Source organism: Bufo bufo, chromosome 9 (assembly GCF_905171765.1).
Source record: "Bufo bufo chromosome 9, aBufBuf1.1, whole genome shotgun sequence".
Classification (NCBI taxonomy): domain Eukaryota; kingdom Metazoa; phylum Chordata; class Amphibia; order Anura; family Bufonidae; genus Bufo; species Bufo bufo.
Window position 1 is genome coordinate 22,447,378 of NC_053397.1, and position 72,089 is coordinate 22,519,466.

Consider the following 72,089-nt stretch of genomic DNA (forward strand, 5'->3'; position numbering starts at 1 on the left):
CAACCATGTCAGATGGCACAACCATCAGCTTCATATCAATCAGCACAGGAGAAGGCGACTTTGAAAGACTTTGACCCCTACACCCAGACGGAGGAGAGAGGTTTCACAGCAGAGAATCAGGCATTTAGATCACCCACCACAGGAGTAGGCCCCCATTGAATCAGACCCTGGCAACCATGTCAGATGGCACAACCATCAGCTTTATATCAATCAGCACAGGAGAAGCCACCATTGAGTTACTTTGACCCCTGCACCCAGGAAGAGGAGAGAGGCCCCACAGCACATATTCTGGCATCATATCAGCCACCACAGGAGAAGCCACCATTGAGTTACTTTGACCCCCGCACCCAGGAAGAGGAGAGAGGCACCACAGCACATATTCTGGCATCATATCAGCCACCACAGGAGAAGCCACCATTGAGTTACTTTGACCCCCGCACCCAGGAAGAGGAGAGAGGCCCCACAGCACATATTCTGGCATCATACTAACCACCACAGGAGAAGCCACCATTGAGTTACTTTGACCCCTGCACCCAGGAAGAGGAGAGAGGCCCCACAGCACATATTCTGGCATCATATCAGCCACCACAGGAGAAGCCACCATTGAGTTACTTTGACCCCCGCACCCAGGAAGAGGAGAGAGGCACCACAGCACATATTCTGGCATCATATCAGCCACCACAGGAGAAGCCACCATTGAGTTACTTTGACCCCCGCACCCAGGAAGAGGAGAGAGGCACCACAGCACATATTCAGGCATCATATCACACACCACAGGAGAAGGCCTCTTTCAGTGATTTAGGCCTTTGGACCCAGACAGAGGAGAGAGGCACCACAGCACATATTCTGGCATCATATCAGCCACCACAGGAGAAGCCACCATTGAGTTACTTTGACCCCTGCACCCAGGAAGAGGAGAGAGGCCCCACAGCACATATTCTGGCATCATATCAGCCACCACAGGAGAAGCCACCATTTAGTTACTTTGACCCCTTCACCCAAACAGAGGAGAGAGGTTCCACATCAGAGAATCAGGCATCATATCAACCACCACAGGAGTAGGCCACAATTTAATGGGACCCCGGCAACCATGTCAGATGGCACAACCATCAGCTTCATATCAATCAGCACAGGAGAAGGCGACTTTGAAAGACTTTGACCCCTACACCCAGACGGAGGAGAGAGGTTTCACAGCAGAGAATCAGGCATTTAGATCACCCACCACAGGAGTAGGCCCCCATTGAATCAGACCCTGGCAACCATGTCAGATGGCACAACCATCAGCTTTATATCAATCAGCACAGGAGAAGCCACCATTGAGTTACTTTGACCCCTGCACCCAGGAAGAGGAGAGAGGCCCCACAGCACATATTCTGGCATCATATCAGCCACCACAGGAGAAGCCACCATTGAGTTACTTTGACCCCCGCACCCAGGAAGAGGAGAGAGGCACCACAGCACATATTCTGGCATCATATCAGCCACCACAGGAGAAGCCACCATTGAGTTACTTTGACCCCTGCACCCAGGAAGAGGAGAGAGGCCCCACAGCACATATTCTGGCATCATACTAACCACCACAGGAGAAGCCACCATTGAGTTACTTTGACCCCTGCACCCAGGAAGAGGAGAGAGGCCCCACAGCACATATTCTGGCATCATATCAGCCACCACAGGAGAAGCCACCATTGAGTTACTTTGACCCCCGCACCCAGGAAGAGGAGAGAGGCACCACAGCACATATTCTGGCATCATATCAGCCACCACAGGAGAAGCCACCATTGAGTTACTTTGACCCCCGCACCCAGGAAGAGGAGAGAGGCACCACAGCACATATTCAGGCATCATATCACACACCACAGGAGAAGGCCTCTTTCAGTGATTTAGGCCTTTGGACCCAGACAGAGGAGAGAGGCACCACAGCACATATTCTGGCATCATATCAGCCACCACAGGAGAAGCCACCATTGAGTTACTTTGACCCCTGCACCCAGGAAGAGGAGAGAGGCCCCACAGCACATATTCTGGCATCATATCAGCCACCACAGGAGAAGCCACCATTGAGTTACTTTGACCCCTGCACCCAGGAAGAGGAGAGAGGCCCCACAGCACATATTCTGGCATCATACTAACCACCACAGGAGAAGCCACCATTGAGTTACTTTGACCCCTGCACACAGGAAGAGGAGAGAGGCCCCACAGCACATATTCTGGCATCATATCAGCCACCACAGGAGAAGCCACCATTGAGTTACTTTGACCCCCGCACCCAGGAAGAGGAGAGAGGCACCACAGCACATATTCAGGCATCATATCACACACCACAGGAGAAGGCCTCTTTCAGTGATTTAGGCCTTTGGACCCAGACAGAGGAGAGAGGCACCACAGCACATATTCTGGCATCATATCAGCCACCACAGGAGAAGCCACCATTGAGTTACTTTGACCCCTGCACCCAGGAAGAGGAGAGAGGCCCCACAGCACATATTCTGGCATCATATCAGCCACCACAGGAGAAGCCACCATTTAGTTACTTTGACCCCTGCACCCAGGAAGAGGAGAGAGGCACCACAGCACATATTCTGGCATCATATCAGCCACCACAGGAGAAGCCACAATTTAGTTACTTTGACCCCTTCACCCAAACAGAGGAGAGAGGTTCCACATCAGAGAATCAGGCATCATATCAACCACCACAGGAGTAGGCCACAATTTAGTTTATTTGACCCCTGCACCCAGGAAGAGGAGAGAGGCCCCACAGCACATATTCTGGCATCATATCACACACCACAGGAGAAGGCCTCTTTCAGTGATTTAGGCCTTTGGACCCAGACAGAGGAGAGAGGTCAGAGATTAGCTTCATATCCCCCAGCACAGCAGAAGACCGCTTTATTTGACTTAGGCCTCAGCACCCAGACAGAAGACAGAGGTAGCATGGCAGAGGTTATGGCTTCATGTCACCCGTTAGTTTAACCGGCCACTTTCATCTGGTTAGGCCCCGGCGCCCAGACAGAGAAGAGTTTCATTCAACTGTGGGTTTCGTAAAATTTGTATCAAATAAAGAAGTGGCCCGTAGCACAACAAGACATGTTTTAGGCAGTTAATAAGGACTACTCTGCACAAGGGAGGGACAGGTCCTGTGGGATCCATGCCTGGTTCATCTTTATGAAGGTCAGCTTGTCCACGTTGGCTGTGGACAGGCGGCTGCGCTTGTCAGTAATGACGCCCCCTGCCGTGCTGAATACGCGTTCAGATAAAACGCTGGCCGCCGGGCAGGAAAGCACCTCCAAGGCATAACATGCTAACTCTGGCCACGTGGACAATTTCGAAACCCAGTAGTTGAATGGGGCCGAACCATCCGTCAGGATGTGGAGGGGTGTGCAGACATACTGTTCAACCATGTTAGTGAAATGCTGCCTCCTGCTAACACGTTCCGTATCAGGTGTCGGTGCAGATAGCTGTGGCGTGGAGACAAAACTTTTCCACATTTCTGCCATGCTAACCCTGCCCTCAGATGAGCTGGCCGTGACACAGCTGCGTTGGCGACCTCTTGCCACTCCTCTGCCTTCACCTTCCACCTGTTCCCCTGTGACATGTGGGAATGCTCTCAAGAGCGCCTCTATCAGCGTGCGCTTGTACTCGCGCATCTTACGGTCGCGCTCCAGTTCAGGAATTAAAGTGGGCACATTGTCTTTATACCGGGGATCCAGCAGGGTGGCCACCCAGTAGTCTGCACACGTTAAAACGTGGGCAACTCTGCTGTCGTTGCGCAGGCATTGGAGCATATATTTGCTCATGTGGGCCAGGCTACCCATGGGTAAGGACAAGCTGTCCTCTGTGGGAGGCGTATCGTCATCGTCCACCGTATCCCCCCAGCCACGCCCCAGTGATGGGCCTGGGCTGCCACCCCGCTGTGAACTTGCGTCATCCTCGTCCCCCTCCACCTCCTCCTCCTCATCCTCCTCGTCCTCCAGTACAGTGCCTTGGCTGGCGACTTGTGAACCTGTCCTCTGCTGCTTAAACAAACCTCCCTCTGAGCCACTTCGAACAGACTGGCCCGAAAGTGTTAGAAACGAGCCCTCATCCTCCTCCACCTGGGCCACCTCCTCTAACATCATTGCCCTAAGTGTTTTCTCAAGGAGACATAGAAGTGGTATTGTAACGCTGATAACAGTGTCATCGCCACTGGCCATGTTGGTGGAGTACTCGAAACAGCGCAGCAGGGCACACAGGTCTCGCATGGAGGCCCAATCATTGGTGGTGAAGTGGTGCTGTTCGGCAGTACGACTGACGCGAGCGTGCTGCAGCTGAAACTCCACTATGGCCTGCTGCTGCTCGCACAGTCTCTCCAGCATGTGCAAGGTGGAGTTCCACCGGGTGGGCACGTCGCATATGAGGCGGTGAGCGGGAAGGCCGAAGTTCCGCTGTAGCGCAGACAGGCGAGCAGCGGCAGGATGTGAACGGCGGAAGCGCGCACAGACGGCCCGCACTTTATGCAGCAGCTCTGACATGTTGGGGTAGTGGTGAATGAACCTCTGCACCACCAAGTTCAGCACATGCGCCAGGCAAGGGATGTGCGTCAAACCGGCTAGTCCCAGAGCTGCCACGAGATTTCGCCCATTATCGCATACCACCAGGCCTGGCTTGAGGCCCACCGGCAGAAACCACTCGTCGGTCTGTTGTTCAATACCCCGCCACAACTCCTGTGCGGTGTGGGGCCTGTCCCCCAAACATATGAGTTTCAGAATGGCCTGCTGACGTTTACCCCGGGCTGTGCTGAAGTTGGTGGTGAAGGTGTGTGGCTGACCGGATGAGCTGGTGGAAGCAGTGGAGGAGGAAGCCGAGTAGGAGGAGGAGGCTACAGGAGGCAGAGAATGATGCCCTGCGATCCTAGGGGGCGGAAGGACGTGCGCCAAGGAACTGTCCGCCGGGGGCCCAGCCGCCACTACATTTATCCAGTGTGCAGTTAGTGAGATATAGCGTCCCTGGCCGTGCTTACTGGTCCACGTATCTGTGGTTAGGTGGACCTTGCCACAAATGGCGTTGCGCAGTGCACACTTGATTTTATCGGACACTTGCATGTGCAGGGAAGGCACGGCTGTCTTGGAGAAGTAGTGGCGGCTGGGAACCACATACTGCGGGACAGCCATGGCCATCAGCTGTTTGAAGCTGTCTGTGTCCACCAGCCGGAATGACAGCATTTCAAAGGCCAGCAGTTTAGAAATGCTGGCGTTCAGGCCAAGGGCTCGAGGGTGACTCGGGGGGAATTTGCGCTTCCTCTCTAAGGTTTGAGATATTGAGAGCTGAACGCTGCTGTGTGATATAGTGGAGACGCTAGTTGACGGTGGCGGTGGTGGTGGTGTCGGTGGCACATCCTCTGTTTGCTGCTCGGCAGGTGGCAACATTCCTCTCGAGGTGGAAGCCGAGGCAGCAGCGGTAGAGGGAGCAGGGGGAGCCTCAGCGAGTGCCTGGTTTTTAAGGTGTGTACCCCACTGCAGTTCATGCTTTGCATGTAGATGCCTGGTCATGCAGGTTGTGCTGAGGTTCAGAACGTTAATGCCTCGCCTCAGGCTCTGATGGCAGAGCGTGCAAGTCACTCGGGTCTTGTCGGTAGGACATTGTTTAAAGAAGTGCCATGCCAGGGAACTCTTTGAAGCTGCCTTTGTGGGGCTGGGTCCCTGTTGGCGATGTCCAGTAGCAGGCGAACTCTGGGGGCGGCGGCTCGTCTGCTTTGGCCCCCTGCTCCCTCTTTGGCTTCGCTGTTGTCTCGGTCTCACCACTACCTCTTCCTCTGAACTGTGAAAGTCATCGCCACGACCTTCAGTCCATGTGGGGTCTAAGACCTCATCGTCCTCTGCATCGTCTTCCACCCAGTCTCCCTCCCTGACCTCCTCCTGTTCAGTCTGCACACTGCAAAAAGACGCGGCAGTGGGCACCTGTGTTTCGTCATCATCAGAGAGTCGGTGACTCTGCTGTGGTGGTATTCCCATGTCCTCTTCATCTGGAGACATAAGTGGTTGTGCGTCAGTGCATGGTATGTCTTCCTCCACTGGGGAAGGGCTAGGTGGACGCCCCTGGGAAACCCTGGAAGCAGAGTCTTCAAACAGAAGAAGAGACTGCTGCATAACTTGTGGCTCAGACCGTTTCCCTGATATGCTTGGGGGTGATGTGACAGACTGATGGGCTTGGTTTTCAGGTGCCACCTGTGCGCTTTCCGCAGAAGACTGGGTGGAAGACCATGTGGTGAACGTGCTGGAAGCACTGTCGGCCACCCAATCGATTAATGCCTGTACCTGCTCAGGCCTTACCATCCTAAGAGCGGCATTGTGCCCCACGAGATATTGCGGTACATTCTGCCGGCTAGTTGAGGGAGTTCGTTCCCTACTGTGTGCGCCTGGGGCCGAACGGCCACGTCCTCTACCAGCAACAGAGGCTCCACGGACACCACCACGACCGCGTCCTCGTCCCTTAATAGTATTTTTCTTCATTGTTGCGATTCAACTCGCACCACAATGAAATATATTATTTTTTATAAGCAAAATCCCCTCACTGGAATACTTTCAGTCTTTTGACTGTATGGATTACAGATGGAATGACTGTTATATGTGAGTACCGCTTTCTTTGCCAGATTCTAGTATGGGTACATATATGTTTTCCCAACCCCAGCAAATTAGTTTGCTAATTCCAGATGTATGAAACGCAGGCCTAACTGTATCTAGTATATTGAACGCCAGATAAACTAACTTGGCCTTTTTTAAATAAAAAAAAAATTCCCTCACTGGAATACTTTCAGTCTTTTGACTGTATGGATTACAGATGGAATGACTGTTATATGTGAGTACCGCTTTCTTTGACAGATTCTAGTATGGGTACATATATGTTTTCCCAACCCCAGCACATTAGTTTGCTAATTCCAGATGTATGAAACGCAGGCCTAACTGTATCTAGTATATTGAACGCCAGATAAACTAACTTGGCCTTTTTTAAATAAAAAAAATTCCCTCACTGGAATACTTTCAGTCTTTTGACTGTATGGATTACAGATGGAATGACTGTTATATGTGAGTACCGCTTTCTTTGACAGATTCTAGTATGGGTACATATATGTTTTCCCAACCCCAGCACATTAGTTTGCTAATTCCAGATGTATGAAACGCAGGCCTAACTGTATCTAGTATATTGAACGCCAGATAAACTAACTTGGCCTTTTTTAAATAAAAAAAATTCCCTCACTGGAATACTTTCAGTCTTTTGACTGTATGGATTACAGATGGAATGACTGTTATATGTGAGTACCGCTTTCTTTGACAGATTCTAGTATGGGTACATATATGTTTTCCCAACCCCAGCACATTAGTTTGCTAATTCCAGATGTATGAAACGCAGGCCTAACTGTATCTAGTATATTGAACGCCAGATAAACTAACTTGGCCTTTTTTAAATAAAAAAAAAATTCCCTCACTGGAATACTTTCAGTCTTTTGACTGTATGGATTACAGATGGAATGACTGTTATATGTGAGTACCGCTTTCTTTGACAGATTCTAGTATGGGTACATATATGTTTTCCCAACCCCAGCACATTAGTTTGCTAATTCCAGATGTATGAAACGCAGGCCTAACTGTATCTAGTATATTGAACGCCAGATAAACTAACTTGGCCTTTTTTAAATAAAAAAAAAATTCCCTCACTGGAATACTTTATGGCTTTTCACTGTATGGATTACAGGTGGACTGGTATTAGTAGGGGTGACACAAGCACACCCAAGTCCCTGATGTAGGATTTCTATGGCACAGACCACTATTACAAGTGATTAATGGACGTTGGGAGAGATTGTGCTGCAGCACTAGTCCCAAGATGGCCGCCGCCTATCAGCCCAGTAACATGTGCCACAAAATGGTCTGCACAACCTTTAAAAAAAATAGCCTTGGACTGTGCTGCTAAATCGCTATTGGTCTGAATCCCAGGTGTAGATGTCTGACTTGTTTGGAGCTTTGGAATGCACACTGTGGCAGCTTCTGCTGCAGCACTACAAGTCGCAAAATGGCGGCCGGCGGTCAGCCCAGGTACATGTGGATGGAAAAATCACTCTGGCCACTCTAAAAATAGCCAATCCCTATCAAAAAAGCAGCTCAGCTGCAGTTGTTCAGATGAATCACAGGTGGAGGAGAGAAATTTGCTTCCAGTTATTCAATTATCCCTGCCTATTCTCGCCCTAGCATCAGCTGCGTCTAACCCTGTTCTATTCACATCGGGAGTGAGCACGTCCCGACGTGCGCACAAGCTTATAAAGAGGCTGAGTCACATGCTGCACTTGGCCAATCACAGCCTTGCCAATAGTAGGCATGGCTGCGATGGCATCTTAGGGCAAGTAGTATGATGCATGTTGATTGGCTGCTTTGCAGCCTTTCAAAATGCGCCAAAATACATGCCGAACGACGAACCCGAACCCGAACTTTTACGAAAAAGTTCGGGTTCGGGTCCGTGTCACGAACACCCCAAAATTCGGTACGGACCCGAACTATGCTCGAACTGTTCGCTCAACACTAGCCAGTAGCTATTTTGTAGGACCGACCCATGCCCAGTGGACCTATATAAGTTATATGACTAACTTTGTATTTAAAGCTGCATTCATGATGGCGGTGAACTGAGGTGGTGCAAAAGTCAAAGAGTAGCTGTCAGCAGGAAACAACCCTATTAAACCAAACATACTGCCTGGTAGGACTGATCCTGCTGATTAAAATGATATCTGTCTTGTGAAAATCGGTTGTGGCGTTCCAGAGAAAAAATACTTTTATTATTTATGTAACTCAGGGCTTCAGTGCACTAAGGGGCGGGACCTAGCTTTTTGGTGCATCTCAGCTCCTCAGCGCTGGCCCCACCCCCTCAGTACAATGGAGCCTTCATTTGCACCAAGAATAGAAGTCTTCTTTCTGGGGAACGCTGCAACGGATTTTAACAAGACAGATATAATTTTAATCAGCAAGATCAACCTAATCAGATAATATACCGGGTTAAATAGGATTGATCCTTAAAGACACCAGGTTGAAAAAAAGACCATATCCTGGTAGCCAAGACTGTCTAGACACTCAGTGGCCATGGTTCCACATCTTAGTGGCCCAGAAGGCAAGTGTCCAGTACCTGCTGGCTCACTAAGCATGCATATGCCATACCGGCCCAGTCGACAAGCATTTAGTCTTTGGTAATACAATAAACGAATATCCATTCCCTGGTGGGTCATGAGGTTAAAGGGGTATTCCAGTTGTTTGACGTTATCCTCTATCCACAGGATCTGTGATAACTATTAGATTGGTGAGGGTCCCACCACTGGGACCCCACTCATCATGGGAATGGGGGCCCCTTACTCCCTGCAGCCCCCCTGAAATGAATGGAGCAACCGGTCACACCGGTCACTCATGGCCACTTCATTCATTTCTATGGGAGTTCCGGAGACAGTTGAGCGTTGTACTCTGCAATCTCCTGAACACACATAAAAATTAGTTGAAAGGCTGCGCACATGCCCAACCAGCTACTCCTTCTGGATCAACAGTAGAAAACGTATAAAAAAAGAAGAAGAGGTTATCCAAATTCTTTCAAGGGATCAACTACCGTAAGTGCCCCTGGAGAAGTGGAAAGAGGCGCCAACAGGACTGTGACTCAGACTATGTATAGATATATGAAAGACATGGAAAAAAGTGGAAGTAGGCTGCTTCACTTAGTGTTAGCGATGCTTAACACTGGGTCAATAAAGTGAATAAGAGGTGCAACAATTACCAGTAAGGTGATTATGTCCAGATCAAGTGGACGAAACCACACCGATAAGAGTAATATAGTGTGGATGATCAATAAGTTATGTAGTGGTTAATAAATAAATTACCTTTCACAGAAGGAAAACGGGACAAATGAATACAATGTTATTAGAATCGGTAAACCCAGTCAGTCACCGTGACCAGAAATGAACTAGACACCAGTGTATAGATGTGCCCGATAGGGGTCAAAGTAAAATTATGAAGGCTATTTAAAAAACTGCAATAAAAACTGCATTAAAATTATGTACCAAATATAAACGGGGAAAAAAAGGACTTTTCACTCACTTCACTAGGGGGGTCACCTCCAGGAAAAGCTCAAGACACCTGGGGTGAGTCCCCCCCGGCCGGGATCGTTTGTAGAATGCATATCTGCTTCTGATGAAGGGGGTATTGTATGGACCCCCGAAACGCGTTGAGCCGTATATTTATTGCATATTGAAGAGAGATTTCATGAAGTTGAGGATCCGGCTGCTATTTTCTATCTTCATTGCAGACCTGGCCTACTTACCTGGATCTCTACCATTCTACGATCGATCCCGGCCGGGGGGGACTCACCCCAGGTGTCTTGAGCTTATCCTGGAGGTGACCCCCCCCCCTAGTGAAGTGAGTGGAAAGTCCTTTTTTTCCCCGTTTATATTTGGTACATAATTTTAATGCAGTTTTTATTGCAGTTTTGAAATAGCCTTCATTAATTTTACTTTGACCCCTATCAGGCACATCTATACACTGGTGTCTAGTTCATTTCTGGTCACGGTGACCGACTGGGTTTACCGATTCTAATAACATTGTATTCATTTGTCCCGTTTTCCTTCTGTGAAAGGTTATTTATTTATTAACCACTACATAACTTATTGATTCTCAACACTATTTGGTATATGATTAGAAGTTTGGCGCTCCTCTCCTTCACTCTTATCGGTGTGGTTTCGTCCACTTGATCTGGACATAATCACCTTACTGGTAATTGTTGTACCTCTTATTCACTTTATCTGGATCAACAGAGCAGGTTAATAGGCTGAACTGGATGGACATGTCTTTTTCAGCCTTACAAACTATCTGTTCTATATTACTGTATATAATATATTCTATACTCCCTAGTCCCTAGTAGGGTATTTGAAAACCAGACAACCTCTTTAAACCCATGTTATTTCCTATAGAATATATTCCACACCCTCTGCAGTTATAAAACCTTGCATTTGGTCCTTTAGCGATGTCTCCTGTTGCCTGGCTTTGTTTCCAGACCTTCTGCTCTTAGCCCCCCCCCCCCGCACACTGGTCCTTCTTGCACCTCCCTGGAGGAGATACTGCTGAATATTGACTGAGTATCTGACAATAATTCAGAATGATGCTTGACTCCCTGGGTGCCTGTGGGACCTTCTAAGTGGGGACCTCATCAACAACAGAGGATTTTAATTGTCCCCATACAGTAGGGTGATCTTGAAAGCGAGCAGGTCATCTTCCTTATCAAACACCAGAAATAAAATTTCATTTTGTAAGAAATATCTTCTCCCTTTGTTGTGCAGAGAAAGTTCAAATAAACATACCTTCCCCAATTAACTGGAAACAGACGCTGAAAAGAATTTGGCAGATTTACAGGATGTCTTATTGAGGGGAAAAAGAAAAAAACTTTGATTCAATTAAAAACATATAGCTTATGGTTCACTGTCAGAACATAGGCGGAATTGCTTTTTCTTACAAATCACTGATTAACAATATAGTTATTTCTCTTTATTTAAAGGGGTTGCGCCAACATAATTTATTTTTTTTATTTTTTAGAATTGAGCATGAAAAACTAGTGACTTTTGTAATTTACTTTCTAGTACAAAAATACTCCAGGTGTGAGCTATTCTCCTTACTTCATTATAAGCGAGCCCGTGGGTATTTAATCTGTATAGTATTGTGCATGTCCACCTACTGAGGTGGTTGCACATGGTCAGTTCTATCCTTTATCCTCCTGCCTCGGAGTGACCTTGGATTCTGCCCTCTCCTTCCGATCGCACATCCAAGCCCTTTCCACTACCTGCCGCCTCCAACTCAAAAACATCTCCCGCATCCGCGCTTTCCTTAACTTTGAATCTGCGAAAATGCTTGTACATGCCCTCATCATCTCCCGCCTAGACTACTGCAACACTCTCCTCTGTGGCCTTCCATCTTGCACTCCCGCACCCCTCCAATCTATCCTCAACTCTGCTGCCCGACTGATCCACCTCTTACCCTATTACTCCTCTGCCTCTCCCCTCTGCCAATCCTTTCCCTGGCTCCCCATTGCCCAGCGAATTCACTTCAAAGTACTAACAAATACATACAAGGCCATCCATAACCTGTCCCCTCCCTACATCTCTGAGCTACTTTCCCGATACACCCCCACACGCAATCTCCGATCCTCACAAGACCTCCTTCTCTCCTCTCCTCTCCTATTATCGCCTCTTCCCACAATCGCCTCCAAGATTTCTCCCGTGCATCCCCCATACTCTGGAACTCGCTACCCCAACATATCAGACTCTCCCCTACAGTGGAATCCTTCAAAAGAAACCTGAAAACCCACCTCTTCAGACAAGCCTTCAACCAGTGACCCTGCTGCCTCTATACCGCCATGACCAGCTTCACCCGCACCTACTGTGTCCTTCTCCCATACCATGTAGATTGTAAGCCTCACGGGCAGGGCCCTCTCTCCTTCTGTACCAGTTTGTAACTCGTCTTGTTATGATTTGTGCAATTGTCTGTATTATGTATGTGCACCGCTTATCATATGTACAGCGCTATGGAATGAATGGCGCTTTAATAATAAATAATAAATAATAATAATAATAATCTACTGTTAGAAGCTGTGACAGTTACATAGTGATTACTAGTGAATGAAAAAGAGGTGGATTTCTGCAGATTGACGCAGGAGGTCGACAGGATTATGTCCACAATATTATTCCTTTATTAATACAAACTTCAAGACAACGTGTTTTGGAGACTGATCTCCTCCTTCATCAGGTCAGTAAGTTTATTTGACCTGATGAAGGAGGCGATTGCATGTCAGGTGAGGACAGAGGCCGCAGTGCAGACAGAAGACCCGTAGACGGCAGAGGTCCGAATGTAACACTCATATACATTTGTTGCAACTATTCACAACAGTACAAGGTGAGTGCCAAGACAACCTTTCTAGCACCCCCACCAGTATTACACTAGAGGCGCTCCCTCTGTATCCATTTTCTTCAGAAAGAGACCTGAAGCAGAAAGGACATGAGAGAGGGAGAGGGAGAGAGATGCAACGGAAAGGGCATGCCCCCTGATAAAGTAAACACCCCCTGAGCTCCCAGCTTGAAAAAAATTTCGTTGCTCCTAGAGGCTCATTTGCATATATTAAAACATCATCTTTCTCAGCAATGCGGGCACATATGAACATGGGACCAACACAGATGTCTTCAGCTGCCAAGCGCACATGGAACAGGTCAGCCAGTGTCATAGGCAGGGCCGGCCTTTGGGGTGTGCGAGCTGTGCAGCCGCACAGGGCGTCATGGCAACAGGGATGCCCGGTGGCCGACACAGCCACTGGCGGATCCAGGGGCGCGGTAGGGGGTGGCGGCGGCGGGGGGGCACAGGGAGATGAACGCTTCCACAATGGAAGCGCTCATCTCCATAGTCATCTGTATCGCCGTCCTCAGGACAGCGATACAGATGGAAGGGCTGAGGCAGGGGAGGGAGAGGCGTGTCCCTTTCCCTTCCTCTGATAGGCTGCCGGCCTAGTGCCTGCAGCCTATCAGAGGCCGGCGCAGGCAGCGCGATGACGTCATTGCGCCTCCTGAGCAGGACACAGGCCGGAAGAGGCCTGCATCGCATTGCTGACACTGAGGTAAGTATAAGTTTTTTTTGTTTTTTTTTATATATGCAATACTTTTACTGGCACATTGGGGGGCTGTTATTGATGGGACATTGGGGGGGCTGTTATTACTGGCACATGAAGGGGGGCTGTTATTACTGGCACATGAAGGGGGGCTGTTATTACTGGCACATTGGGGGGGCTGTTATTACTGGCACATGATGGGGGGCTGTTATTACTGGCACATTGGGGGGGCTGTTATTACTGGCACATTGGGGGGCTGTTATTACTGGCACATGATGGGGTGGGCTGTTATTACTGGCACATGATGGGGGGGCTGTTATTACTGGCACATGATGGGGTGGGCTGTTATTACTGGCACATGTTGGGGGCTGTTATTACTGGCACATGATGCGGGGCTGTTATTACTGGCACATTGGGGGGGCTGTTATTACTGGCACATTGGGGGGGCTGTTATTACTGGCACATTGGGGGGGCTGTTATTACTGGCACATTGGGTGGGGGCTGTTATTACTGGCACATTGGGGGGGCTGTTATTACTGGCACATGATGGGGGAGGCTGTTATTACTGGCACATGATGGGGAGGCTGTTATTACTGGCACATGATGGGGGGGCTGTTATTACTGGCACATGATGGGAGGGCTGTTATTACTGGCACATGATGGGGTGGGCTGTTATTACTGGCACATGATGGGGTGGGCTGTTATTACTGGCACATGATGGGGTGGGCTGTTATTACTGGCACATGATGCGGGGCTGTTATTACTGGCACATTGGGGGGGCTGTTATTACTGGCACATTGGGGGGAGCTGTTATTACTGGCACATTGGGGGGCTGTTATTACTTGAATATTGGGGGGGGCTGTAATTACTGGCACATGATGGGGGGCTCTTATTACTGGCACATGATGGGGGGGGGGGCTCTTATTACTGGCACATGATGGGGGGACTCTTATTACTGGCACATAATGTCTGTTCACCATGTCGGATCCGTCCTGCCTCTATTTTGCCGTGCCGCCGGACCGCCGCTCCGTCCCCATTGACTATAATGGGGACGGGGGCGGAGCTCCGGCGGTGCACGGCGAAAGCCGACCGGACTAAAAAGTCGGACATGCAGGACTTTTTAGTCCGGCGGCTTTCGCTGTGCACCGCCGTGCTGCGCTGGAGCTCCGCCCCGTCCCCATTATAGTCAATGGAGACGGAGCGGCGGTCCGGCGGCACGGGGAAATAGCGGCAGGACGGATCCGACATGGTGAACAGCATGTCGGATCCGTCCTGCAGCAAGTGTGAAAGTACCCTAAGGCCAGCCATGGTCATAGGTACAAATCTGCTGACAGATGCCCTTTAACCATTGACCCAATACAACATTTACTCCAAAATGTAGAAAAATAAATTAAGGTTCTTTAAAGAATTGTCCAATTCATCTTGCTTAAAATGCACCCTCCCCGGGTCCCGTATCTGACAACCATTGAAAACAGCTGATTTTGTTGGGGAAGTCATAGCCAGCCATGCATTTCCCTTTCAGCTAATTGCTATGTGGAATTACATGAAGGCCAATCAGAGGAATGTCTGTCCTCATATAACAAGGACAGCCCCAGCCTCTTGGTTCTGGCCCATGAAGGGGGGTCCTGACTAGAGATGAGCGAATCGAAGCTGACAAAGTGGAATTTGATCCAAATTTCTGGAAAAATTCAATTCGCACCAAAGCCGAATTTCCTTGCAATTTCCTAAAATGGCTGCTGCACGTGTGAGGACATGGAGAAAGGAACTCTGGGAAGGCGGGATCACCCATAATGCCATGCATTCAGCCAATTAGCAGCCAGCCAGCCCTGTGATGTCACAGCCCTATAAATAACCTCAGCTATCTTAGATTCTGCCATTTTCCAGTGTACTTAGTGCAGGGAGAGACGTCAGCAGGCGCTAGGGACAGTGCTAGGAAAAATGTCATTGTGCTAAAAAAAACGATTTACAAGTGCAGGGAAAGATTATTCAAGGTGTAGGGAAAGGATAGGGAGTAATCATTCCACAGCATTTATGTAGAACAGGGTTCAGTAGGGGAGATTACAGCCTGGGTAATAGGGACAATCCTAATACACTTTGCTGCACTGACTGGGGACTCAAATTGCCATTATACAGCTCTGTAATTCCAGAAAACTTGTCTTATTGGGGTGCAAGTGCTGATTGATACAGGCATTAACAGGGTCTATTACAAGGAAATATTTCTACGTCTTATTTGCCCTTGTGCGGTGCAGTTATATGTTCTAAAGCATTTTTTGGCTTGTGTTAGCGGGAAAAAAGGGCTTATTAGCCGTTGTATGGTGAAGTACTAAAATTACAGCCCTGTTTGCCGTGTATTAGTGGCAAAAGAAAAATATATTTGCCGGTCAACGCTGCACTTATATGTTGAAAAGCCTTGTGTAGGGTAAAAGTGGAAAAAAATAAGGGCCTATTTTCCGTTCAGTAGTGCAGTTACCTGTATATGTGTTAAAGCCCTTTTTGCGGTATGGACCGAATTACGTAGTGGTGAAATTTTTTAAGTGAAACAGGTTTTTTGGGGAAAATTGATGGGTGATTGTACACCTCCTTTTGCTGTATGGACCGAATTACGTAGTGGTGAAATTTTTTATGTGAAACAGGCTTTTTTGGGAAAATTGACGGGTAATTGTACACCTCCTTTTGCTATATGGACCGAATTACGTAGTGATAAAAATTTTTATGTGAAACTGGCTTTTTTTGGGAAAATTGATGGGTGATTGTACACCTCCTTTTGCTGTATGGACGGAATTACGTAGTGGTGAAATTTTTTATGTGAAACAGGCATTTTTGGGGAAAATTTATGGGTGATTGTACACCTCCTTTTGCTGTATGGACCGAATTACGTAGTGGTGAATTTTTTTATGTGAAACAGGCTTTTTTGGGAAAATTGATGGGTGATTGTACACCTCCTTTTGCTGTATGGACCGAATTACGTAGTGGTAAAAAAATTTATGTAAAAACTGGCTTTTTTGGGGAAAATTGATGGGTGATTGTACACCTCCTTTTGCTGTATGGACTGAATTACGTAGTGGTGAAATTTTTTATGTGAAACAGGCATTTTTGGGGAAAATTTATGGGTGATTGTACACCTCCTTTTGCTGTATGGACCGAATTACGTAGTGGTGAATTTTTTTATGTGAAACAGGCTTTTTTGGGAAAATTGATGGGTGATTGTACACCTCCTTTTGCTGTATGGACCGAATTACGTAGTGATGAAGTTTTTTACGTGAAACAGGCTTCTTTTTAGGAAAATTGATGGGTGATTGTACACCTCCTTTTGCTGTATGGACGACTTAATTACGTAGTGGTGACATTTTTTATGTCAAACAGGCTTTTTGGGGGAAAATTGATGGGTGATTGTACATCTCCTTTTGCTGTATGGACCGAATTACGTCATTGTGGTTCCTGCAGTAAACATAATGAAGATGCTGATGACAAAGCACCAGCAGACTTTGCCTTTACCATCTATTCACAATTAAATCAAGCAGCTTCAGTAAGTTGAAAATATTCATGTGTTTTTATCTGCTCCGTCTGCATTTGATCTCTACAGCACACAAGACATGACAGGAGAGCCTCTGCTTTGGAGTCCTAGTCCAGTTTCTTAAGATCAGGAGTTCCATCAGAATTGTGTGTAACATTCTTGCTCCCTGTGCAAAGCCATAACAAAAGAACTCCATAGGCATACACATCAGAGGAAGCTGAAGCTGGTTGCCCCAATTTTAATTCAGGAACAGTAAACAGCAGGAAGCAAATAGAGGTGGCTGAACTCCGCTGCTCTGTATCTCTTGTGAAGTCAATGTCTCCAACTATGCCCCTCTCGCAATTTACAACAAATACATTATTTTCATGTAGAGATCCAAGAATTATGTTGGAGGCATGTAGTGTATGCAAGCGAAATCAAATCCTGGCTTTCTCCGTGACAACTCAAAATCGGAACCATGGTGACCAACAACAGGAACAACATGGTGCCGACACTGCGTCAAGGAGGGCTGAGCCATGCGCTCTGCATGGCACACATGTTCAATCTGGTTGTCAAGCGCTTCCTGAAGTCTTCCCCCCATCTGCAAGACATCCTAAAAATGGCCAGGAAACTTTGCATGCACTTCAGCCACTCGTACACCGCAAAGCACACCCTCCTTGAGCTGCAGTGGTAGAACGCCATCCCACAACATAGGCTGATATGCGACGTTTCCACCCGTTGGAATTCCACCCTCCATATGTTGGACCGACTATACGAACAGAGAAAGGCCATCAACGATTTCTTGATGATCCAAGCGGACAGGAGATGCTGCTGCTACCTCCACACTATGTCACCTTGCCACTCTGTGGCATCCTGATGCTGCCGCCACCTCCACACTATGTCACCTTGCCATTCTGTGGCCTCTTCAAGCTGCTGCCACCTCCAGACTCTGTCATTGGGCCAATCTGTGGTCTCCTCATGCTGCTTAACCTGACCACTGTGTCATAGGGCCACTCTGTGGACTTCTCATGCTGTTCCCACCCTCCCCACTTCATGACTGGGCCACTATTTAGCCTTTTTTGGCTTGGCTGACATCATTTATTTGACCCTTCTTCTGATCTCTCAGAAGGAAGGAAAAATGAGACTCACAATGGATTCTGTCTGTGTAGCAGCTGTAAGGCCTGTATGGTCCCATCAGATGTGGCTTGTGATTTGGTAGCCAAAAGCAGGAGTGGGTACAAAACACAGAAGACATGCAAATATTCCGTTCACGTGTCATCTCTGTTTTGGATCCATTACTGTTTTTTTTGGCATTAGCAATAAGGATGGATTACTGACCAAATGCTGACCGAGTGAAGGCGGATGCTCCACAAACAAGATCCGTTTTTGTGGTTTATTGTTCTGACAGATCAGAGGAAGGGCAAAATAATCTGTGACGTCAACACAAACTTACTGCTGACACCCTCTCCACTCAGTCAGGGGAGTTAATAAGCGTTTAATAGAACAGGTTCTGTAGACATCTATGTGGAATCAGCTGATGACGGTGTAAAAGGAGTGCGCTTCTTCTTGGTGCTAACATCGACCTGTAAGGCTGAGTTCATACTTGAGTTATTTGGTCAGTTTTGGCTCCGTGACTGCCCAAATAAGTGAAGTGTGCAGTGATTCTAAGAGCGACGCCTGTCATCTGCATGTCATACAGACTCACAGTATTATTTTACTATCACAGAAGACTCCCTATGCCTGTTACTGCAAGGCACAGTGTTCTACACCACTAAAAAAGGCTCTCTGCAGCCAGGATATAGCCGTTTTTAACGTAATTCGCCGCAAATAAATTTGTATCGAACCGGTGAATTGCATTTTTGAAAAATTCGCTCATTTCTAGTCCTGAGCCAGAAACACCATCAATGAGGTCCATATGCACACGGGTTGTTATCCTGAGACAACTCTTTTAAAGGGAATCTGTCTCCAGGTTTTATTTTATCTAAAGGCCGCAGAATGTATGGGCAGACAGAATGTATGGGCTTATTTTCAATATGCAGTCATTTTTATAAAATCACAGTTTATTAGGTGAGCGCTGTGTGGTCCAGGGGTCCTTCATATCCATAAGTGGTAGGCTACTCCCGATATTGGTTGGTTTCTCCTTATGCACAGGCTAGCGAACGACTGGCTCAACTGGTATCTTGGAAAGCTGGTAAAAGTAAGTAGCTTGAGGGATAGACCTTATTTTTTGGGGAGAACTTTGGGATTGATCGGGACCTGTAAATTCTAGTCATAAAGGCAGTAGTAGCAAGAATTGATGATATGGAGAGCACAAGGTGCAGTTACCCCATTGTCTCCACCACCTTGGCGACCTAGGTGGCCTACACTAGGTGTCTTCCCTGCCTATACCAGTACTTCTGATTCTGCTCGTAAAATCATAATGTGAATAGGAAGAATGGCTGTCCACTGGGTTCCCAGGTGGGGCTTTTTCTTGTCGGCTACAGGCTTACAGTATATGAGCCTGCAACCTATCTGATGTTACCTTCAGATGTTATACTTGCCTGTTATACTTTTTCTAGGCATGTGGTCCTCCACCAAATGTTTTCTCCAAGAGACTCCTGTTCCTAATCACCATAGTAACATGGAAATTATTAGTGGCTTGAATAAAAAGAAAGTCTCAAGCAGCAGACACAGCAGGAGCATAGCCATAGAGGGTGCAGAGGTGGCAGTCGCACCTGGACCCTGGTGCCACGTAGAAGACACCAGTATGGCCAATAAATTGAAGGCAGACTATGGATTCTCTCATCATAAAAATTTGTAGACTGAAGCCCAATCCTTCGAAGAAGAGATACTCCAATCTATACCCCCTAACGATCTCATGTACTTAGCAGCACTTGGATAAATGTTGAGATTGTTAAGCAGTAAAAGGTACAAAAAAAAAACATTACTCTCATCTTTACTGACTTGTATAAAGTTCTGCGGTCTTAAAGCGTCATGTCCTACATGCTTGTAAACGATCTACACATGGCAGCCAACTCCCGCAAGGATTTCTAATTTGATTGTAGTTTACAATTAGCTTAGCAGTAGCGTACTTTGTCTAAAAAGACTGCCAAACAAATCATATTTCTGGTCACATACCAAGTCTGGAGGTCTGAACAACAGATTTTAAAAAAAAGTACAATAGAGTTTGACGATAGGAACAGAGACTTTTGAGAAATTGGGTTGAATTTTTTTGGATTTAAAAAAAAAAAAAAATTTCCCCCAAAAAGCAGAAGGTTTAAGAAACTGGTAGGATTTGTTTAAACTGGAGGGGAAAACGGTATAAGCGTACAGTAAGTGCTTTGTCTATATTCAAATACAGAATTAAAATAAACTTCATTCCGCCCGCTGTCTACTGGGGGGAGGGGGGGATCTATTTTATTTATTTGGAAATGGGTAACAAGTAGATTCCTTCGCTGCAGCTGAACCAGACAGTAATTATAAACACACGCTGTGTAAATTCCCTGCATTTTATCAAAGGAAATGAACTCCCTTCTTTTTCCAAACACTGTCATTTGTTTATGGAGTTCATGCGGGCCGGGTTTCACTAAAAACTCAGCAAGTTCACATCTGTAGCAGACACAATGTCCACCTTGTTGGCCTGATCCAGGAATGCAGAAAGATTCCATATGCACTTAGCAGATGAAGAACACAAGGGAAAAGACAAGGCTGGAGTTTTCTACGTCCTATGGTGGGGGGTGGGGGGGTATTTAATTTTAGTTGAATTGTCATCAGTTTAATGGACTGGGGTCTAGAGAACTAATCTTACCAGGGGCAACATCTGCTTAAAGAACAAGTCTTACCAGGGGCAACATCTGCCTTGAGAACAAGTCTTACCAGGGGCAACATCTGCCTTGAGTTTGTTTGATGGGTTCACTACTGGTTATCTGGTTTCCTTCCAAGCTTCAAAAATAAAAACGGACTGGCCCACCAGGGTGCTTGAGGATCCTCAGGAGGGTCTGGGCGCTGACGCAATAAAACACAGCTCAAAAGGTCCTGGCAATCCCATTTGGAGCTGACTGTGGACTTGTAGAAATAATCATGGCCCTCAGAATGTTTTCCTCTATGGCCCCGTCCGCAATCTGATTCTGTACAAAAACCATGTTGATTGATCAGTTGGCTTCCTAAAATAATTGGGATTATGGTGTAGGGAGACAGGGAGATGCACTGCTTGCTAAATAACTTAAAAGTATATTCTGGTACTTACAGTAGATTTTGATGGACTATCCTAGGGATAGGCCACCAATATCAGATCGGACTCCCAATGATCAGCTGGCGTGACTGAGACTATAAAGTGGATAGAGCGGGAAGCAGAAGGTTCCGTCAAGTTGCGGTGGCTATGACGGGGTATAGCAACTTAGCTTCAATTCAAGTGAACGGGAGCTGAGCTGCAGTGCTTCGGCACTAGAAACTACACAGTGGACGGAGCCTTCCATCCACTGTGTATGCTCCCACTCCAGCCCAAAACGACTGATTGGTGGGGGTGCGAGGTATAGACCCCCAACGATCTGATATAGCTAGCCTATCCTGAGGATAAGTTATCAGTATCTAAGGATTGGAAAACCCATTTAAAGCATTAAAGGCGTTGTCCACTTCCCTAAATGTTAGAAAAGGTCTCTTGGCAATGAGCTGATCATAGAGTGTTGGGACCCCCAGTGATCAGCTGTGATCCGTAGCTAAACCTGGCAGTTTAAATTCCCTACAGTGCCACCACAGGGGAAATGAAGTATTACAATGGGCTGTCTGTACAACACAGGACAAGTCCTCCAGAGCGAGAGATGCTTGCTCTTTGTAACTGTTCTCCACTCTGGTCAAGAGATGAGGATCCTAAACAGGAGACCTCCATCTATTAACTCCAGGTTGCTTAATAGGATGTATGGAAGTTGTTGTTTTTTTTAAAACTGGACAAGAAGAAGTAAAACAAAAGCAAACAGCCACCAAAATTGAGGTTTTGTAAACCCCTGCTCGACTTGTAGACTATTTCATGAAGTCGTTAAACACAACGGAGTCATTTTCAGCCTTCAGACTGTAAATCTCAATGAATGAGAGTCCATAAGACCGTTCATGCTAGGAGAGGAGCGACACTTTCTCTCAACTGAGACGTTATTAATAGTCCTGATATCTGTATGGAATTATTGGCATAAATCCTCAGCTGACCTCCAGTCTTTCTCATGCAAAGCATGTCTCTGGGTCTTTTCATATCATTCTGCGGAAGGTCATACAGTTGTCATGATTTTTGACTGAATGTTTTTGTTCATTAAAGGACCTGTGGTACCTACCAAGCTATACAAATTCTGATAGTTTGATATTTTATGGATAATAATTACCCTTAAAGGGATTGTTTGGTTTAGAATTCTTATTTTCAAATCCCTGTTAGGAAATGTTTTAAATTGAAGATCCTCATCTATTAGCCACAAATAGAGAAGAGATTGAAGGAGCATTTTTCACTATGGAAGACTCACCATGTCCATGTGTTTCATAGACTGTCAAGGGATTTAAATCACAATTGTGTAATGCTTTATTTCTCCTTTGGAGGCGCTGCAGAAAAATGAAACCATTGTTTTCAGGTTCCTGCTAGGTTTACCGCTGATTGCATTGGGTCACAGCAGGAAGACAGCATCTGAGAAGCTTATAATTGGAGTACCCTTTAAGATGACAAATCCTTGAAACAAAGGTGATAACAAATTTTTAAAGCCTTACTTTTATTTTTCTAATTTATATATGGAGAATATTTTGAAGTTAGTGTCCCTTTAAGACCATGTCCAACTACTTTGTGTTGTCTAGGATTACACAAACAGGCCTGCCTTCTTCCAGAAACAGCACTGCACCCCTCCACAGGTTGTGTCTGGTATTGCAGCTCAGCTCTAAGTAAATGAGGCTTGGCTGTCATACTACACATAACCTTTGGACAGGTGTGGTGTTGTTTTTGAAAGATAATAGCCATGTTTTTGTAGACATGCCCTTTAAACACATCTTAGATATCCGCTTTAATTACTTTGCACCTTGAAGGGGTTTTCAGCTTTGTACAATCCCTTTTTAGGAGAAGGTTGCCCCGATGATAATTTGAACACTGAGAGAGACATTTATTACCATGTGGCGCAAAAAAGTCGCAAATGATGGAGTTAATAAATTTGACGCATTCTATGCTGTCGGACTTTATACCAAGACTGGCGGTTGTAACGTCAGACTTAGTACATCTGCCCCAATGTGTCCAGCTGCTAGGGCCCCATTAGATTAACTGTAATCTGTTTCGGAATATGGCACCAACTGTTCAATTCTGATTTTGCGCCACCGTAGAGGAAATAAAGCGTAATTCCCTTTATAAGAAATATGCTGCCCATTTAATGTACAGATGTGCCCAGTCCATCAGAGTGGGAGACACCATTTACTAACACGCCAGTCCACTACAAGATAGAAGACGCATCATGGGAGGCTCATGGCCCAGAAGGTGGATTAGATTTCAGCTGTAATCTACGGCAGGTCTCTCTAATGTTAAATTTGTCTGGCCACCTTCTGTTACCCACACCCTGCCCATTTTTTTAGAGAAGTGTCAAGCACGGCCTAAGGCCTTGTTCACATTTCCATTTTTCACGGATGCGTGCTGTCCGCATTTTCCACGGGCATCACACGTACCTATTTAAGCCCATTGAAGTCTATGGGTCAGTGAAAATAATGGACATAACACGAATGGCATCTATGTTGTGTACGCTTTTCACTAACCGCTGATAGGAGAGGCTTTGGAAATTAATGTTCAGCTGAACAGTGTCTGTGGAATATGGATGACACATGGAGGGCAAAGAATGGATGCACAGACCATACACTGATCTTTCATGGATGAAACACAAGCTCATTTTTTAAATTGGCACAGAAATGTGAATGAGGCCTCAGTCAGCAGAAAGTCAATATCTGTATAGGATGGGAATACCCCTTTAACCAGGGTCAGAGAAGTGAAGAAAAAATCAGACCATTCTCGGTGGCGCTGGTGCAGTAAGGACTCGATGCTCAGAAGGTACCAATAAAGGTAATCTTTTTATTAAAGTAGGTCTACGCTTTTCGGGGGCAAAACATCCCCCTTCCTCAGGATAATAAAACTTATTATATAACCAGGGTCAGGAGATCCCACCAGAGAACCAGATCCTCCAGTGGGCCCAGGCTTTGGTACCATAATGGGTCCCAAAGAACCAGGAGAAAAAAACTCATTGGGCTGCCTTTGGAGCCATTCGTTTACCACTCGGTTCTATTTCATCGATTCAAAATCCATTAAACCTTCTTGATGATATAGGCGTTGGGCCTTGAGAATAATTTCCTCTGGTGGGCCCAAGGAACTCTAGTCCGACACTGCCTTTAACACATGACTTCATGCGTATAAAATTGATCTTTTACAGCCTCCAAGTCTGACAGAGAAACATAAAAAGGACACAAAGGGTTTTCTTCTCCATAAAGGTAAAAAAAATTATTAAAACACTAAGTAAAAAAGACACATTTAAATTTTGTCAGAGGGTGATACAATGTTTTTTAATGGTTCCAAGTCTCAATCTCTAAAGAGGTATTTAAAATCCGGCCTTCTCTTCCCCCCACAGAGCTACACTTTTGCATTTTGTCATACATTTGTATAATCATAGTAGTTGGCAAAGGCAGAAAAACCTTCAAAAGTAGAGAATATAACGCTAATATATCTCTGCATTCCAGCCTTTTCAACACAGAAAGCACTTAAAAGTTTATTAGACTAGTCATGCTAGAAAAGGCTGAAATGATGCGGAGTCAATGTATTCGCTGCAGAGAACAATATTTAAACCCCTAACTCGCTCCTATCTTCTGCAGGTTTTCAAGAGTTGCTTGTAATCTCCGTTGTTCGCATCACATCGCTGCCTCCCAAATAAGAGAACTATCCACTGTTTAATACTGAACTATTTTCCTGACAGCCTTCATCAATTTTATTCAGTCCCAATCATTATCAGCCTATCTTGTCTGACCAGAAGAACGCACAGAGGGTTTTTGTGGTGTTGGTGTCCCAGATAACAGATGCTCAGGTTAAAGCAAGAAAGATATTAAACCTATAGATAAAAAAAAGTCTTAATAATATAGTTTTTACTAGAGATGAGCAAATTACTTCTAACGATTCGGAATTCATCCCAAATTTCCCCAAAAATCTGGATTCTAATAGACCCCAAATTTTTTGTGATTCATTTCGAGTGAATCACAGAGAGAGAGACAGAGAGAGAGAGATAAAGAGAGACAGTCTAAGAGAAATGTCCTCATTACATATTTTTTTTTCTTCTATGGTATTCATATGGAAGTGGTCAAAGGTTCCGGCTATTTATGTAGTGGTCGCAATAGTTCACACCAGTCAAGACTGATCAAGGCTTATGCTCTTTAAAAGAGTCATGTGGGTTATAAGCTTTGGACACCACCTATGCATTTTCTCCCATAGGGCTTCTGTCAGCTTCTTCCTTCCAGGCACTTAAATATTAGGTAGCATTGGAAGATGGTCGAAGTTTGCCAATGGTTGCGTGAAGACTAGAAGGAACCATTTTAAATTTGTGGTAGGAATGTGACCCCACCCCAGCTCAAATGGCTCTACATTTTCCCTATAGTTCTTCTGTAGCTTTTTAGTCTAAGAGTTGAGGGGATACACAAACAAGGTATGTGCTCTTCTGTCCTTCACTAAGAGAGGGGGGTGGTTGCGTGAACATTAGAAGATGACTATTTTTTTTATTTTAGATACTGTATGCGGACCATACCTGATCAGGTTGGTCCTATCCCTTTCCTATGGCTCATATGTAGGCCTCTACTCTTTATTACACATTGCCAAGTTAGGGATGGGAGAGGAGAGGGATGGTTCTATGAAGACCAGAAGGGTCTTCTGTAGGCTTTCCTTCTACAAGCACATCCACATTAGGTTACAAGAGAACAGGAGATACTCTGAATGAAAGAGGGGCATGCAAATAAGGACTGAGCTTTTAGTCCTTCAATGAACAAGGGGGTGGTTGCATGAATACTATAACAGGGATTCAGTTTTATGCCAACCCCATACCTGCTCATTTTGGCCTTTCCTCATCTCCATGGCTGTTCTTCAGATTTCCTCTATCCTTCATGCATGCCTACATAAGATGCCAAGGGAAGGAAGACACATTCTAAAGAGTATAGGGATGATCCCTTAAAGGGACTGTGTCATCAATTTTTTCGTAATCTGTTTTTGTTTTTTGACTGTAGTTTTTTTTATTCTACAGTATTTCTTGAACTTGATTATGGTGGCTGCTATCTTGCCTGAACTGCTCTTAACAGCATTTAGACAAATGCTTTACAGAAGCAACCATGGGCCATAGGCACAATGGACAGAAGGGGACCTCACTGATTTCTGCAGGAGAGTTTTCTAGGCATACTCACGTATCCAAAGGCTTTAATGTGTTTATTTAGACATCCCTGGCTCTCCACAGACTGTGGGTCATGGTGACACCAGAGAAGGATACCCTATTTTATCTGTGGCCAGAGATCCCTCATGCACATTATAGTCTGTGAATCCGTGAAAACCATGGACACAACACAGATGCTATTTGTGTTTGGTCTGCAGATTTTATGAACTATTAGTAGGAGATGCTCTGGAGACTAATTGCTAGCCTAGTAGTGTCCTTGGAATACGAATGACACATGGAGGGCAAAAAACACACACCTTTATGGACATCTTCACGGATAATCCACTGACCAACTTGTCACGAATGTCATCATGGACACAGACATAAGAAAGAGGCCCAAGGTGTGAATGGGCCAAAATACAATAGGTCATGCTCAAGCAAGACCGGTGTCTTTGAACCCCGTGGGTCAGCCTCCAACTACACCTCTGCAGCAAAGACTAGATCCTTGTATGGGGGTTAAAGGGTTAAAAGCAGGGGAATGCCAGGACGACGCCCTCAGAGATAGTCCGAAGCCACTGTCCATTTACAAGCACGGTGGTACCCTCCGGTGCCTAAGCTGCAAAAGGGTTGCAAATTACTTTTATGTTAAAATATTTTATGCCTTTATTTTTCAGTGCACAGGGGAAAACAACGGGAAACATCAAAATATGGGATTACAGTTTCAAGATGACTGAGATCAAACGAAAAGAAAAATGTCTCCTTTTTCCCCGTAATGTATTAAAATGTCAAACAACGCCATGTTTCTATTTTACCGTACATACTTTTTGTTGAAACCTGCTAATATTTTGACAGCTTAGCCTGTGGTTCGGATATCAAAAACAGCAACATAAAATTATACCCAGCTTGGTTGGAGACTCGGCAGCTGAAAGCAAAGGGCAAATTAACGTATATGTCCACGTCAAAGCATTTCCCGTAAATTACTAATAGTCCAGTTTAATATGAAATGAATTGTATGAGTTGTCTAAATTAAGGACATTATGTGGTTTATATCTGACTAGGAAAATAAATTCTGATAAGCCCTTCGGTTTTGTATATACGATGCACTCAATAAACATTGCAAAATCACTGCTTTTAATTTAAAGGTTTTATGACATGTTTACATTGACCAGATATGCATTTAAGTCCACTAAGCTGACAGGATTCACCTACGGCAAACATTGTCTTATTTGTATGCATATATTGTCTAGCAACAGAATATTACATTTACTCCCTGTTTACTTAGAAATGGCTTTTAATTAAAAATGCACAATTTATAAACAGCAAGCAAAAGAGTCTATTTAATTTAATACCGAGCACCGTGGCCTATATATATATATATATTGGAAGACACACATAATAAATGAGAGATTGTGATTGTAGTTACATATGCGCCAGTTAATGCAATCCTGTTGGAAACTTCCTCTCTGTCTAAATATATGTTACTCTCGAGGAGCTGTGGATATTTCTTCAATAATAATAATAAAAACTGTAGCAAACAAATAAAGACATAAAATAAATACCGTATATACAGTATAAAAATAAAATCTGAAAAAATAGAAAAGGAAACAAAAAACATCTGAATAAAGCAAACGAAAAAAAATGCAACAAATAAAAAAAGTTGAAAATAAGATTGAAATGGATAAAGACAAAAAAGTAATAAAAAACTAATCATAATAGCCTCATAATACATGATTGTGGCTTTTTTTAGTCTTATTATTTAAGTGCTTTTTGTAACCACTGGATTTATGGGACATCATGACCAGACTGAATTTCACTTTTTGGGATAGATCAGTTTAAACTGTAATTATTTTTGTATTTGTTGGTATAAGTAAGCAAGTTTTCGATTGTTTTCTCTGGCAGGGACCGGTCTTTTTATTGGTCGTAAATTGAAATAAATCTGTTTTTAGTTTGTAATCATTGCTTAGGAAACAGACGACTAAATAGAAAAAATAAACATTTCCAAAATTGTTCCCATAGGTCTTCAATATATTTACCACAGGCCCAAAATAAAAACTAGTAGTTCCTTTTTTTTTCTAGTACAGCAATATAAATGTGGAAGTAATTGTTATAGAGACCATAGTAAAAATTATTAATTATATTATTATTATTAGTGTATCTCCTGACACCACCAGGCAACATTAGGAATTTAAAGGTGTTATCCCAGAATGACAACTATGACTTGTGTGAGGAGGCAGTTCAGAGGAAGCCAGGGGACCCCATGCATAGCCGTGTTGGTGGTGGTGGTAGTGTTGGCGCTTGTAGCCATGGTGGTGGCAGTAGTGACAGTGGCGCCCGGTGAAAATACTGGACAGGGAACCGAGAAGGTGCCCAAGAAACCTACGATGACATATCACAGTCTGATAAAAGTGGCAGGAACAGTGAGCACTATGAAGAAGATTGGTGCCTTGGACAGGACCTGAGAGCCGGATCGGGGTGCTGAAGAGTGCAGTGGAGATTGAGGGTGGTAGTATCAGCGGCAGCAATAAAAAGCAGAGTCAGTGTATGGTCAGAACCTCCCCAAAAATCTGCCAGGGCCAGATCTGCTTCTATTTTGGTCAGCTGGTAATATTGTGGGCACAGGCTCAAAATCTGACAGAGCTAAGCTGTCTGTGGCTGAGTGTCTCCCGTCTGGCAGTTTTTCTCCATAGTGCTGGAATACAAAGGCATCAGCATGTGCAAGATCTGCAGGACTAAAATAAGCTGTGGGCATTCTAACACAAACATAGGCACCATGGCTCTATTGCAGCACGTGAAGCCTCGGTTCCACTGGGAAAATAGAAGTAGCTGCCAGTTAGGGGAACAAGGAGTGTACTTTTTCTCCAAGTCTCTTTTGTGGCAGCCAGGATGCATCCACATGCAGTACAGTCATTATCTTTGTCATTATCATCACTTACTGCTTATCCTCCTCTGCTCCATTGTCAGCCATTGATAACAGAATGTGTGGCCATGAAACAACTCTACATGCCCAGTAATCTGCTGGTAAGAAATCATAACTCTCGCCTGGCCAACTTGCTGGTGGTACAGTCACTGCAGTACCACTTAGTAGATTCTGATGCCTTTAAGGAACTGATGGAGTGCGCTCAACCTCACTGGAACATACCTAGCCGGCATTATTTCTACAAAATAGGCATCCCTGGCTTGTATTGTCCATAGTGGAGAACAAAGGACACTCCTTGCAATTGTTGCTGTGCAGCAGAGTGCATGCCACTGTGGACACCTGGAGTATTTGTTACAGCAGGGACACTGCATGTCTTTTGCGGCCCACTGGGTCAATGTTTTTAACGGTGAGGCAACGCTGCAGCAGTGAGGCCAGGTTCTAGTGACACCTCCATGTTTGTGTCAGTCTGGTTCCCACACCAGGCTCTTATCCCCCTCCTCCATGAACATCCTCCCCTCCCCAAAAGAAACTGAGTAGACCATTGACCTCCCTTCCTCCTATCATATATTGAAAGTGATGCCATGTCATGTTAGAGCTGATCAGCCTGGGAGAGAGTAGCTGTAGTGCCCTGGAGCAGGGAGTATTTTGATGTTTGGACATTTGTGGACATTTGCCTGTGTCCCCGATGCAAAGTTAAAACTTTTTACTTTATTTCTCTTGAAAGGGTTAACTTATACTGTTTATTACTGTGTTACTGCATTTTATATATATGTAGTGATGTATGTCCTGTTCATTATCACTGTATTTACATGACTCTGTGGAAAGGGTTAATGAATATTGACTGTTAGGACTTTGATTGAGAAGCTGGTAATTTTCCACAGCTGCCATAAGGTTTAGGGTACTTTCACACTTGCGGCAGAGGATTCCGGCAGGCAGACATGGGGATACGCTGCCACAGACAATGGATCTCCAGCCTTGGACCAGGGTACCAACCTTCTGTAGAGAGAGAGGGACAGCTAGCTTAGGCCTTTCCTCAGCATCAAACCCTTCCTCTGCCAGGGAGGAGACTGAAGAAGCCAGCCCAATGCCTCTCCTGTATTGTTTTGTACCTGAATTCCTCCAATAAAGAAGCACTCTGGTTTACTGCAGACCCTCCTGACTCACTGTACTTATTTCCCATTGGGTGCACCACGCCTTGCTATCTCTTCTGGAGAGCAGCAACACGTGGTGACACCTCAACAGTGTCTGGTGGAACCAGCATAGCGTTGGGGCCACCCCAAACCCGGCCACTGCATAGCCACATAGCCAATAAGTTGCTAAAGTACATCAAGCAGCAAACATCCCACTGGCTGTCTTCTCACCAACTCCAACTGGCTAAGGTGATCAGCAAAAATGGCAGGAACATTGTGGCTGTATTTGAGGGAAATAACCCATGTTCCTTGCATGGCGTATGTGATAAATTTACTCATGCAGCGCTTTTTTAAAGGGCATCTGTCAGCAGGTTTGTAACTATGAAACTGGCTGACCTGTTTCATGTGCACTTGGCAGTAGGGATGAGCGGCATAGGCAATATTAGTTTTCGCGATATTTTGCTAATTTTTCGCATAATATTCGCAATAAATTCGCGAATTCTAGAATTCGTAAACTCCAGTCATTATTTTTTTTTATTAAATGAGCCTCTAGGAGCAAATTACACTGTGGCCTTTTCCTTGCACATACCCTGACCCCATGGACTTTTGAGCAGGCAGATTGTAACAGCGGCCAGAACAGTCCCAGTATGCTCTGTCTGTTCTCTCCTGTCCAGCCTCCAGCATCATCTCAGAGAGGTGGACAAAGTTGTCCTCCACCAGTGTACAAAATATCACTTTAGAATGAACAAAACATGGATCATTAAGGATTTTCTGACACATCTGACTGAGGCCGATGAATAAATCTGCTGTTGCAGATGGTGTCTCATCATGCCACTGCTGCTGTCTGCCTACCATCATGTTCTGTATTGTACGGCTGCTGCTGCCGCCACCACTCCAACTGCTGCTTACTATTGCTAATACACCTACTGTCACTTCCATTTCCCCTACTGCCGCTACCATTACAACTACTGCCACTACCATTACCTCTAAACAGCTGCCACTACTACAACTACTCTACTACCCCAAAGCAGCTGCACACACATCTACTGCCTTGCCTGTTCCATGTTGTGCTGTTACTGCTGGCACTACTATGGCTGTCACTATAACCTTTACTCATCCACATTGTACTGCTGCTGCTCACAAATAAAAGGGAGAAATTTCCAGGCTTGTTCAACTTCAGAACAAGCCACTGTTTCTTCTTTTATTCTGACAATTAAAACTTGGGCAGACATTCTGACCCCGTTAACACAATTTTTGGATGCTTGTGCAGAGCAAGCCACTGTTTGTTATAAGGGTCAATTTTTGGAAGGTTTCTAATATTAAAAAGCATGACACATGTGGCGGCACAGTGTGTTTTTAAACACACTGTTTGTTAACACTGTCAACCATGCATTCATTTACCCATAGCTATGTATGGCAGTGTCACTCTGACATTGTTTGCTATTGCTATCTGCATTAAAGAGCTTAAAAGAAGGGTGAAGGAGAGGAAGAGCAAAAATTTGTACAACAAAATTACAAAAAAGTTAATGAAAAGAGAAAAAATAAATCAGGGTCATAAGAGGCGTCAGAGTGTCATATACCAATTTCTAGGCCAATTGGAGAATATTTGAATTGGGAAGAATTGATTTGGACACAAACTGAATTTTTTTAAAAATTCAAAGAATCGGACACAAAACAAATTTCTCTAATCTATCTCATTATATCATATAATTAATCGGTTATTATACAACACATATTATCAGCCGTCTTGAGTTGGGTCACTTCATGTTTTCCCAAGAGTCTCAGCTATTTCTGTTTCTTTCATATGATTCCATTAAATGTTCAGATCTGCTTTTTGGCTAACTTTGTTCTCCAGAGCCACTGACCTGGCAAAGAGTTTAAAGGCTTCCCTCAATTAGCATGCAATTAATTAATTAACGCTATTACGCTTTCTAGATTTTGGACTGTGCGCTTTCCTTGAGGAATAACGATGGACATCATTACACTAATTTCTAAAATGTCTTCATTTTATTCTATTAGAAGCAACTACACAGTCATTTTTAGCATGAGATTTAATCATTAAGCCTCATAGTTTTTTATTAATCTGAAAAAAAAGTATTCAACCCTTAGAAAGCTATCAAGTTTGTCTAAAAATTACATTTTATTTTCATAGTTTCTATTATTGCAAGCCATTAGGCTAACAAAGTTATGTGGAAACTGAAAATGCAAAATGCCAAGTATTCAACCCTTTCAGACTAGTGCTTGGTAGACCAACTAGTAAATTTCTACCAGCTTTGCACACTGTTTAGATATGATCGTATTCTTTCTAACAGATATGCTCCATGCTGTTCAGGTTGGCACACTGTTATGACTGTGGGTGTGGAATCACTGTGCCAACCAACAGATTTGACTTTGATCTAATCCTAAGGGCCTTATCCTGGCAGTCCCCTGATATTGACCCTTTAACCCCTGTACAGGGATCTGGATTTCACTGCAGGGGAATGACCAGGTCGCTACCCCCTGGAGTAGTCTCTGTGTGATTGACAACAGACTTATGGGGTAAGAGACACCAGTGGAGAGCACCGAGGGGTCAGGAAAAATCATAGTGGCAGGAAGAGTACATGCAATATGTTCTGAGGTCAGGGCAGGTAGTGAGGGGTCAACACAGGTCAGACACAGGTCTGGTCAGGCAGCGGAGGGTCAGAATTCATAAAACGGGCAGAAAGTTGGTACAACAGACAACAGAGACAGGCCTTTGCAACAAACTAGCAAGCTAGACAACCTATTGCTCAGGCACCTTCCAACAGGGGAAGGTGCCTTAAGTACCCCAGGGTTAACAGCCATTATTTTTATGGTGCTAGCTTGCTGGCCCTTTAAGAGCTGGAGAAAGCACGAATGCACCCTATTGACACAGGAAGAGAGGCCAAGCTGGCAAGAAGGTCGTAGCCTACAAGGAGGAGCAGAGTGAGCCCAGCGGCTGGACCCGCTGGTAAGGAAAGAGTGGGAGGTAGGTCCGTTCTGATCCAGCACTAGCTAGTGAAGCAGCAGCTGTGCGCCATCGCTGTAACAATTATATGGACAGCAGTATTCTCAATTGGAATTGTATGTTTGTATTAGATCTCAGTTTTTCCATTACTTAAGGGTGTCACGACCACCCCCGCTTAATTCTGACTTACGACCGCCAGGACGCCCCAGCGGGGAAAAAAGCCCAACCAGGGGTGGACCGAGACAGGGGGGAAGGTACAGAATTACCGAGACAGTCAATCCTGGACCCCCTTATTTTCTGCTGCCACCACATTCGTGAGGGAATGACTCTGTAATTGTAGGTCAGTAAGAAGTGGCCAAAGGAGGAAAAAGGCGCTCATAGGGTGAGTAGGTTCTGAACAAGCTTCCAAATACAGGAAGAGTGGTACTGCTCACCTGTTATTGTTGCACCTAATGTTTGGTGCAACTATACTGGAGGCGAGTAGGAGTGGTTTAGGTGTTGCTGGTTGGTGCTGCCGGTTACGTCCGTGTTCACCTTTGGCGGGGGCCAAGCCGCCGTCCGGGTCAGTGTATGAAGTATGTATCCACTGCACTCTGGGGTCGAGTGGAGGGTGGACCATAGGCGCAAAACACAACCAGAGTTTGTTTCAAACCAATAGGTTTTTTTAAATTGTTTTTGTTATCGTGACAACGCGTTTCGGGGTACTGTGGACCCCTTTTTCAAGTCTGTGAAAATGCTGCTGATGGAAATTGCGCTGCTCACAGCATCTGGACGCCGCACGTGCCAGAAGCTGGGAGCAGCGCAATTTCCATCAGCAGCATTTTCACAGACTTGAAAAAGGGGTCCACAGTACCCCGAAACGCGTTGTCACGATAACATTTAAAAAAACCTATTGGTTTGAAACAAACTCTGGTTGTGTTTTGCGCCTATGGTCCACCCTCCACTCGACCTCTGTAATTGTAGGGTTAGGGGTTCGGACAACTCACAGATCAGCCCCGGTACCACGCTACAATCTAACACCAATCAAGTCACAACCCAGTTATGTCTCTAATACCAGTCGACTATAAAACAGGTAGGTCTCTTCAAGGCGTACTTTGTTGCAGTGTGGCTTAGAGCGATAAGAGAGAGACAATTTAAAAGATATAAAAATATATTTTACTTTGTGTAACACAGAAGTGAAACAAACAATGCATACAAAAAATTACAGAAAAGTGTACAATAGCAAGCTGGGAAGCATGTAAAAAAAGAAATGGGGGATAAAAAGAGAAATTACTATCTTGGACCTTGCCTATGCAAAATCCAGGCACAAACTTACGTTCCAACGGGCAGCCTATCGTCGGTGTGACGACAGGGCAAAAAGCCCCCTTTTTCCTTGTGCAGGAATTTTTATGCCCCATATTCTGGGAGTGGCAGGGGTTTGGCCCGGCCAGTCACTGAACAGGGGAGGCTGTTCAGTGGGTGTTTCCTAAGGCGGGTCTGCTTCACCTCCCTGCCGCCCCCGGCCAGAGTTTTCCCAGTTTTACCAAAAGGGCCTACGAAAAGCGAGTGCTTGGGCTGGGTTCCCAATGAATTTATGAACAATTCCATGGCTGACATGCCACCCCTCAGCCGTACAGAAGACCGGTACCCCGTTTCTCATATGAGGGGGGCCCAAGCTCTGTCATTATTGGGTTCTGTCTGCTCCCCTCGATACAAACTTTGTTTTGAGGGGGCTCCCATGCAGGTACCCTAATTCTGGCCTGAGTTATGATCAAATATGTTTTCCTGGGTGACTAAGAGATTGAAACATAGAAACATAGAATGTGTCGGCAGATAAGAACCATTTGGCTCCCAGGCCCTCCCTACGGACACCACATGCCATTCCTTTGAGGTGGACAGTGGAGGGAAGTGCGGATAAAGCATTCGTTTACCCTGGGTGCCTATCAAAGCAGTTGGGAGACACATGTCTGAGGGTGATGCTGATTTCCTTTGATGCTACACTGAACTTCGATTGGACCTCAGTCATAAAGACATTTTTATGAGTAAGGTCTGGACGGTGGCGCGACATTGCGTCACAAAAAGGATATGGATATTTATGGAATATCGATAGAATATGCCCTAAATGTCAAAAAGTTGCGGGTCCTACCTCTGGGACCTGCTCCTTTCCCAAGAAGAGATTCCCACCACGAATGGAGAGTACGCTGTGCATGTGTACCTTTCTCCATTGCATGCTATGAGACTTCCAAAAATTGTTGAGCGCCGGCTAATTTATTTTCAGAAGTCCCATAGTGAAGAGGCAATGCATGCACAATGTCCTTTCTCATAGCACCTTCGGGCTATCAATATTAGAGATGAGCGAATTTCTAAAAAATTTGTTTCGGCCAGTTCGCTGAATTTGCCGAAAAGATTTGATTCAATACGAATTGATTAGTGGCGAATCGTATTAAAAAACAGCTATTTCCTGGCTGCAGAGAGCCTTTATAGTGGTGTAGAACACTGTGCCTTGCAGTAACACACATAGGGAGTCTGCTGTGATAGTGAAACAATACTGTGAGTCAGTATGACATGCACATGACAGGCGTCGCTCTTAGAATCACTGCACACTTCACTTCTTTGGGCAGTCAGGGGGCCAAAACTGCTCAAATAACTCAAGTGTGAACTCAGCCTTAGGCCCCTTTTAGAAGAGCGAGTTTTCCACCCGGGTGCAATCTGTGACGTGACTGCATAGCACCGGCACTGAATCCTGACGCATTAATTTCAATGGGTCTGTGCACATGAGCGTTTTTTTCACGCATCAGTTCTGCGTTGCGTGAAAAATGCAGCATGTTCTATATTCTGCGTTTTTCACGCAGCACTGGTCCCATAGAAGTCAATGGGGCTTCAATGAAAAACGCATTGCATCCGGAAGCAAGTGCAGATGCAATACGTTTTTAACGGATGGTTGCTAAGAGATGTTTGTAAACCTTCAGTTTTTTATTACGCGCGTGAAAAACTGCATCAAAACGCATTACACTCGCGTGGAAAAAAACAACAACAACTGAACACAATCGCAGACAAAACTGACTGAACTTGCTTGAAAAATGGTGCGAGTTTTACTGAACGCACCCGGACCTAATCCGTCACGCTCGTGTGAAAGAGGCCTTACAGGTCAATGTTAACACCAGGTATAAAGAACCGTGCAGAGGCCCAAGATCCTACTGTAGCATGAAAGAGCGCACTCTTCTACCTGTTCTATTAAACGCTAATACAAGTAGAGCCCCCTGACAGAGTGGAGAGGGTGTCAGCAGTAAGTTTGTGTTGATGTCACTGATTATTTTGCCCTTCCTCTGATCCATCAGAACCCCCAAGAAGACCGGATACTGTCTGTTGAGCATCCGCCTTTACTCGGTCAGCATTTGGTCAGTAATCCATCAGTATTGCCAAAGCCCAAAAAAAACAGGAGTGGATCAAAAACAGAGATGACACATGAATAGAATATTTGCATGTCTTCTGTGTTTTGTACCCACTCCTGCTTTTGGCTACCAAATCATAAGCCAATTCTGATGGGACCATACAGGCCTTACAGCTGCTACACGGACAGAATCCATTGTGCTTCTTATTTTTCCTTCCTTCTGACAGATCAGAAGAAGGGTCAAAAAAATAATTATGTCAACCAGGCCAAAAAGGCAAAATAGTGGGACAGTCATGGAGTGGGGAGGGTGGGAACAGCATGAGAAGTCCACAGAGTGGTCCAGTGACATAGTAGTGAGGTGGCAGCAGCATGAGGAGACCACAGTGGCAAGGTGGCATAGTGTGGAGGTGGCAGCAGCATGAGGAGACCACAGAGTGGTGATGTGGCAGCAGCATGAGGAGACCACAGAGTGGTGTTGAGACAGCAGCATGAGAAGGCCACAGATTGGCACAATGACAGAGTGTGGAGGTGGCAGCAGCAGCATGAGGAGACCACAGAGTAATGATTTGGCAGCAGCATGAGGAGACCACAGAGTGGTGAAGTGGCAGCAGCATGAGGAGACCACAGAGTGGCTGTAAAGGTCCCTTCTGTGACAGATGTCAGGAGATCAAGGAGACTGGCAGAGCGTGGAGGAATCTAACAGCCTCTTTGATTACTCTTTATTCAGTGTTTGTTTGTGACTTCATCCCCTGTTTCAGGTGTAGCTTAGTACTCATTACTCTACCTATTAAGTGCTGCCCCACCCTTCTGACTGTGCGGTAGATAGCTTCATTTGGGTTCGGTAGAGCTGGTGTGAGGTTGGCTCCTGCTCTTCCATCACTACAGAAGTTAAGTGTCGCATTTGTTTGTGTTTTGTTTTCCTTTCCTTGCTTTTGTTACTAGGCCTTAGGGAGATGCCTATTCCTTCACCTGGGAAGTAACGGGTTGCCTCAGCCCTGACAATATTCTTAGGGCTCTCTAGGGTCTCCAGGGTCCCAGGTTACAGGGTATAGGCATTTCTACCTTCAAGGGGTGCCCATACGGTTAGGAGTCAGTGCCAGAAGTAGGGTTACTAGGAGGTGACCTATTCCTTTCCCAAGCGTTAAGGCCTAGAGGCTTTCCCTTTCCCTCCTGGTTGTTAGTTTGGTGTTTCCTCCTATACCTCATCCGTGACAGTGGTGAAATGAGTGTGGAGTGTGGAGGTGGCAGCAGCATGAGGAGGCCACAGACTGGCAAGGTGACATCGTGTGAGGGTGGCAGTAGCATAAGGTGGCCACAGAGTGGCACAATGACAGAGTGTGAAGGTGGCTTCAGCAGCAGCATGAGGAGACCACAGAGTGACACAATGACATAGTGTGGAGGTGGCAACAGCAGCATCAGGATACCTGAGTGGTGAGGTGGCAGCAGCATGAGGAGACCACAGAGTGGCACAATGACAGAATGGGGAGGTGGCAGCAGCAGCATAAGGAGACCACAGACTGGCCCATGGACATCGTGTTGATGCAGCAGCAGCATGAGGAGACCACAGAGTGGTGATTTGGCAGCAGCATGAGGAGACCACAGAGTGGCACAATGACAGAGTGTGGAGGTGGCAGCAGCAGCATGAGGAGGTCACAGACTGGCAAGGTGACATAGTGTGGAGATGGTAGCAGCATGAGGAGGCCACAGAGTGGCGCAATGACAGTGTGGAGGTGGCAGCAACAGCATGAGGAAACCACAGAGTTGCCCAGAGACAAAGTTGTGAGGTGACAGCAGCATGAGGAGGCCACAGAGTGTCACAATGACAAAGTGGGGAGGTGGGTGGCAATAACAATACCTGCTGACGATGGGGGGTGTAAGAAGGAGCACTTGGCATCATATGTGGGGCATCAGGCGGATGGCACCATCAGAATAGTAGCTGAGGCAGGTACCCAGTAGAAACTGGTCTCTTTTGTCAAAGTTTGAGTATGGCAGCATAGATGATCTAATCTGATGCATCAGGCACTGGTGGGTGGAAATGCTGGCTGATCCATGCCTGGTTCATCTTGACAAAGTTCAATCTCTCCACATTTTGGGTGGACAGGCGAGTTCTCCTTGGGGTAACTATGGCCCCCGCTGCACTAAACATCTGCTCTGATGCCACACTACTGGCCGGGCAGGACAACTTTTCCAGGGCAAACTCGACCAGTTGCGGGCACAAATCCAGTTTGGCTGCCCAGTAGTCCAGCGGATCTTCAATGTGGGGTGGCAGGGTGCTGTCCAAGTATGCCACCGCATGCTAGTTCAGGTTCTGCTCCAGGTCTAGCTGCTGCTGGTGGTAAATAGTTTCTTCACTAGGCGGGTTAAGAAAGTTGCTCATCATCGACTCTAGACTCAAGCTGCTGCTGATTGGGCAGGTACTGCTCCTACCCCCCCACCCCGCCACAGCAGCCATGGCAGTGGAACGAGAGCGCAGAGGGCCCCCCCAGTCAGACCTGCGAGAGGATGGACGTTGGCACAGATAGGCAGAGGCCAACTTACTTTATAGTATGTCTCTATAGTATTTCAGTTTGTCCTCCCTCTCAGCGGGTGTAAAAAAGGCCCCCATTTTTGACCAGTAGCGAGGGTCCAACAAGGTGGAGAGCCAGAAGTCATCCCTCTTCTAAATGTTGACAATTGGTTTGTCACTACCCGAGCAAGTGAGCATGCAGCGGGCCATTTGTGCAAGGGACTCGGAGGGATTCTCTGCCTCCATCTCCACTGCATACTGCCACAGTGTGCCTGGGTCATCCGTCTCATTTTCCTCATCTCCCTCTTGCTCCTCTGGCTGCTCCTGCTCCTCCTCTCCTGTCACCTGTGTGAAAAAAAAACACCCATTTCGCTACACATTGCTTGTGCTCCAATGTCCTCCTCCTCCAGTTCAGCCCCCACAAGGCTCATGTGGCCGTGAGATGTAGTTGCCACGTCTCCAGTCCCCTGACCAGCCAGATTTACCAGCATCTGTTCCAGGATATAAAGCAGTGGAATGACGTTGCTCACCTCCTTAACAAAATACTGTCACACTGCCGAGTAGGTGATTTTACCCCCAATACTCCGCACTGACTGACTGCTATGGCCGCTGCCTCTGTGAACCCCTGCACCACTACTTTCCGGGCAGGTACTCTCGTGCGAAGCGGGTGGTCAACCCCAGAACATTTGGCTCCTGACCTTCCACTGCTGCCACCCTGCTGACTCCCGGCCACGCTAGTGACTTGCTGGCTCTGCCGCTGGTTCACGGGCAAGCTGCCACCCTATTCTCCCGATGATGATGAAACCCCTTCGACATCCGGCTCCCAAGTGCAAACAGCTACATCATCATCATCATCGAGTACTGTCTGCACGTCACTGATGTCCTCCTCAACGGTCTCTGGGTCAGGAGCCTGACCGCTCACAATACCAGCTCCCACGCCACTCTCCTCATCACTACTTGCCTGCCTACCGGAGGAAGCGGCGGATGTCTCCTCCACATCTTGGCTGGTCAGTAGCTGCTGACTGTCCTCTAGTAGCTCGTCCTCGCTGTATAGTGGAGCTGAGCCCACAGCATATATTACTTGTCTGGCTGAAGGAACAGAAAAGGACAGAGGCAGGTTGAGCACAGGTGAGGGCACAGGGCCTGCTCCCGGGCCATGCCAACTAAGGGTTGTGTCTGACGAACCCACCGACTCTTGACCGAGTCAACCATTCAAGCACTGCTGGTTTGCTGATCAAGACACAATCACTAGATGACACCGGGAGCTCAGGCTTCTCGAAGTGACCCCTTCTGCCACGCCCCCTTACTCTGCTGCGACCTCTGCCTGCGCCAGAAACATATAGGACTCTGCCCCTCCCCTGTGCACGGCCTGGCACTTCTCTGTCTGACATACTGTTAGATCAAATAAATAAATAAAAAGGAATTAAATACACCCCAAAAAAAGGCTGTAATTTTGTCACTTCACCGCACAAAGGCTAACAAGCCTTTTTTTCCACTAATAAACCACAAAAAAGGCTTTAAAACATTTAACTGCACCGCTGAATGGCTAATAAGACTTTTTTTCCACTAATACACCACAAAAAAGGCTGTAATTTTGTCACTTTACCGCACAAAGGCTTATAAGCCCTTTTTTCTCCACTAATACACCCGAAAAAAGGCTTCAGAACATATAACTGCACCTCTGAACGGCTAATAATACTTTTTACCCCCACTAATATACCCCAAAAAGGCTTTAATTTTGTCACTTCACCGCACAACGGCAAATAAGCCCTTTTTTCTACTAATAAACCCAAAAAAAGGCTTTAGAACATATAACTGCACCGCTGAATGGCTAATAAGACTTTTTTTTCCACTAATACACAGGGCCGTCTTTGCCACAGGGCAAAAGGGGCAGCTGCCCCGGGCCCAGTTGCTCCTGGGGGCCCAAGGGAGCTCTGTTTCCCAACTCCCATTCATTAGTGACTGCGTCGCTAGGTTAAAACATTCAGGGCCTGGGCCCCTGATGTTTTGTCCCAGGCCCCGAATGTCCTGCCTGCCTGCCTGCTAGATACAACTGTATTGCCGTACACAGAACGGCAATACAATTGAATCTAATACACTGGGTGTAGAGGTGAAGGACCTGTGGTGACATCACAGGTCATGTGATCAGCAAAGCAGGCTGTGATAGGGTGACCTGGATGATGTCACCATCATGTGACCAGTGCAGGGTTGGACCGGAGTGAAGAGGAGGAGGAGCCCAATGCTGATGTCTGATGAGGACTGGAGAGGTAAGTGAAGGGACAGGGAGAGGCAGAGCAATGCTGGGAGTTGTAGTTATTTAACTAGGATGTATGTTAGGGCTGAAGGGAGGGATGTTATTGACATGGAAATGTGTGCTTGAGGTGGCTGGGGGAGGGAGTGATGTTATTTACATGGGACTGTATGTTGAAAGTGGATGGTGGGGGGAATGATGTTTATGTACATGGGACTTAATGTTTAGGCTACGTTCACACTTGCGTTTGGGGATCCGCTTGTGAGAACCGTCTCAAGGCTCTCACAAGCAGCCCCAAATGCATCAGTTTAACCCAATGCACTCTGAATGGATGCGGATCCATTCAGAATGCATTCGTTCGGCTCCGTACAGCCTCCCGTTCCGTTTTGGAGGCGGACCCCAAAATGCTGCAAGCAGCGTTTTTGTGTCCACATGGCCTTGCGGAGCCAAACGGATCCGTCCGGACTTACAATGTAAGTAAATGGGGACGGATCCCTTTGCATTGACTCAAAATGGTGCAATTGTAAACGGATCCGTCCCCCATTGACTTTCAATGTAAGTCAGGACGGATCCGTATTGGGACTTAGAAATTCAAATCTAATACAAACGAATTGGTCCTGAACGGATGCATTCGTTTGTATTATCGGTGCGGATCCGTCCTGTACAAGTACAGGACAGATCCGCACGAACGCGAGTGTGAAAGTAGCCTTAGGGGGTGATGTTTACATGGGACTGTGCGTTGGAGGCGGCTGGGGAGGAGGTGATGTTATTTACATGGGACTGTATGGTGGAGGGAGGATTATAACTACAGGGGGCACTGCAGATCCAGGGGACATTATAGGCGGTCTTATTACTACTGGGGGCTCTATAGGAGGGTCTTATAGATCCGCCTTTTTTCTACTAAGCGCACTATGGGGGCCTTATTACTACTGAGGGGTCTGTAGGGAGCTTTATTACCACTGGGGGAACAATAGGGTGCCTTATTTCTACTGGGGACTCTGTGAGGGTATTATTAATATGGGAGGGCTCTTCTAATAATGGGGGCATTGTTGAGGAGCATTATCACGGTTGGGGCAGTGTTACTAATGAGGGCACTCTAGAAGGGAATTACTATTGGTGGGACTGTGAGGAGCACTATTACTATGGGGGGCAGTAATGTTTCTTCAGGATAGTATTGGGGGGGGGAAGGGGCGTAACTAAAGGCTCATGGGCTCCGGTGCAAGAGTTCAGCTTGGGCCCCCCTTCACTCAGTGCTTTGTGTGTCTTCTTATGCGGCACAAGTGTCTTTGGGCCCCTTCATGCTCCTGGGCCCGGTAGCGACTGCTACCTCTGCACCCCTGGGGGAAGGGGGGACATCAAGCAGCAGGATAACACTGTGGGGACTCCAGTTGGGGGATAGTGATAGAATGTGAGGAAGCTAAGATGTCTGTGTGTCACACTCTGCAGAGACGAGGCGGCTGAGAGAAGTTGTCCAGACCGAGTGGAGAAGATGATGAGAGAGAAGATCTACAGAAAAGATGATGACAGAGAGGAGACGTCACCTGGAGGCCCTGGATGTGACAGGTGTGTCCTGCTATAATGCAAGTACAGCAGGGTGGGGGGGGGGGGCCGCGGGATACAGGGGGCCCAAGTAAATTCTTGCCCAGGGTCCAATCAATATTAAAGACGGCCCTGCTAATACACCACAAAAAAGGCTGTAATTTTGTCACTTCACCACACAAAGGCTTATAAGCTCTTTTTTCCCCCCACTAATACACCCGAAAAAAGGCTTCAGAACATATAACTGCTCGGCTGAACGGCTAATAATACTTTCCCCCCACTAATTTACCCCAAAAAGGCTTTAGTTTTGTCACTTCACCGCACAACAGCTAACAAGTCTTTTTTCCCCACTAATACACCACAAAAAAGGCTTTAATTTTGTTATTTCACCGCACAACTGCAAAAAAGCCCTTTTTTCTACTAATACACCACAAAAAAGGCTTTAAAACATATAACTGCTCCGCTGAATAGCAAATAAGCAATTTTTTCTACTAATATACCCCAAAAATGTCTTCAGAACATATAACTGCACCGCTGAACAGCTAATAATACTTTTTTTTCCCACTAATACACCCCAAAAAAGGCTGTAATTTTGCCACTTCGCACAACGGCAAATAAGCCCTTTTTTCCCACTAATACACCCCAAAAAATGCTTTAGAACATATAACTGCACCGCACAATGGCTAATAAGATATTCAAATATTTCCTAGTAATATACCCTGTTAATGGCTCTATCACACAGCACTTGCACCCCAATTACAAGAAAGATTTGCTGGAATTACAGAGGTATCATCTATTGCAAAGCTAAAAGCAGCAGTATAATGGCAATCTGGTTCCCCTGTCAGTTCAGCAAGGTGTAATAGAATTGTTCCTATTAACCAGGCTGTACACTCCCCTATTGGATCCTGTTCTCATTTTATAGTGTGGAATAAATCCTCACTATCCGTTCCCTACACTTTAAATGATCTTTCCCTGAACTTTTATTCAGCCAAAAAAAAGTATTTTCTTCCACTTTCCCTAGCACCTGCTGACGTCTCTCCCTGCACTAAGTACACTGGAAAATGGCTAAATCCGAGATGGCTGAAGCTATTTATAGGACTGTGACATCACAGGGGATGACTGGATGCTGATTGGCTGCATGCATGGCATTGTGGGTGATCCCTCGGTACCAGAGTTCTTTGCTCCATGTCCTCACACGTGCAGCAGCCATGTTAGGAAAAAATGCGATTCGTTACCAGAAAGCGTGAGGAAATTCGGATTTGGTGCAAACTGAATTTTTCCTGAAATTTGGATCGAATTCCACTTCGTCAACTTCGATTCGCTCATCGCTAATCAATATGCCATAGATGTCCATATTGGAATACTCCTTTAACCTCCTCCCGACCGCCTAATGCATGGATGCGTCCTGCGGGCGGTCGGTTTGTTCCTCGTTGACGCATCGGCGCGTCATCTCGCGAGACGCGAGATTTCCTGTGAACGCGCGCACACAGGAGCGCGTGTTCACAGGATCGGAAGGTAAACGAGATGAATCTACAGCCTGCCAGCAGCCATCATTCGCTGGCAGGCTGTAGATGCGATTTTTTAACCCCTGAAAGGTATATCAGACGCTGTTTTGTTAACAGCGTCTGATATACCTGCTACCTGGTCCTCTGGTGGTCCCTTTTGCTTGGATCGACCACCAAAGGACACAGGCAGCTCTGTAAGTAGCACCAATCACCACACTACACTACACGCCCCCCCCTGTCACTTATTAACCCCTTATTAACCCCTGATCACCCAATATAGACTCCCTGATCACCCCCGTGTCATTGATCACCTGCCTGTAAGGCTCCATTCAGACGTCCGTATGTGTTTTGCGGATCCACGGATCCGCAAAACACGGACACTGGCAATGTGCTTTCCGCATTTTGCGGATCCGCACATTGCCAGAACTATATAGAAAATGCCTTTTCTTGTCCGCAATTGCGGACAAGAATAGGACATGCTCTATAGGCTCTACAAAAAAAACGCAGTGTTCGCCCGATCAGGCCTGAACTTGTGCGCACACTTGCGTTCAGTCCGCCCCACCGCAGTGACAGAATTTTTTTTTTTCTGATCACTGCAAAAACACTGTAATAACGCTGCGGCGCTATAAATATCACTTTTGAGGGGCATGGCGAGTTCATAGAAGATTTTTTATTTTTGGCACAAGTTAGCGGAAATTGTTTTTCTTTTTTTTCTTACAAAGTCTCATATTCCACTAAGGCTACTTTCACACTTGCGTTCGGAGCGGATCCGTCTGGTATCTGCACAGACGGATCCTCTCCTATAATGCAAACGATGGTATCCGTTCAGAACGGATCCGTCTGCATTATATTTCAGAAAAAAAACTCTAAAAAAAACTCTAAAAGTTAGTCAGACAGATCCGTCCTGACTTTGCATTGAAAGTCAATGGGGGACGGATCCGTTTGAAATTGCACCATATTGTGTCAACTTCAAACGGATCCGTCCCCATTGACTTACATTGTAAGTCTGGACGGATCCGTTTGGCTCCGCAAGGCCAGGCGGACACCCGAACGCTGCAAGCTGCGTTCGGGTGTCCGTCTGCTGAGCGGAACGGAGGCCAAACGGTGCCATACTGAGGCATTCTGAGCGGATCCGCATCCACTCAGAATGCATTGGGGCTGTACGGATCCGTTCGGGGCCGCTTCTGAGAGCCTTCAAACGGAACTCACAAGCGGAACCCCGAACGCAAGTGTGAAAGTAGCCTAACTTGTGAGAAAAAATAAAATCTCACATGAACTCATCATACCCCTCACGGAATCCAAATGTGAAAAAATTTTTAGACATTTATATTCCAGACTTCTTCTCACGCTTTAGGGCCCCTAAAATGCCAGGGCAGTATAAATACCCCACATGTGACCCCATTTTGGAAAGAAGACACCCCAAGGTATTTCGTGAGGGGCATGGCGAGTTCATGTAAAATTTTATTTTTTGTCCCAAGTTAGTGGAATATGAGACTTTGTAAGAGAAAAAATAAAAATAAAAAAAATCATTTTCCGCTAACTTGTGCCAAAAAAAAAATCTTCTATGAACTTGCCATGCCACTCACAGAATACCTTGGGGTGTCTTCTTTCCAAAATGGGGTCACTTGTGGGGTATTTATACTGCCCTGGCATTTTAGGGGACCTAAAGCGTGAGAAGTAGTTTGGAATCCAAATGCGTAAAAAATGCCCTGTGAAATCCTAAAAGTACTCATTGGAATTTGGGCCCCTTTGCGCACCTAGGCTGCAAAAAAGTGTCACACATGTGGTATCGCCGTACTCAGAAGAAGTAGGGCAATGTGTTTTGGGGTGTGTGTTTTACATATACCCATGCTGGGTGAGAGAAATATCTCTGTAAATGACAACTTTTTAAAAAAATGTATACAAAGTTGTCAATTTACAGAGATATTTATCTCACCCAGCATGGGTATATGTAAAAATACACCTTCAAACACATTCCCCTACTTCTCCTGAGTACGGCGATACCACATGTGTGACACTTTTTTGCAGCCTAGGTGCGTAAAGGGGCCGAAAGTCCAACGAGTACCTTTAGGCTTTACAGGGTTGCTCACAATTTAGCCCCGCCCAAAATGCCAGAACAGTAAACACACCCCACAAATGACCCCATTTCGGAAAGTAGACACCCCAAGGTATTCGCTGAGGGGCATATTAAGTCCATGAAAGATTGAACTTTTTGTCACAAGTTAGTGGAAAGGGAGACTTTGTGAGAAAAAAAATAAAAATCAATTTCCGCTAACTTGTGCCAAAAAAAAAAAAACTTCTATGAACTCGCCATGCCCCTCACGGAATACCTTGGGGTGTCTTCTTTCCAAAATGGGGTCACATGTGGGGCATTTATACTGCCCTGGCATTTTAGGGGCCCTAAAGCGTGAGATGAAGTCTGGAATCCAAATGCCTAAAAATGCCCTCCTAAAAGGTACTCATTGGAATTTGGGACCCTTTGCGCACCTAGCCTGCAAAAAAAGTGTCACACATGTGGTATCGCCGTACTCAGGAGAAGTAGGGCAATGTGTTTTGGGGTGTCTTTTTACATATACCCATGCTGGGTGAGAGAAATATCTCTGTAAAATGACAACTTTGTATAAAAAAATGGGAAAAGTTGTCTTTTACAGAGATATTTATCTCACACAGTATGGGTATATGTAAAAATACACTCCAAAACACATTGCCCTACTTCTCCTGAGTACGGCAATAACTTATGAGTGACACTTTTTTGCAGCCTAGGTGCGCAAAGGGGTCCAAATTCCAATGAGTATCTTTACGATTTCACAGGGCATTTTTTACGCATTTGGATTCCAAACTACTTCTCACGCTTTAGGTCCCCTAAAATGCCAGGGCAGTATAAATACCCCACAAGTGACCCCATTTTGGAAAGAAGACTCCCCAAGGTATTTCGTGAGGGGCATGGCAAGTTCATGTAAAATTTTATTTTTTTGTCACAAGTTAGTGGAATATGAGACTTTGTAAGAAAAAATAAATAAAAAATCATTTTCCGCTAACTTGTGCAAAAAAAATATATATTCTAGGAACTCGCCATACCCCTCACGGAATACCTTGGGGTGTCTTCTTTCCAAAATGGGGTCACTTGTGGGGTATTTATTATACTGCCCTGGCATTTTAGGGGCCCTAAAGCGTGAGAAGTAGTTTGGAATCCAAATGTGTAAAAAATGCCCTGTGAAATTCTAAAGATACTCATTGGAATTTGGGCCTTTTGCGCATCTTGGCTACAAAAAAGTGTCACACATGTGGTATCGCCGTACTCAGGAGAAGTAGGGCAATGTGTTTTTTTCGGTGTATTTTTACATATACCCATACTGTGTGTGAAATATCTCTGTAAAATGACAACTTTGTATAAAAAAATGGGAAAAGTTGTCTTTTACAGAGATATTTATCTCACCCAGCATGGGTATATGTAAAAATATACCCCAAAACACATTGCCCTACTTCTTCTGAGTACGGCGATACCACATGTGTGACACTTTTTTGCAGCCTAGGTGCGCGAAGGGGCCCAAATTCGAATGAGTACTTTTAGGATTTCACAGGGCATTTTTACGCATTTGGATTCCAAACTACTTCTCACACTTTAGGGCCCCTAAAATGCAAGGGCAGTATAAATACCACACAAGTGACCCCATTTTAGAAAGAAGACACCCCAAGGTATTTTTTTTTTGTCACAAGTTAGTGGAATATGAGACTTTTTAAGAAAAAAAATAAAAATAAAATCATTTTCCGCTAACTTGTGGCAAAAAATAAAAACTTCCATGAACTCACTATGCCCATCAGCGAATACCTCTTAGGGTGTCTACTTTCCGAAATGGGGTCATTTGTGGGGTGTTTCTACTGTCTGGGCATTGTAGAACCTCAGGAAACATGACAGGTGCTCAGAAAGTCAAAGTGCGTAAATTCACATTTTTGCACCATAGTTTGTAAACGCTATAACTTTTACCCAAACCAATAAATATACACTTATTGCATTTTTTTTTTATCAAAGACATGTAGAACAATAAATTTAGAGAAAAATTTATATAGAAATGTAGTTATATTTGAAAAATATTACAACAGAAAGTGAAAAATGTCATTTTTTTGCAAAAATTTCGGTCAATTTCGATTAATATAAAAAAAAGTAAAAATGTCAGCAGCAATGAAATACCACCAAATGAAAGCTCTATTAGTGAGAAGAAAAGGAGGTAAAATTCATTTGGGTGGTAAGTTGTATGACCGAGCAATAAACCGTGAAAGTAGTGTAGTGCAGAATTGTAAAAAGTGGTCTGGTCATTAAGGGGGTTTAAGCTATGGGAGCTGAGGTGGTTTAATACTAGTTAATTTAAAATTTGCTGAAATTCTAAAAATCCCATTAAAAACTTGTAGCTTTTTATGGAAGGACCAGCCTGTTCTCCTAACTTTTGGAGAGTCAAACTAAAAAACAACTGTGTCGCAATGCCTGGAAATGCAAGGTAACAGTCTCTTTATAAGAACACATTGCACAGACACATAGAAGCAGAAAGGTTCTGCAGAAAGAACAAAATAACAGATTTCTACCAAAATCTGCAGTGAAATAGAAGTGTGAAAACTAAAAAAAAACTAAATGTTTCAAAATAAGATTTGGTATGGCTGGCAGTGGCTTTTCTTAAGTTAGCTGGGGCAATGCCGCATACAGACCATGGACAACACTGGTGATATTTCTAGAAGGGGCTGTCTATCTTTTGTTGAATCTTATTTATCTCCTTTAACGTCAAAGCTTCCTACTATGTTCTTTTGTGGAATAGAGACAAATGGTGAGCTTACAGTTGATCTGTGAATTTCCTTTGGACTGCAAAAACTACTATCACACTATGTCAATGGCCGGTAACCAGCCTATATACATCTATATTTTTATACATTCAAATTGGTGGCGATCCAACCACTGAGCCCCTTACCTATCATGAGATTGAAGAACCTGTATCTTGCAAAGACCCCCAAAATAAATGAACCAGCAGATTGACCAGTTGCTATTTCCAGCAGGTTGGACTGCATCTCTGGAAGTTTCTACCGAGCACCCGAGCACAATGGAAGTCAATGGGAGAACCAGAGCATTAAACAAGGCACCCCCTGCTCTGAAGAGGAGAGGGTGTCTGGTTCACAGAAATTGATGGAAACACCACTGAAATGGTTCGGGAACAGCATGGGGAGGATGGCTGGATGCATCTTGAACTCCCAGGTCGCTGCTGGGAACGATGTTGTCCGAGTAGTACGCCAAATTTACAGACTGACAATAATACGCACTAAACCGAAGATAAAATCGATTTTAGAGGAAAAATTGTCAGAAAACATTCTTTCCTGTATATTTACTTGTATAAAGTGCAAGTGCTGCCAAAAATTACAAGGAAGAGGCACTCCGATACAGCCTGTATATCACAAAAAGGAAGGCCTCATTCACATTGTGGTACAATTGTTCAGGTAGTGAGACTCCTACACTCATAAAGCCTATGAACTAAGTGAAAGGGCTGCTAAAAATTACAAGGAACCGGAAGTCCAATACACCCTTTATTACACATAAAGGAGGGCATCATACACACCCTTGAAAAATTATGATTGATGGCCTGCTGGTGACCCTCAAAAACATTAGGTGCGAGGGCCTGCTGATCTGACCATCTAAAACATTAGGGGTGAGGGTCTGCTGCTGAGCTGACCATATAAAACATTAGGGGTGAGGGTCTGCTGCTGAGCTGACCATATAAAACATTAGGGGTGAGGGCCTGCTGCTGATCTGAACATGGAAAAAATTATTGGCGAGGGCCTGCTGCTGAGCTGACCATCTAAAACATTATGGGCGAGGGCCTGCTGCCAAGCTGACCATCTAAAACATTAGGGGCGAGGGCCTACAGCTGAGCCGACCATCTAAAACATTATGGGCGAGGGCCTGCTGCTAAACTGACCATCTAAAACATTATGGGCGAGGGCCTGCTGCCGAGCTGATCATCTAAAACATTATGGGCGAAGGCCTACTGCTGAGCTGACCATCTAAAACATTAGGGGTGAGGGTCTGCTGCTGAGCTGACCATCTAAAACATTAGGGGTGAGGGTCTGCTGCTGAGCTAACTCTCTCAAACATTATGGGCGAGTGCCTGCTGCTGATCTGACCATGGAAAGAATTATGGGCGAGGGCCTGCTGCTAAGCTGATCATCGAAAAAATTATGGTTGTGTGCTTGCTGCTGAGCTGACCCTCTAAAACATTAGGAGCGAGGGCAGCCTAATAAGCATGTTGATATGATGGAGGTGGAGGAGGACGAGAAAAGGAAGATTGAACCATATACCCTTTTTTGTGGTGGAAGGGGTGCATGGGAATACAGTGTATTCAATACACCATAAAAGCCACATTTAAAGTGCCTTTATGTTCGCCGCTTTCCTGAATAGAGAAGGCAGGCGCGATCCAGGCCTTGTTCATTTTGATAAGAGTCAACCGGTCAGCATTTTCAGTTGACAGGCGGATGTGCTTATCAGTTATTATGCCCCCAGCAGCACTAAATACCCGCTCTGACAAAACGCTGGCGGCAGGGCAGGCCAACACCTCCAAGGCATAGAGCGCCAGTTCGTGCCACGTGTCCAACTTGACACCCAATAGTTGTAAGGCACAGAGGGATCATTGAGGATGCTGACACGGTCTGCTACGTACTCCTTCATCATCTTCCAAAATTTTTCCCTCCTTGTGACAGTAGGCAGTGCATCAGGGTGAGGTTGGTATTGGGGTGTCATGAAACTGGAACACAGGCCTTGGAGAGTGTTGCCTTGCCCCTGCTGGAACTGCTGTGTGTTCTACTTGTCTCCCCTCCTCGGTTACCCAAGGAACTATGTACTCTGCTGCCAGCGTTGTCAGCTGAAAATTTTTGGAGCAATTTTTCCACAAGGACCTTCTGGTATTGCACCATTTTGCTAGTCCTCTCCACCACAGGAATGACTGATGAGAAGTTCTCTTTGTAGCGGGGGTTGTGAAGGGTGAACAACCAGTAATTGATGTTGGCCAAAATGCGTATAACGCGAGGGTCACGGGAAAGGCAGCATAACATAAAGTCAGCCATGTGTGCCAGAGTCCCAACAGACAAGACTTCGCTGTCCTCATCAGGAGGATGACTCTTAATCTCCTCATCCTCTTCCTCCTCTTCGGCCCATCCACTCTGAACAGATGGAATAAACCTCCTATGGGTACTACCCTCTGTAGCGGAGGCAACCATCTCCTGCACCTCCTCCTTCTCATCATCATCCAATTCGCACTGAGAAAACAAAAGAAGGTTGGTCTGGCTATCACCCTGTGTACTGTCTTTCCCCATTTCCACCTCCTCCACATGCAAAGCGTCCGCCTTCATTGTGAACAGCAAGCGTTTCAGTAGACACAGAAGTGGGATGGTTACGCTGATAATAGAGTTATCGCCGCTCACCATCTGTGTTGATTCTTCAAAGTTGCGTAAAACCTCACAAAGCTCATTACGGCCATTATCAGACACAACCATGCCTGGTTGTAGGTTGAGTGGCGAGAGCCACAGCTTAGTCTGGTCCCTTATACCCTGCCAGTCCCTTCTGTAACAAATAATCATTAAACCAAATTTTTGAGGCATTACCAGTAAATTTTCCACTTTAAATCATCATTACTGCTGGTGAATAGCCGGTAATCGCTGGGCAACCACAATGAACAGAACAAAACAGACATACAGTATTCCGTACTAATAAATCCAATATTTAGGTCAACACGGAGACCATCTTTACACCAAATATTTTCACCACATGTGCTTTTCATTTTGACTGTGTGTGGTGCCGTTGAAGTTTTGTCATCCAATGTAATTCCTGCCAGAGGGTAAATTCTGCAAAATAATCGGAAAAATATTAAGAGATAAAAAAGAATAAAAAATATCCTTAACCTCTCCATTGCCAATTAAAGAGATTCTATTTCTTGTCAGCTGTATTGGAATTATTAATACGACATGTGATCAGGGATGTGATCTCATACTTTTTATAACTTTTTTAGGATTATTTTTCAAAAGTCAAATTTTAGATAAAATAATTAATACGAAAAACAGTAAGAGTCTATATAAGCACAGACCCTGTATGAACTTATAGTAACAATATAATTCAATCAGAAAGGAGTATTTTTTTTTAGATTCAATATTCATATTGGCTGTTTCTCTTCTTCATTTCAGCAGTAGTATGCAATTGAAAATTTAATGGGTTGTCCAGGATATTTATATTGATGGCCTGTTCTCAGGATGGATCAACAATATCTCATTGGTGGAAGTCTGACTTCCGGAACCCCGCAGATCAGCTGCTTGAAGCCTCCACAGCACTACTGTGAGTACCAAGACCTCCTCACAGCTTAGCAAGCACAGTGCCATCCATTGTATAGTGCCTGTGCTTGGTAATGCAGATCAGGCCTATTTACCTGTGTGAAACTGACCTGCGTCTAGGCCATGTGACTGATGTACAGTGATGTCACTGGCCTAGAAAGAGGCTGAAGTGCCAACCAAGAGGAGCGGTCTCCTAAAACAACTAATCGGTAGGTGGTGTCAGAAATCGGACCCTCATCAATAATGAGGAAAGGCAATCAATATAAAAATCCCAGACAAAAATCTTGTCCTTCCGTAGCACTCAACACAAATGAAAAGATCTCCCACAAAGACTGGTAAACTATTGTCAGTTTACTGCTGCTGTGAGGGGAAGTTCTTATCTGAAGGGTAATCCTTGTGATAACAGGAGGCGTAGAATTGGCATAACTGTATGAAAGCTCTTGACAGGCCCAGATAGAGATGCCCACAGAAAAACACTGCATTGATTAGTAGAGATGTCCCGAATAGTTCGCCGGTGAATAGTTCCCGGCGAACATAGCATGTTCGCGTTCGCCGCGGCGGGCGAACATATGCGATGTTTGGTCCGCCCCCTATTCATCATCATTGAGTAGACTTTGACCCTGTTCCTCACAGTCAGCAGACACATTCCAGCCAATCAGCAGCAGACCCTCCCTCCCAGACCCTCCCACCTCCTGAACAGCATCCATTTTAGATTCATTCGGAAGCTGCAGTCTTAGTGAGAGGAGGGACAGTGCAGCTGCTGATTTAATAGGGAAATCGATAGCTAGGTTAGTGCATTCAGTGTCCACTACAGTCCTGAAAGACTCATCTGATCTCTGCTGTAAGGACAGCACCCCAAAAAGCCCTTTTTAGGGCTAGAACATCAGTCTGCTTTTTTTTTTTTTTTTTTCCGGTGTAATCTAATTGCAGTTGCCTGCCTGCCAGCGTGTGTGTCAGGCTCACAGCGTATACTGTGCCCACTTGCCCAGTGCCACCACTCATATCTGGTGTCACAATAGCTTGCATTTAAAAAAAAAAACACTTTTTGGACTGTAATAATAGCAGTCATTTTCCTTCACAAGTGTGCGTTTCAGGGCCTGCAAGGGCACAGTGTCACACCAGTGCAGTGGTGGGCAAACTTTTTTGTCAACTGAGCCAAATATCGCCAAAACCACAATTGAAATTTCTTTTGAGAGCCACATTTTTAAAACCTAAAATACACTGCGTGCAGAATTATTAGGCAAATGAGTATTTTGACCACATCATCCTCTTTATGCATGTTGTCTTACTCCAAGCTGTATAGGCTCGAAAGCCTACTACCAATTAAGCATATTAGGTGATGTGCATCTCTGTAATGAGAAGGGGTGTGGTCTAATGACATCAACACCCTATATTAGGTGTGCATAATTATTAGGCAACTTCCTTTCCTTTGGCAAAATGGGTCAAAAGAAGGACTTGACAGGCTCAGAAAAGTAAAAAATAGTGAGATATCTTGCAGAGGGATGCAGCACTCTTAAAATTGCAAAGCTTCTGAAGCGTGATCATCGAACAATCAAGCGTTTCATTCAAAATAGTCAACAGGGTCGCAAGAAGCGTGTGGAAAAACCAAGGCGCAAAATAACTGCCCATGAACTGAGAAAAGTCAAGCGTGCAGCTGCTAAGATGCCACTTGCTACCAGTTTGGCCATATTTCAGAGCTGCAACATCACTGGAGTGCCCAAAAGCACAAGGTGTGCAATACTCAGAAACATGGCCAAGGTAAGAAAGGCTGAAAGACGACCACCACTGAACAAGACACACAAGCTGAAACGTCAAGACTGGGCCAAGAAATATCTCAAGACTGATTTTTCTAAGGTTTTATGGACTGATGAAATGAGAGTGAGTCTTGATGGGCCAGATGGATGGGCCCGTGGCTGGATTGGTAAAGGGCAGAGAGCTCCAGTCCGACTCAGACGCCAGCAAGGTGGAGGTGGAGTACTGGTTTGGGCTGGTATCATCAAAGATGAGCTTGTGGGGCCTTTTCGGGTTGAGGATGGAGTCAAGCTCAACTCCCAGTCCTACTGCCAGTTTCTGGAAGACACCTTCTTTAAGCAGTGGTACAGGAAGAAGTCTGCATCCTTCAAGAAAAACATGATTTTCATGCAGGACAATGCTCCATCACACGCGTCCAAGTACTCCACAGCGTGGCTGGCAAGAAAGGTTATAAAAGAAGAAAATCTAATGACATGGCCTCCTTGTTCACCTGATCTGAACCCCATTGAGAACCTGTGGTCCATCATCAAATGTGAGATTTACAAGGAGGGAAAACAGTACACCTCTCTGAACAGTGTCTGGGAGGCTGTGGTTGCTGCTGCACGCAATGTTGATGGTGAACAGATCAAAACACTGACAGAATCCATGGATGGCAGGCTTTTGAGTGTCCTTGCTAAGAAAGGTGGCTATATTGGTCACTGATTTGTTTTTGTTTTGTTTTTGAATGTCAGAAATGTATATTTGTGAATGTTGAGATGTTATATTGGTTTCACTGGTAAAAATAAATAATTGAAATGGGTATATATTTGTTTTTTGTTAAGTTACCTAATAATTATGCACAGTAATAGTCACCTGCACACACAGATATCCCCCTAAAATAGCTAAAACTAAAAACAAACTAAAAACTACTTCCAAAAATATTCAGCTTTGATATTAATGAGTTTTTTGGGTTCATTGAGAACATGGTTGTTGTTCAATAATAAAATTAATCCTCAAAAATACAACTTGCCTAATAATTCTGCACTCCCTGTATTGCGTCAACAGTACCAGTGAGGACTATTAGGGCTCATGCACACGGTGTGCCCGCCGTTCCCATATTGCAGGCCTTATACGGCGGGTCAGAAATACACGAGCACTGGCAGTGTGCAGCCCGCATCAAGGACCCATTCACTTCAATGGGTCCAGGATCCGGGATATGAGTGCTACAGAGTGCTTCCGTGGAGCTTCTGGCTGTGCCTCCGCACCGCAAAAAGGTAGCGCATGCACTACTTTTTTGCGGTGCGGAGGCACAGCCAGAAGCACCACGGAAGCACACTGTAGCACTCATATCCCGGATCCTGGACCCATTGAAGTGAATGGGTCCATGATGCGGGCTGCACACGGCCGTGTGCAGCCCGCATCATGGACCTATTCACTTCAGCATGCGCTACTTTTTTGCGGTGCGGGCAGTCGGATGCGGATCGCGAACCCCATTCAAGTGAATGGGTCCGCGATCCTCATGCAGCTGCCCCATGGTCTGTGTCCATGCATTGCGGACCGCTATTTGCGGTTCGCAGCACAGGCACGGTGCCCTTACATTCGTGGGCATGAGCCCAGAGTGTGTTTTTGAATACTTTTATATGTACTTTCTTTTATTTGGATCTTGATTATTATTTCATTTTATCTTTATCATTTTTTACTTTTATTAAACTTGTCTGCAGATGTGGATGCAATGTGGATGACGCACTTATGGGGGATATCTGTGGATGACGGACTTATGGGGGATATCTGTGGATGACGGACTTATGGGGGATATCTGTGGATGACGCACTTATGGGGGATATCTGTGGATGACGCACTTATAGGGGATATCTGTGGATGACGCACTTATGGGGGATATCTGTGGATGACGGACTTATGGGGGATATCTGTGGATGACGCACTTATGGGGGATATCTGTGGATGATGCACTTATGGGGATATCTGTGGATAACACACTTATGGGGGATATCTGTGGATGACGCACTTATGGGGGATATCTGTGGATGATGCACTTATGGGGGATATCTGTGGATGACGCACTTATGGTGGATATCTGTGGATGACACATATATAGCATAAGATGCTATATATGTGCCCTCCAGAGATATCCCCCATAAGTGCCCTCCACAGATATCCCCCATAAATGCCCTCCACAGATATCCCCCATAAGTTCCCTCCACAGATATCCCCCATAAGTGCCCTCCACAGATATCCCCCATAAGTGCCCTCCACAGATATCCCCCATAAGTGCCCTCCACAAATATCCCCCATAAGTGCCCTCCACAGATATCCCCCATAAGTGCCCTCCACAGATATTCCCCATAAGTGCCCTCCACAGATATCCCCCATAAGTGCCCTCCACAGATATCCCCCATAAGTGCCCTCCACAGATATCCCCCATAAGTGCCCTCCACAGATATCCCCCATAAGTGCCCTCCACAGATATCCCCCATAAGTGCCCTCCACAGATATCCCCCATAAGTGCCCTCCACAGATATCCCCCATAAGTGCCCTCCACAGATATCCCCCATAAGTGCCCTCCACAGATATCCCCCATAAGTGCCCTCCACAGATATCCCCCATAAGTGCCCTCCACAGATATCCCCCATAAGTGCCCTCCACAGATATTCCCCATAAGTGCCCTCCAGTAAGTAAAGTAATGTATTAGTGGGGGGAAGGGAGGAGGCAGGGACACTTGCGGCGGGGCCGGTGCAGTGCCCGGCGCTGTGCACACACCGGGGGCAGCTCCTATTTTTCTGCTGCAGGACATTTCGCTCCTCCTGAGCGGCGGCCTCTTCACCACTCCTCACATGGCTGGTGTTCTGCCGAAAGCCCGCCGCTGCCCGCCCTTCTGCTGCTGTGCGCAGCATGACATCTCACCCTCCGTCATGCGCCTCCTGCCCCGCCTGCCTGCTTCATTCATAAAGTGGAAGGAGCAGACAGACAGGGCAGGAGGCGCATGACGGATATTTTGCAAGCAGCTTGAGCGGCGCGATATGGCTGCGCGGCCGCCCACCCGCCAGCCCGAACCAAAGAGCCGCATTCAAGGATCAAAAGAGCCGCTTGTGGCTCGCGAGCCGCACTTTGCCGACCACTGCACCAGTGCAACTCATATCTGGTGTAACAGTGGTGCACATTTAAAAAAAAAAAACAACACTTTTTGAACTGAAATAATAGCAGTCATTTTCCTTCACAAGTGTGCGTTTTAGGGCCTGCAAGGGCACAGTGTCACACCAGTGCAACTCATATCTGGTGTAACAGTAGTGCACATTTAAAAAATATATATAAATTTGACTGTAATAGATTGAATAGCAGTTAGTTGTCTGCAAGCGTATGTGTCAGGCCTACAGCGTCTACTCTGCCAACTTCTGCCAGTGCACAGTGCCACTAATATCTGGTGTCACAGAAGCTTGCACGCATAGTACAACTTAACTAATCTAAAAAAAAATGACAGGCAGAGGCAGGCCACCCCACAGGGGCCGTCGTGGTCGTGGTGCTGTGATTCCCTTTGGCCCTAGAATAATGCCCAGTGTTCAGAGGCCACGTACCCTGAGCTTGAAAAGTTCTGAGGACATAGTTGACTGGCTAACACAGTACACCCAATCTTCTACAGCTTCCGCTCGGAACCTTGACGCACCATCCTCCTCCAGCTTAGCTTCGGGCACCTCTCAAGTTGCCACTCACCCGCCTGCCGCCACCACCAACACTAGCACCACAGCCGCTTCACTTGATCTGTCAGAGGAGTTATTTACACATCAGTTGGAAGAAATGAGAGATGCGCAACCATTATTGCCAGAGGATGTAGATAACAGGGATATGTCTCAGTCAGGCAGCATTACACACATGGACGTACGGTGTGATGATGATGATGATGTTGTACCCGCTGAGGCTTCCTTTGCTGAGTTGTCAGATACAAGTGAAGCGGTTGATGATGACGATGTGTCCGTGGATGTCACGTGGGTGCCCGATAGAATAGAAGAAGAACAGGGGGAAAGTTCAGATGGGGAGACAGAGAGGAGGAGGAGACGAGTTGGAAGCAGGGGGAGGTCGTCGCAAGGAGCTAGTGGCACAGTCAGACAGCATGTATCGGCACCCGGGGTCAGCCAGACAGCACGCCAATCAACGCATGCTGTTGCCACCACCAGAATGCCGTCATTGCAGAGCTCAGCAGTGTGGCATTTTTTTTGTGTGTCTGCCTCTGACAACAGCGATGCCATTTGCAACCTGTGCCAAAAGAAACTGAGTCGTGGGAAGTCCAACACCCACCTAGGTTACAACTGCTTTGCGAAGGCACATGATCGCACATCACAAATGCCTCTGGGATCAACACATGAGTACAAGCAGCACACAAACTCAAAGCCGCCATCCTCCTCCTGGTCCAGCATCTTCAGCCACGTCAACCACTGCTGTCCTCCTTGCCCCCTCTCAACCATCCGCCACTCCGTCTCTCGCCTTGAGCAGTTCCTGCTCATCTGCCCACAGTCAGCTGTCTGTCAAGGACATGTTTGAGCGTAAGAAGCCAATGTCACAAAGTCACCTCCTTGCCCGGCGTCTGACAGCTGGCTTGTCTGAACTCTTAGCCCGCCAGCTTTTACCATACAAGCTGGTGGAGTCTGAGGCGTTCCAAAAATTTGTAGCTATTGGGACAGTGGAAGGTACCCGGCCGAAATTTCTTTGCACAAAAGGCAATCCCCAACCTGTACTCGATTGTGCAAAAGGAAGTAATGGCACGTCTGGCACACAGTGTTGGGGCAAGGGTCCATCTGACCACTGATACCTGGTCTGCAAAGCACGGTCAGGGCAGGTATATCACCTACACTGCGCATTGGGTAAACCTGCTGACGACTGCCAAGCATGGAATGCGTGGCTCTGCAGAGGAGTTGGTGACACCGCCACGACTTGCAGGCAGGCCTGCTGCCACCTCCTCTACTCCTCCTACTCCATCCTCTTCCATAACCTCCTTGGCTGAGTCCTCTTCTGCTGCTGCGTCTTGCTCCACATCAACAGCACCCCCCCAGCTCCCAGGGGCTATTCCACATCCCAGATACGGCAGTGTCACGCCGTCTTGGGGTTGACTTGCCTGAAAGCTGATAGGGGACGTAACAGGGATTAAACTGATAAGAATAGAACTACTTAACACACCACAACTATCTGGCGGCACATTAGATTACACGCGCGGGTCCCCAAATTTAAAGTAGGAGGACCGACCAAGCATCTTTTTCCATCTCCCCGTTCCTAAAATCGATGCCATATACACGTCCCCTGATAGGGGACATAACAGGGATTAAACTGATAAGAATAGAACAACATAACACACCACAACTATCTGGCGGCACATTAGATTGCACGCGCAGTGCCCCAAATTTGAAGTAGGAGGACCGACCAAGCATCTTTTTCCATCTCCACGTTCCTAAAATCGATGCCATATACACGTCCCCTAATAGGGGACGTAACAGGGATTAAACTGATAAGAATAGAACAACATAACACACCACAACTATCTGGCGGCACATTAGATTGCACGCGCAGTGCCCCAAATTTGAAGTAGGAGGACCGACCAAGCATCTTTTTCCATCTCCCCTTTCCTAAAATCAATGCCATATACACGTCCCCTGATAGGGGACGTAACAGGGATTAAACTGATAAGAATAGAACAACATAACACACCACAACTATCTGGCGGCACATTAGATTGCACGCGCAGTGCCCCAAATTTGAAGTAGGAGGACCGACCAAGCATCTTTTTCCATCTCCCGGTTCCTAAAATCAATGCCATATGCACGTCCCCTGATAGGGAACGTAACAGGGATTAAACTGATAAGAATAGAACATAACACACCACAACTATCTGGCGGCACATAAGATTGCACGCGCAGTGCCCCAAATATGAAGTAGGAGGACCGACCAGGCATCTTTTTCCATCTCCCCGTTCCTAAAATCAATGCCATATACATGTCCCCTGATAGGGGACGTAACAGGGATTAAACTGATAAGAATAGAACAACATAACACACCACAACTATTTGGCGGCACATTAGATTGCACGCGCAGTGCCCCAAATTTGAAGTAGGAGGACCGACCAAGCATCTTTTTCCATCTCCCGGTTCCTAAAATCAATGCCATATACACGTCCCCTGATAGGGGACGTAACAGGGATTAAACTGATAAGAATAGAACAACATAACACACCACAACTATCTGGCGGCACATTAGATTGCACGCGCAGTGCCCCAAATTTGAAGTAGGAGGACCGACCAAGCATCTTTTTCCATCTCCCCTTTCCTAAAATCAATGCCATATACACGTCCCCTGATAGGGGACGTAACAGGGATTAAACTGATAAGAATAGAACAACATAACACACCACAACTATTTGGCGGCACATTAGATTGCACGTGCAGTGCCCCAAATTTGAAGTAAGAGGACCGACCAAGCATCTTTTTCCATCTCCCGGTTCCTAAAATCAATGCCATATACACGTCCCCTGATAGGGGACGTAACAGGGATTAAACTGATAAGAGTAGAACATAACACACCACAACTATCTGGCGGCACATAAGATTGCACGCGCAGTGCCCCAAATATGAAGTAGGAGGACCGACCAGGCATCTTTTTCCATCTCCCCGTTCCTAAAATCAATGCCATATACATGTCCCCTGATAGGGGACGTAACAGGGATTAAACTGATAAGAATAGAACAACATAACACACCACAACTATCTGGCGGCACATTAGATTGCACGCGCAGTGCCCCAAATTTGAAGTAGGAGGACCGACCAAGCATCTTTTTCCATCTCCCCGTTCCTAAAATCAATGCCATATACACGTTCCCTGATAGGGGACGTAACAGTGATTAAACTGATAGGAATAGTACTACTTAACACGCCTTATAATAACGCAGAGAGAGGCTACGCAGAGAGAGGTGTCTGAAGAAGAGGAGTCAGAGGAGGAAGGTGGCTTTGAGGAGGTGGAAGACCAACCACAGCAGGCGTCCCAGGGGGCTTGTTGTCACCTTTCGGGGACCCTTGGTGTTGTACGTGGCTGGGTGGAGGAAGAGACCTTCAATGACATCAGTGAGGACAAGGAACGGGACATGGCTAGCTTGGTATCCAACCTTGTGCAAATGGGGAGTTTGCGGTTGTGCAAATGGACTGTTTGCGGTGCGTTAAACGGGGAGTTTGGTCTTTCACTGTGAAGCAGGCGTAACCGTTACACTACCTGATCGATACAACATCATACCTGATGTTTTAAAGCACGTTATTCCAAACAATTTAGGAATGTTAGGTGATTTATGCCCTTTATGGATTAAAACCCGACTCTGCGTCAACTACGTAATTTTCCATAGGAGTTTTGCCATGGATCCCCCTCCGGCATGCCACAGTCCAGGTGTTAGTCCCCTTGAAACAACTTTTCCATCACTATTGTGGCCAGAAAGAGTCCCTGTGGGTTTTAAAATTCGCCTGCCTATTCGCCTGCCTATGTTTGCGACATCTCTATTGATTAGTATAAGTTGTGATGATCAAGGTGAGTTACCACAGGGAGGGCTCTCTCTGGTCAAAGTGATGGTCTGACTGAGAAAGTTAAGGGAGACCGTTGTGATGCTAAAAGTCCCAATAAATAAGAATAAGAATAATAAGAATAAAATCCCTTTATTGTCCCTCAGTGGAGAAATTTTGGCATAACAGCAGCAATCACATTCATAACAGGAGCAAAAATAAGAGTAATTAGAAATTAAAGAGTAGAATACAAGAAAAACATAACACAGAATTTACTTAAAAAATTCACTACTGGGTTTCTGGGAACAGTGGTGGTTAGAAATCCTAACCGCTGCTGGGAGTAAGGACCTCCGATAACGTTCCTTCGTGCATCTAGGATGTGTAGCCAGCCAGTAGCGCAGGGGCAACACGTGAGGTGCACGGTGGACCGATGAGGGGCCAAATAATAACACACAGTTCATCAGTTTACTCACGGTTAGCAGATAGCCTCCCTGGGCTGGCAGCACAGTGTTGAGGTGGACAGCACGAAATCCTCCGGGGCACGCTCTGTGGTAGGGAAGCATCAGCCAAGATGGTGGTTGAGGTGCCCTTGATGTTAGGGGTGCTTAGGGTGCTTGTTGCGGCTGAGTCCCTTGATGGTTTTTGTCGTGACGCCAGTACCGTTAATGGTGGTACAACCATTAGTAGTAATAATGAGGTAGACAGTGGTAAGATGCAACTCACAACTTTTGCTGTTGATGACTTTGGTTGCTGCAGTACAAAAATGCAGTCTCTTGATGTTAACCGAGTTGGTCTGCAAATCCACTGTTTCCAGGCTTTTCAGGTTTTACTTGGAGCTGTGGGTTAGGTGTACCTTGTTCCTATTGATGTGCTGGGTCCTATTCCTTGTCCTTTCCCTACAAGCTGAACATTTGGACAGGAAAACTCATCTGTCTCTCAGAAGTATGGTGTGGCTGCCTGAAGCTATAAATCCTCCACCATGCGCAAAGGTGTCTGTGGCCCTCAATAATGGCTGTTATCGCCGATGATTCCTTAGGAAGCTTGTTTCTATTCAAGGGAGGCAAACTCTCTCCTACTGGTCAGGGATGCAAGTCTATAGTCCGGCCACAGAAGGAAAACGCTCTTCTGCGCCTCACTTCTTAGTACCACCTCATGGCGAAGTTGGCTTCACTCACTAATCTGTGTCATGGAGTCTACACTCTACATTTTCTCCCACTAATCTGATGTGACCTCCTCAGATCTGCTCTCATCTCCTTTTGAATTAGAATCCCATTCTCATCTCTACTCTGATCTGCCTCACTAGGCCTGACCTAGGTATATATATAAGACCTAAGCTACATCGCCATCTAGTGGTGGGATGTATAAATTACACCTAATCTGCCTGGTAACAGGGATTTTGCAGATACATCAATACAAAGTACAATACACCATAATACACCACAATACAACATAATGCAATTGACAAGGTAAAAAGTGCTTTTAAGCAGTGCCCACACACACGTAGTGGGACGCTGCAGATGCAGCAGTCTGTCACTGAAGGAGCTCTCCAGCTCCACAACAGCTTCGTGCATGGGGTGGGAGACATTGTCTAACAATGATGTTAATTTTGCTAGAGTTCTTCTGTCACCCGCCTCCTGCACTGGATCAAGGGGACAACCTAGGACAGCGCTGGCCTTCTTAATGAGCTTATCTAATCTCTGTCTCTCAGCCACAGATAAGCTGCTCCCCCAACAAACCACACCATAGAATATGGCTGATGCCTCCACTGAGTCAAAGAAGGTCTTTAGGAGCGTCCCCTGCACTCCAAAGGACCAACAGATAGAGTCTGCTCTGACCCTTTTTGAAAAGAGCATCACTGTTATAGCTCCAGTCCAGTTGTTCAGGTGAACACCCAGGTAATTATAAGAGTCCACCACCTCAATGTCCGTTCCCTGTATGTTCACCGGAACCAAAGCAGAGGGCCTATGTTTGTGGAAATCCACCAGCTCCTTGGTTTTGCTCACGTTGATCTAGAGCTGGTTCCGCTGACTCCAGTCTTCTGAGTCATCCTCACCTGTGATAAGGCCGACTATGGCAGAGTCATCAGAGAACTTCTGTAGGTGGCAGCCTGGGGAGTTGATGGAGAAGTCTGCAGCGTAGAGTGTAAAGAGGAAAGGTGCCAGCACAGTTCCCTGTGGTACCCCCGTACTGCAGATCAGCTTGTCAGAGACACTACCCTGAGATTTAACAAACTGTGGGCGTTCTGTGAGGTAGTCAAGTATCCAATGTGACATGTGGTGGTCCACTCCTGCCATCTCTAGCTTGTCCCTCAGAAGTCCAGGTTGGATGGTGTTAAAAGCACTAGAGAAATAATAAAACATGATCCTCACAGTGCTTCCAGGCCTCTCCAGGTGAGTTAGAGCTCCGTGTAGGAGATAGATGATGGCATCATCCACCCTGATGCCAGGCTGGTAGGCAAACTGCAGTGGATCGAATGAAGACCTCACCAGGGGGCGAAGATGGTTGAGAACCAGCCTCTCGAGGGTCTTCATCAAGTGTGAGGTCAGTGCTACCGGCCTGTATCTGCTTAGGTCTTTCGGGTGTGAGGTCTTTGACACTGGTACCACACAGGAGGTCTTCCACAGCTGTGGAACTTTCCCCAGCCTCAGGCTTATAGAAACATAGAAACATAGAATGTGTCGGCAGATAAGAACCATTTGGCCCATCTAGTCTGCCCAATATACTTAATACTATGAATAGCCCTTGGCCCTATCTTATATGAAGGATGGCCTTATGCCTATCCCATGCATGCATAAACTCCTTCACTGTTTTTGAAGCTACCACTTCTGCAGGAAGGCTATTCCATGCATCCACTACTCTCTCAGTAAAGTAATACTTCCTGATATTATTTTAGACCTTTGCCCCTCTAATTTAAAACTATATCCTCTTGTAGCAGTTTTTCTTCTTTTAAATATTTTCTCCTCTTTTACCTTGTTGATTCCCTTTATGTATTTAAAAGTTTCTATCATATCCCCTCTGTCTCGTCTTTCTTCCAAGCTATACATGTTAAGGTCCTTTAATCTTTCCTGGTAAGTTTTATCCTGCAATCCATGTACCAGTTTAGTAGCTCTTCTCTGAACTCTCTCCAAAGTATCAATATCCTTCTGGAGATATGGTCTCCAGTACTGAGCACAATACTCCAAATGAGGTCTCACTAGTGCTCTGTAGAGCGGCATGAGCGCCTCCCTCTTTCTACTGGTAATGCCTCTCCCTATACACCCAAGCATTCTACTAGCATTTCCTGCTGCTCTATGACATTGTCTGCCTACCTTTAAGTCTTCTGAAGTTAGGACTGTATCACTGATTTTATATTCTGCTCTTGGGTTTTTACGCCCTAGGTGCATTATCTTGCACTTATCAACATAACATAAAATTTTAGTTGCCAGATTTTTTACCATTCCTCTAGTTTTCCTAAATCCTTTTCCATTTGGTGTATCCCTCAAGGAACATCAACCCTGTTACAAATCTTTGTGTCATCAGCAAAAAGACACACCTTACCATCGAGGCCTTCTGCAATTTCGCTGATAAAGATATTAAACAATATAGGTCCCAGAACAGATCCCTGAGGTACCCCACTCGTAACAAGACCATGGTCTGAATATACTCCATTGACTACAACCCTGTGTTGTCTGTCCCTCAGCCACTGCCTAATCCATTCAACAATATGGGAGTCCACGCACAAAGACTGCAATTTATTGATAAGCCTTCTATGTGGGACCGTATCAAAAGCTTTACTAAAGTCCAGATAAGCGATGTCTACTGCACCTCCGCCATCTATTATTTTAGTCACCCAATCAAAAAAATCAATAAGATTAGTTTGACATGAGCTCCCTGAAGTAAATCCATGCTGTTTTTCATCTTTCAATCCATGGGATTTTAGATGTTGCACAATCCTCTCCTTAAGTATGGTTTCCATTAATTTCCCCACTATTGATGTCAGGCTTACTGGCCAATAGTTGCCCGATTCCTCCCTACTACCTTTCTTGTGAATGGGCACAACATTTGCCAATTTCCAATCTTCTGGGACGACTCCTGTTGCCAGTAATTGGTTAAATAAATCTGTTAATGGTTTTGCTAGTTCGCCGCTGAGCTCTTTTAATAGCTTTGGGTGTATCCCATCAGGCCCCTTTGACTTATTTGTATTAATTTTAGACAGGCAACAGGCAGTGATGGTATAGGTGGGGGAAGAAGATGGGGGGGGGGGGGTTGTAGCAGCCTGGGGAATTGAGTCAGGGGAGGGGTGGGTATCTGGTCAAACCTATTGAAGAACTTGTTCAACTCATTGACCCACCCCAAGTCACCTGCAGTCTGGATTTGACCGGGTTTGTGACCTGAGATGGTATTCAGGCTTTTCCAGACCCCGCGTGTGTTATTCTGCTGCAGCTGGTCCTCCATCTTCTTCCTGTAGATGGTTTTTTCCTCTCTGATCTTCCTTCTCAGCTCCTTCTGCATAGTTTTAAGCTCGTCCTTGTTTCCAAATTTAAAGGCTCTATTCTTTTCCTTGAAGAGAGCCTTTATTTCTGGGTTAATCCAAGGCTTGTTAGTAGAAAAACACCATACCTTCATGCCTGGCACGGTGTTCGCCACACAGAAGTTGATGCAGTCAGTAATGTTGTCGATGTCCTCCCCATGAGGAGCACAGAGCTCATCCCACACAGTGCAGCTGAAACAGTCCCTCAGAGCGTCTTCAGTCTCCTCAGACCATCCTCTCACTGTGCGCCTCACAGCTGGTTCTCTGCATACAAGGGGTCTGTACACAGGCTGAAGATAAACCAGATTGTGGTCTGAGCCCCCAAGGGGAGGGAGAGGTGAGGAGCTGTATGCCTGTTTAGTATTAGCATACAGTAGGTCCAGCGTTCTATTGTCTCTGGTGTGGCAGTTAACATCCTGGTTGAAGGTGGGAAGAGTGGAAGACAGGGACATGTGATTAAAGACTCCAGAGATCAAAAAGAGAGCCTAGGGGTGTTTTGTCTGGAGTCTGCTGGTCACAGTGTGAATAATGTCACAGGCAGCTGAAGCATTGGCAGAGGGGGGCACGTAGACTGCTAACACAATAACCTATGTAAACTCACGTGGTAGATAGTGAGGTCTCATGCTAACAGCTAGCAGCTCAATGTCTGTTCCTTTTCCTCTGATCCCAACGTCCTCTTCCAGCCCGGATCCCGCGTCTCTTTCTCCTTAACTTGCGGGGAATATCGTCTTGTTGTGTGGCAAACGACCCAGCGGAGCTACGGAGCGCTAACAGCTGATCCCTGCTATAAACAATAGCAGCTTGATCGCTCACTCTCTCGCCGGACGCAAAAACCATTAAAAAATAAAAATAAAAACGGGGTTGACCAAAATGTAGTTCACTCCATCTTGTCACTAAGCAAAAACTAAATAAAAAGTAAGTAAACAAATACACAACAGGTCTAAAAAAGAATTAAAAAAGGAAAAATTAATGGAGAGCTGCTGAAATAGGCTGCCTTCAGGAGCGGCGCCTCTGTTCAAATAGGAAGTTAAAGAGCCAGGATCGGCAGTAGAATAAATGGAGTGACTTAAAAAATTATATCCAGTAGACAACCCACCTGTTTTTTTATAAAGAAAATTTACATAGACTAGTCATTTATAGGCTGTTAATAAGTGATTATAAAATTTCATGGAAGTGTCCCTTTAACCCCTTAAGGACTCAGTCCTATTTCAACTTAAGGACTTGGCCATTTTTTGCAAATCTGACCAGTGTCACTTTAAGTGCTGATAACTTTAAAACGCTTTGACTTATCCAGGCCATTCTGAGATTGTTTTTTCGTCACATATTGTACTTCATGACACTGGTAAAATGAAGTAAAAACAAATCATTTTTATTTATAAAAAAATACCAAATTTACCAAAAATTTGTAAACAATTGCAAATTTCCAAGTTTCAATTTCTCTACTTCTATAATACATAGTAATACCTCCAAAAATAGTTATTACTTTACATTCCCCATATGTCTACTTCATGTTTGGATCATTTTGGGAATGATATTTTATTTTTTGGGGATGTTACAAGGCTTAGAAGTTTAGAAGCAAATCTTGAAATTTTTCAGAAATTTTCAAAAACCCAATTTTTAGGGACCAGCTCAGGTCTGAAGTCACTTTGCGAGGCTTACATAATAGAAACCACCCAAAAATGACCCCATTCTAGAAACTACACCCCTCAAGGTATTTAAAACTGATTTTACAAACTTTGTTAACCCTTTATGTGTTCCACAAGAATTAATAGAAAATAGAGATACAATTTCCAAATTTCACTTTTTTGGCAGATTTTCCATTTTAATAATTTTTTTAAGTTACAAAGCAAGGGTTAACAGCAAACTCAATATTTATGGCCCTGATTCTGTAGTTTACAGAAACACCCCATATGTGGTCATAAACCGCTGTACGGGCACATGGCAGGGCGCAGAAGGAAAGGAATCCCATACGGTTTTTGGAAGGCAGATTTTGCTGGACAGTTTTTTTTTACACCATGTCCCATTTGAAGCCCCCCTGATGCACCCCTAGAGTAGAAACTCCATAAAAGTGACCCCATCTAAGAAACTACACCCCTTAAGGTATTCAAAACTGATTTTACAAACGTCGTTAACCCTTTAGGTGTTCCACAAGAGTTATTGGCAAATGGAGATGAAATTTCAGAATTTTAATTTTTTGGCAAATTTTCCATTTTAATCCATTTTTCCCAGTAACAAAGCAAGGGTTAACCATGTCCCAATTGAAGCCCCCCTGATGCACCCCTAGAGTATAAACTCCAAAAAAGTGACCCCATTTTAGAAACTACGGGATAGGGTGGCAGTTTTGTTGGTACTAGTTTAGGGTACATATGATTTTTGGTTGCTCTATATCAAGGTAACAAGAAATAGCTGTTTTGGCACCGTTTTTAATTTTTGTTATTTACAACATTTATATGACAGGTTAGATCATGTGATATTTTTATAGACCAGGTTGTCATGGATGCGGCGATACCTAAAATGTATACTTTTTATTTATTTATGTAAGTTTTACACAATGATTTCTTTTTTGAAACAAAAAGAATCATGTTTTAGTGTTTGCATAGTCTGAGAGCCATAATTTTTTCAGTTTTTGGGCGATAACCTTGGGTAGGGTATGATTTTTGCGGGATGAGATGATGGTTTTATTGGCACTATTTTGGGGTGCGTGTGACTTTTTGATCGCTTGCTATTACACTTTTTGTGATGTAAAGTGACAAAAAATTGTTTATTTAGCAGTTTTTATTTTTTATTCACCTGAGGGGTTAGGTCATGTGATATTTTTATAGAGCCGGTCGATACGGACGCGGCGATACCTAATATGTATAATTTTTATTTATTTATGTAAGTTTTACACAATGATTTCATTTTTGAAGCAAAAAGAATCATGTTTTAGTGTTTCCATAGTCTGAGAGCCATAGTTTTTTCAGTTTTTGGGCGATTACCTTGGGTAGGGTATGATTTTTGCGGGATGAGATGACGGTTTTATTGGCACTATTTTGGGGTGCGTGTGACTTTTTGATCGCTTGCTTTTACACTTTTTGTGATGTAAGGTGACAAAAAATGGTTTATTTAGCACAGTTTTTATAAAAAAAAATTTACAGTGTTCATCTGACAGGTTATGTCATGTGATATTTTTATAGAGCCGGTCGATACGGATGCGGCGATACCTAATATGTATACTTTTTTTTTATTTATGTAGGTAAGTTTTACACAATAATATCATTTTTGAAACAAAAAAAAATCATGTTTTAATGTCTCCATATTCTGAGCCATAGTTTTTTCAGTTTTTGGGCGATTATCTTAGGTAGGGTCTCATTTTTTGCAAGATGAGGTGACGGTTAGATTGGTACTAGTTTGGTGGGCAAGCGCCTTTTTGATTGCTTGCTGTTGTACTTTTTGTGATGTAAGGTGACAAAAAAATGGTTTATTTAGCACAGTTTTTATTTTTTATTTTTTACGGTGTTCATCTGAGGGGTTAGGTCATGTGATATGTTTATAGAGCCGGTCGATACGGACGCAGAGATACCTAATATGTATACTTTTTTTCCCCCCTATTTTTTACCAATTTTTTTTTACTTTATTTGGGGAAAATTACGTTTTTGTTTATTTTTACTTGAAACTTTAATTTTTTGGGGGGAAAACTTTATTTTTTCAACTTTTTGTTTTACTTTATTTTTTGTCCCACTTTGGGACTTGAACTTTTGGGGGTATATTCCTTTACAATGCATTCCAATACTTCTGTATTGGAATGCATTGGCTGTATGAGTAATACAGTGGGTATTACTCATACAGCTTCCGGCCTGTGAGATCCAGGGGGCTGGATCTCACAGGCTCGTCACCGGAAGGCAGCGCGATGCCTTCCTTAGACATCGCGCTGCCTTCCATGCCATCGGGTCCCCCCCACAGCCCCATGGGGACCCGATGGCACCACCGCCGCCGCAACTTAGAAAAGCCGCAAACCGCAGGTCTGAATTGACCTGCGGTTTGCGGCGATCGCCGACACGAGGGGGGTCACGGGACCCCCCCGCGCATTTAGCCGAGGTGCCTGCTCAATGATTTGAGCAGGCACCTTGTTCCGATCACCGCCCGCCGGGCGGCGGTGATCGGAACAACACATGACGTACCGGTACGTCATGGGTCCTTAAGGACTTGGGAACCATGCCGTACCGATACGTCATGGGTCCCTAAGGGGTTAAGATCTCATGAACACTGTAGTTTTAATCCACGTCTGATCCACATTTATTTATTGTGCTGTCTGCATCTTTGTCGCCGTTCTGCATATTAGACCGCGCAACAATGATTTTGCTACTGAGAGAAAAACATGTGTTTTACACTAAAATGAGCGCGCTGATTCCAAATATGAACTCAGAATTTGCCTGACACATCTAGATTTTACGTTATACATGCAAAGCCTATTCAGTTATAATATTAATGCATTATATTGGAAATATTCCAATGGACATGTTAAGACCTGTCCGGAAGCACTGGCTGATGTCTGCAGTAAGTATATAAGGCAAGCTGGACAGATTTTGATAAAGTGATCTGTTATAGTGCTATCAGTTTTGAAACTTAAGATGGATAAATGCAAATGTGTTAAAGATCCAGACAATTTTTGCTACATATGTGGCAAATACACTACTTATGATCAGCGCAAGAATCTGACAAAGCGAGTGTGTCTTGCTTACAAGTATTTCTTTGACTGTAAAATTGGAGATCAAGATAAAAGCTGGGCACCTCATGTTTGTTGTACTGTGTGTTACTCTGGGCTAACGCAGTGGTTGAATGGTAAAAGGAAAGGAATGGCTTTTGCAGTGCCTATGGTTTGGCGTGAGCAGAAAAATCACCCTTCAGACTGTTATTTTTGCATGGCTAAAATCGGCGGATATTCAAATGGGAGTGAGTCTGCTCTTAAACCAGTACCACACGATATAGAGAATGCAGTGCCTGCCCCTCCCACAGCAGGAACGGCAATTGAAACAGACGGTTCTGATCCTGATGAAGAAGAAGATGTTGATTGACTTTGCTACAACGAGGCACCACAACTTCACACTTTCGTCATCGACACACCAAGTTAGCTGCATACTATGCAATGGAAAGCGATGTCTGTTTCTGTACTGATGTAAATGGTCTTATGATGGAGTTAGATGGTACACATGTTCCCTATGAATGGAGGCTATTCATAGACTCTACCAAAACAAGTTTGAAAGCTGTCTTATTGCACAATGGTAACGAAAAAC